This window comes from Lathyrus oleraceus, chromosome 5 (genome assembly GCF_024323335.1).
Source record: "Lathyrus oleraceus cultivar Zhongwan6 chromosome 5, CAAS_Psat_ZW6_1.0, whole genome shotgun sequence".
Taxonomy (NCBI): Eukaryota; Viridiplantae; Streptophyta; class Magnoliopsida; order Fabales; family Fabaceae; genus Lathyrus; species Lathyrus oleraceus.
In genome coordinates, this window is record NC_066583.1 from 189,346,235 (window position 1) to 189,418,323 (window position 72,089).

The 72,089-nt window shown below is 36.4% G+C and overlaps 3 protein-coding genes, 1 long non-coding RNA gene and 1 other non-coding gene across 8 annotated transcripts; 2 read left to right on the forward strand and 3 right to left on the reverse strand.

The window, feature by feature from the left end:
• Positions 1-5,605: 5,605 nt before the first annotated feature.
• Positions 5,606-10,861, reverse strand: LOC127082447 (protein LAZ1 homolog 1). Of its 2 annotated transcripts, none has more exons than XM_051022685.1 (9): positions 10,453-10,861; positions 8,894-9,406; positions 8,708-8,764; positions 8,171-8,279; positions 7,642-7,826; positions 7,445-7,533; positions 7,076-7,331; positions 6,259-6,507; positions 5,606-6,165 (listed from the first exon to the last, which is right to left on the reverse strand). In XM_051022685.1, exons 2-9 carry the CDS (start codon positions 9,104-9,106, stop codon positions 5,869-5,871), a joined length of 1,455 nt encoding a protein of 484 aa, XP_050878642.1. In that variant the 5' UTR covers positions 9,107-9,406; positions 10,453-10,861; the 3' UTR covers positions 5,606-5,868. The 2 variants fall into 2 exon arrangements, with proteins under 2 accessions (XP_050878642.1, XP_050878643.1); XM_051022686.1 differs by having other exon boundaries at positions 8,894-9,451.
• A 13,230-nt stretch (positions 10,862-24,091) lies between these two features.
• LOC127082452 (vacuolar protein sorting-associated protein 45 homolog) lies at positions 24,092-30,306 on the reverse strand. Its single transcript, XM_051022690.1, has 13 exons — positions 29,967-30,306; positions 29,464-29,665; positions 29,239-29,318; positions 28,663-28,890; positions 27,971-28,096; positions 27,781-27,861; positions 27,542-27,683; positions 27,222-27,400; positions 26,807-26,962; positions 26,407-26,514; positions 25,966-26,087; positions 25,653-25,784; positions 24,092-24,760 (listed from the first exon to the last, which is right to left on the reverse strand). The coding sequence occupies exons 1-13, from the start codon at positions 30,054-30,056 to the stop codon at positions 24,700-24,702; spliced, it is 1,707 nt and encodes a 568-aa protein (XP_050878647.1). The 5' UTR covers positions 30,057-30,306; the 3' UTR covers positions 24,092-24,699.
• A 9,032-nt stretch (positions 30,307-39,338) lies between these two features.
• On the forward strand, positions 39,339-41,848 carry LOC127082453 (arogenate dehydratase/prephenate dehydratase 1, chloroplastic). Of its 3 annotated transcripts, none has more exons than XM_051022693.1 (6): positions 39,339-39,968; positions 40,178-40,372; positions 40,513-40,580; positions 40,681-40,773; positions 40,860-41,060; positions 41,335-41,848. In XM_051022693.1, the coding sequence occupies exons 2-6, from the start codon at positions 40,363-40,365 to the stop codon at positions 41,443-41,445; spliced, it is 483 nt and encodes a 160-aa protein (XP_050878650.1). In that variant the 5' UTR covers positions 39,339-39,968; positions 40,178-40,362; the 3' UTR covers positions 41,446-41,848. The 3 variants fall into 3 exon arrangements, with proteins under 3 accessions (XP_050878650.1, XP_050878649.1, XP_050878648.1); XM_051022692.1 differs by having other exon boundaries at positions 40,276-40,372; XM_051022691.1 differs by lacking the exons at positions 40,513-40,580; positions 40,681-40,773; positions 40,860-41,060; positions 41,335-41,848 and having other exon boundaries at positions 40,178-40,367.
• Positions 41,849-42,242: 394 nt separating this feature from the next.
• LOC127087767 (uncharacterized) lies at positions 42,243-43,202 on the forward strand. The gene is made up of 3 exons (XR_007790026.1): positions 42,243-42,465; positions 42,679-42,786; positions 43,093-43,202. It is a non-coding gene; the product is annotated as an uncharacterized LOC127087767 (long non-coding RNA).
• An 11,997-nt stretch (positions 43,203-55,199) lies between these two features.
• LOC127088613 (small nucleolar RNA R71) lies at positions 55,200-55,306 on the reverse strand. Its single transcript, XR_007790443.1, has one exon. It is a non-coding gene; the product is annotated as a small nucleolar RNA R71 (small nucleolar RNA).
• Between the last annotated feature and the right edge of the window lie 16,783 nt (positions 55,307-72,089).

Genomic DNA, 72,089 nt, shown 5'->3' on the forward strand with positions numbered 1-72,089 from the left:
AATATGGTGTCAAAAGACTCTGAAACAGATGAGGACTTCATGCCAGATGAAACTGTTGGAGGTAAACCACTGTGCTATTACGTTATGAATTGTGGCGTGGTGGAGGAGCAAAAAGCCATGTTCGAAAGACCTAGCCCAGGGATGATGTACCATTTAAAGCCTTTATTTATAAGGGCGAAGGTCAACGGGATAGCAGTGAACAAGGTGTTCTTAGACGGTGGTGCAGTCGTCAACTTAATGCCTTATACTTTATTAAAGAAGATGTGGAAATGCGATGATGATCTACGACAACACAATATGGTTCTATCCAACTACGAGGGAAAAAACAGTAATATACTCGGTGTTATCCATGTCGATCTAGCAGTTGGCACGACCACGTGCTCGACGCTCTTTATGGTAATAAACTTCAGAGAAAATTTTAACCTACTCCTAGGACGAGAGTGGATCCATGGAATAGGATCAGTACCATAAACTATACATCAAAGGCTCATAATCTGGAGAAAGGATGGCATCATGGAAAACATCGAAGCTGACCAGAGTTATTACAGGGTTGATGAGGCCAAGGGCTCGAAGAAATCTTTCGACTAGAATTTGGCAAACATCGCACCTTGTGATGACGAATAAGGGTCCTACAGTTTAGTCAACACAGGTCACGTGTTGAACCTCGATCCTGACTACGTATTCATATGGGATTCTGAAGAAGAAATGGAGCAAATAATGGTAATTCTACCCACGGGGTGGCCCGCGGTCGATGAAGATGATTGTTGAGTCAGAATGTTTAACTCGAATTTTCGAACTATTTGGCTGAGAACAAAAGAAAGTAATTTCTAGAAGGTGGGGGACTTCAAAATTTGGATTTCGAAGCCAAAGAGGGAGAAGATGGCCGACAAGACCAAACAACAGCTTCAGAAAGCTGAAGGCTTGATTGCATCTATGACAATGAGCCTTTGGGGTTTGAGAAAAACCCATTGAATGAGTTGAAGAAAATGCAAGCACAAGACCCACTCGAAGAAATTGATCTAGTAGGTGGAGTCCCAAAAAGACCAACGTACATAAGCATTAAAGTTGGGTCAGAGATGAAGGTTAAACTGATCGAAGTATTGAAAGAATACATAGACTGTTTCGCCTGGAACTATGGCGAAATGCCTGGTCTAGATCGAAGTGTGGTGGAGCATCGATTGCCTATTCAACCTGGAAAAAGGCCAGTAAAGAAACATCCTTGACGGTTTTCTCCCGAAGTCACTATAAAGATTAAGTAGGAGATCGAAAGACTTCTCAAAAGTCGGTTTATCAGAACTGCAAGGTATGTCGAATGGTTAGCTAATATAGTATCTGTTATTAAGAAAAATGGAACTCTCAGAATTTGTATAGATTTTAAAGATTTAAGTAATGCTACTCCAAAAGATGAGTATTTGATGCTTGTGGCAGAGATGCTAGTCGATTCAACCGCAGGCTTCGAATACTTGAGTATGCCTGATGGTTATTCTGGCTATAATCAAATTCTCATAGCAGAAGATGATGTTCCCAAGACGGCATTTCGATGTCCTGGAGCTTTGGGGACATACGAATAGGTTGTGATTCCGTTTGGTTTAAAAAACACTTGAGAAACCTATAAAGGGCCAGATATTGGCAGATTTTATTGTGGATCATGCCATAGTCGAACCGTCACTAAACATGGTTGACTGGCGGTTATATTTCGACGAGTCAAGTCACAATAATGGAACATGAATTAGGGTCTTAATATTATCCCCACAAGACATTCTGATGAAGTTTAAATGTAAATTCGACGGAAAGTGTTCCAATAACGAAGCAGAGTACGAAGCCCTAATAACTAGTCTCAAAATCCCAGGAGATTTAGGGGCCAAGAAAGTATAAATAAAAGGAGATTCAGAATTAGTGATTAGACAGATCACACGAGACTACAAGTACATTTAAGAAAATCTGCTGATGTATTTCACAATGGCAACACAACTATTGGAATGCTTTGAGGTTGTCAACATTACGCATGTGCCAAGAATGGAGAATCAAGAAGCCAACGAGTTAGCACAAATCACCTTTGGGTACAAGGTATCAAAATAAAAGCTCAAAGATTTTATTGAGATAAAGGAAAAGATGGTGTTGAACGTCTCGCCATCACCTAATATGGAAATCCCAAAAACTAGGGGGACATAGGTATTCTCCAGCAGCAATAAATGTCTTGAAATTTTTGCAAGGCACGAAGTTTTTGCCATTAACAATTTGTCGCAATCAGATTGGAGAAAAGCAATCATAGAGTACTTGGAAAATCCAGTCGGAAACTCCGACAGGAAAATCAAGTATAGAGCTTTAAGTTATGTATGCGTGGGAAATGAGTTGTTGAAGAAAAATCCAGAAGGAATATTGCTCAAGTGTCTTGGAAATATAGAAGCTTACATGGAACTATCTGAGGTACACATTGGAACCTGTGGGGCACACCAAGTAGGCCATAAGATGAAATGGCTTTTATTACGACAAGGTGTTTATTGGCCAAGTATGTTAAAAAACTGTATTGAGTTCGCTAGGGGATGCCAAGAATGTCAGATGCACGCGAACATCCAATATGTACTAGCAAGTGAGTTGCGTGCGATCATCAATCCTTGGCCCTTCAGGGGGTGGACATTAGATGTCATCGGTGAAATTCGACCAACCTCGTCGAAACAACAAAAGTTTATCCTGGTCGGAATACACTACTTTACAAAATGGATAGAAGTCATCCCTTTGGTAAAACTGGATTAAGAGGTTGTGATTGAATTCATTCAAAAACACATCATATATAGGTTTGGTATTCCCGAAACCATGACCAGAGATCAAGGCTCAGTTTTTGTGGGACAAAAGATGCAAGAATTTGTTGTTGAAACAAGGTTCAGGTTGGTTACATCCACACCTTACTACGCCCAAGCAAATGACCAAGTCGAGGCAGCCAACAAAGTGATAATTAGTTTAATCAAAACACACGTTGCTAAGAAACCTAAGAATTGGCACAAAACATTAGACCAAATTTTATGGGCTTGTCGAACATCCCCAAAAGAGGCAATGAATTCGACGCCTTTCTGTTTGACATTTTGGGCATGATGTTGTGTTGCCAACAGAGATTTGTTTACAACCAGTCAGGGTGCAACACCAGAACGACATCCAGTCGGATCACTATTGGAAATTGATGTTCGACGAACTGACTGATTTAGACGAAGAAATATTAGCCGCAATAGACATATTGATACGACAAAAGGTGCGTGTGGCCAGAGTATACAACAGAAGGGTTAAAACGAAAACCTTTGCAACAAATGATTATGTTCGAAAGGTGATTTTACCTATGGATCAAAGATATCGAAATTTAGGAAAATGGTCACCAAAGTGGGAAGGACCGTTTCAAATAATCCAAACGTTACGAACAATGCCTACGAAATTCAGGAGTTAGGTATGGATTGAAGGATCTTAAGGGTAAATGAGAAATATTTCAAAATATATAAACCTATGCTACAAGAGATTCAAATCCAAACATAGTGAAAATATTCATTAATTCTTTAAAGCCAATATGGCATATGAAGTGGTCCACCAGCCTTACAAGGGCCGCTACAAAAAGAAAAAATCAAGCAAAAAACCTAGACTTAAAGTTCTCGAAAAGGGTATTCTCATGACCGATTCTACTGCCAAGAAGGCTTTTCTTCTCCCGCGGCTGCTTAATTCTGACTTCAATTTTAAGGGCCTTTTCACCATGTGAAATCCCTTTAAGAACTTCTTGGTCGACGGCATCTTGAGTAGGAAGAGGTTCAGCTGTATCCAAAGAGGCTTTTTACGCTTCCACTTCAGCAATCTTCTTATCCAGTTTAGCTATTTGAGCTTGATAGTCCGAGATTTACTGGTCGATGGCTTGTTGTTGGCTGAGACGCTCCTGTTTCTTGTCCTCGAAGTCACTAAGTTTCTTCTCACAGTCCTCACTAAAGTCCCACTCAAGTTAGGTAGGAATCGAAAATCAAAAATTGAAACAGAGCAACTTATCAATGCAATGGAAACGGGCTTCAAACATGTGTAATTCAGTGGAGTAGAGCTTCATTGCAATGGATAGAAGCTATGAGAAGGCTTGAAAATGAGGATAAATTGTTATGTAACCGCTTATGAATATCATTTCATCGTATTCTCTATTTGAGCTCTTTTACAGAAATGGAAATGTGAAGGGAGAGGAAAAGCGCATGTTACTTAAACAACAACGTTCGAATACCAATATCTGAATTAAATTCGAACTTTGAAATTTGAATTAGTTTGAAATTTGTGTGGTCTTGATTCCATCCTGAATCATATATTTTAGGCACATCCTAATTCCAATCTCTAGAGTTTTTTAAAAACACAGTTTAAGGATTCTTTCTGACCTCTAGAATTTGTTTGTGTTTTAATTGCATTTGAATTTGAATCTCTGAGATTAAAGATTATTTTTTAAAAAAATTCATATGGAATATGAATAATACATGAAGTGCGTTGAGTAACTCCTAATAAGGGTTTTAAATTCAAACCGATCAAAATAAAAACTACAAACCAATTCATAAAAACTGAAATACCGCAGAAAAAAAATTATTGAATGCATTTGGATGTCATTTTGTAAAATTCGCTCGGTTTGAATTGAATTTTAAATTGACTTTTCAAAATCTATACTTATTTATTCTTTTATTAATATGATGTTGTATTAATTTATTATTAGATATACTTATTTTTAAAATAGTATCTATTAATTCTATTTAATTTATTTATTTTTATTATTTCATTTATTTTAATAATAATCATTATTATTCTGTAATATTAACTTTTAATATAGTCTATATTATATATTATATATTAGATCAAATTTATCATTTATTATTACTTTTATAATTCTAATAAAAAAATTGTTCTTGTAATTTAGATATTTAAAAAGACCGATCTAAATAAAATCATATAAAATTGGATCGGATCATATCCAATCTTTATAATCAACCATTTAAAATCAAACCGAACAGCGAATAATTTATATTTATATTAGATATCTTTCTTTAAAATCGATTCTAACCAGGAACTACACCGAGAACACCATTAACTTTTAATATTAAATATACATGAAATAGTTATTTAAAATTGCGCCAAAAATAAATTAGAAGAAATCTTCATGGGCATTGCCCCGTGCATGGGTGCGTTGAGTAACCTCTAAAATTTATTTTGATACTCTAGCTATATTGATGTTTTTCTCAAAATTCTACTTTCTAAAAAACAATTTTTTGTTTATATATAAAAACTATTTTAAATTTAGCTTTTGAAAAAATAATTCTATTTATGGAGAGAAAAACAACACTATAATATTTAAACATTTGCAACAATATTAATAAAATTTATTTTAACACACATAATTTTCTACTCGAATTATTGTTCAACCATATTTATATATTTGAAATGTCTTTAAATAAATAATCCTTAATAATATCAAAAATAATTTTAAGACAATGTAAAACATGCGGCCCCTAACATGGCCGGCTTATATTGCTAAAATCATGTAAATATTCTCAACAGAATAACAAGGTTGATATACTTTTTATTGCTAAAATCATGTAAATAAATATTCATTCAATATTGCCAAGGTCGATATATTTTTATTGCTAAAATCATGTAAATCATGTAAATATTCATTCAATATTACCAAGGTTGTGTGTGGACAATAAAATCAGTCTCACCCTTGACATAACCGTGGGAATTTTGATCAGCCCTGTACATGACAATATCTCTTCCATTATATTTACACATCTTTAAAGGCTCAGCACCCTACACCAAAATCTATTAGAACTTTCTCTATGTGCAAAATTATAAGTTGTTGAACTGATAAAATAGTAAGTACTATCTTCTCATCCTGGAGGCTGACCCCTTGGATTGGATATGTCTCTTTCCGTTGGTCAAACCACTATCACTGACACTTCCTTCCACAAGTTTGTCATGAACATCAGAAAATTCTGTTCTCCATGAATGCAGGGGAACGAGGTCACAATCATCCTTGACCTTGGTGTTTCTCTTCCGCTCTTCATCATGTCGTTTTACATTTTCTGATATCTGATGAATGGTTTTGTTTATCTTTGAAATGCCCCTTTCAACAGGTTCTACCACATGAGAAACTGTAAATTTCATGTCATCAACAATCTGAAACAGAAAGACAGCAAAACAGCACAGATGAGTTTTACATAAAGATGGAAGAGAGAATTAAAATGTCTGAAGTGGAGTGCCATATCTCACAATTTCACCACTTCCAAGAACCACATCACAAACGCTATGTGTAAACTTCATAGGTTTCTTATCTTTCTCGTCATGGCGACCAAACCGCACTCTAGTTGAGCGCTCACAGTCACGAACCTCTGCGGGATCAGGAGGTGTCCCTAGTGACGCATAATCAGCCATCACCGCTGCATTGCGGACACACCTCTCTCCTCTTTTGTAAGGTACTGCAGGGAAGACATAAAGATGCACAACAGCAGCAACGCCCATCTGTAAACAATGTTAAGATGGGGAATCATTTAAAAGACCCAGAACTTTATAATTGATTGAAAGCTTCTTTCATGTTGATGACAAACAGAAATTCCAATTCAAACAAGAATCATGAGACACACAGCATTTAACAGAGGAGAAGAAACCAACGTAAGATACTAAACATAAAACAGATTACTCAGAGCTTAATACCAAAATGAGTCCCTGTCCCTGTTCAAAAGCAAACCCGGCATTGATCTTTTTGAAATGTTCAAGAAAACAGAGTAGAGAATGATCATCTCTAAAGTACCCAGTACTGTGGGAGCAATCTTCCACAGTTCCATAGTCCAGTTATGGATAGATCTAGAGATTGTAGCCAAGCGCATTTATCTCTCTCTCAACCTCACTGTCTCTCGACCTCATGTAGATATTATGTGTGTTCCTTAATAATGTAGTATTAATAAATGACAAGCACAATCATCAAAAAGTTTTTATGCATAACTCTAACAATTGTGTAATTTCAACAGTTTAACGAAACTTAGGTTGAACTATAAATAAAATGAGTAATACGCAAACACTAATAACACACCTCTATACAGATGATATAGTCTTGTATACGGGTTTTCAGCTCTTGAGCAAGTGACCCCTTAAATGCTCCCATAGAAAAAAGAAATGCGACAGCCACTCCTTGCCACCACGTTAGAAAGACTATTGACTTAAATGTTAAAAACTTGGCTAATGGTTTGATTGGCTCCAGTTTATCTTTAATGACAGAATAGAGTTGTACAAGGCAATACAGGGCCCAAGTCTGACTAAAATTAAGAATACTTGCCAAGTAGGGATACCTGCAAACACCAAAGAGAATCAGGATTCAGGCAGTATAATCGTCATGACAAATACAGATATGGAAATAGAAAAGTGGAAATAATAATATATGTATTGATTTCAATAGTCTTACCCATATCTCCATTCAAACTTCCCCTCTCCATAAACCCCAAAAGACTGGAGGATCACTGCCAGCATTGCACAGATCATTTTCAGTATCATCTGGAATGAGGTTTTAGTCAACATTAACAATAAGAAAAACATGGATTCCACTATGCCAAAATGAGAGAGCAGTGGAACAAAAGCACAATTCACCAAAATCTAACATACATATTGTACGATGCCAATTTTCACAGATTGATAGAAGTCAGGGCCAAGATACCAGCCTCTTAAGACGAAATTTAAAGGAAATGGATGTTCTACAACTCCATATGCATATGCATCTTTCAGGAGAGGAGTGCTGGAGTCTGTTACGCTCATACTTTCCATAAATTGAATTGTCTTCTCCTCACCACCTAAAAGCAACCATAAACAAAATTGTACAAAACAACCATAAACAAAACTGTACAAAACAACCATATACAAATTTGTACAAAACAACCATAAACAAATCTGTACAAAGAGCATGTCCAATCCAACATGATTTAAAATTTGAGAAGATGTATGAAATCTTTTAGCCATGTGTGTAATAATAACATTCAAGCCTCACATATTAATAGATTTTAAAATGAACTTGACTGAAAGGATAGTCTCTTAAAATATCATAATCCTTACACTTTTTGCATGTGGGAAAAACATATATATGAATAATAACTACCAACTAGGGAACTTAGTAAGATATGCAATCCATTTGACATACCTAGGCAAGCTATCAGGTATCTTTCAAAGCAATATAATGCAAAAGCCTCATAGCAGTCCCGGATGATTGCACAATTAAATGCCGCACTGGAATCCAATAGTGACAAAAACTGCATCATATAAACATCAGAACATAACAATATACTATTAAAACTATTATTATATACACCAAGAAACTGATATAATGTTTGTTGCAAGTCAGTACAGATGGTCCTTTCAGGAATACATAACCCAAGCTTTTTCTTAATATAAGTTAAACAAGACAAAAATCTGTTACAGATAAAAAGGAGGCAGTTTTCCTATTCAGAATCAATTAACAATAAGATATCGTAAAGATCGATATTAGATGCCAGAAAATTCTCAAAAACCAACTATCACAGCATAAACATGCATGTGAAAAGAGGAGCATTTTAGTCCGACTGTGGAAGACAATGAATGATATAAGAACTCTTTAGAATTAATAGACCCAAGTAAATGATGCTATTATGATAAATAATGAGAAAGGAGAGTATCTGGCCATTTACTTGGCATCTCTTACCGATTCCAATGAATAGACAGGAACCATTAAAATGAGACCAATCAAAAACTTCTGTTCCTGATTAAAAAGTATATACAAAGTATTAGCTTTTGTTCATAAAAATTAGAAAATATTATGAAATGGAAGGAAGGGTAATGCAGGAGGAAACATAAATAGGACTCAAAGTATAGGAGTGCATATATAAACCTCGGGCTGATTATAGGCAGCTAAATGCTCAAATATTAGGTACATGGAGAGGACAAGGGCAACAAGCACAAATATACTTGCACTGAAGACTGTCCAGCTAACAGTTCCTGTAGACTCCCCGCCTATACCGGGCCACATACTTCCAGATCTGCTAGTGGACTCAACGACAGTAAAAAGAAATATGCAGGAACATAGAACATTCAACAAACCCATTCGCCGGAAAACTAGAAAATGGTTGTAAAGAATGTTCTTCCCTTGATTTGATCGACTCTATGCTTTGCTATATTCCAGACAGTAAGAAGTGTCTCCACTCCCACAAAACCTTCTACTTCGTTTGATTTTCCCTCTTTCTGCCTTTCTATATTAAGGTGGAAACCGGAACCCTTTAAAATATAGTATATAAAACAAGAAAACTGCCCTTTTGATGCAACATCAAACTTAACACGCAGCACACAGAACTAACAGTCCATCAACAGCCGCCAAAGAAGTTTCCTTTTGATGTATGTAGAAAACCTGAATTGAGATAGGAAATCTATCATGCACTGACAATTGAATTACCTGAGAAATAGTGTTTACCTATTAAAAATATCTTCACTCAATATTTGAAGCAATTACAGGTGGTTCAACTAGTAAGCATGTTCAAGATAGTAATACTAAACATAAGACATAATTCAAAACTCAAAATTTGCACAGTAAAATTCAAAATTTAAAGCATCATTCAACATCTACATGTCAAGATATTAATAACTCGAACTGTACAGAGTTCCATAATATGATAGGGGAGAGGAATATAGAAAAGGCCAATCATCAGAGAACTACAAGCATGTGAGCTAGTGCATATTTTATCATTATAGATTGCAATCACAACACAGTTCAAAAACTTCCATATAACAATTTATAACTACAGTGCCATATATGCTCCTAACTACTTTCTGATTGCCATCGCATCAATTACCTTTACCTACATACAGATGATCACAGAGCACAAGTAGGTACACGAATAGAAGATAAGTTCAAAAATCTCATATTGAAAGTTGATCTAAACAAAATGGACACATAATCATCAGGCAACTATCATTCCATTACTAAACGTGTTAGTAACATTGGTATTTACTATTCACAGCTGCTACGCGTATAATCACAAAATCTAAAACAATAATTTTACTTCTCACTAGCCATAAAGGTTGACGGTACTTTACGAATTCAACCACATCTAGGTTAACCTAACATAATTGCAATTCAATTCATCACACAAACAAGTGCAGCAAAGCAAGGTAAACTCAAAAAGCGATTACAATGAATTCAAAAACCATCACATAGATACATATTCCAGCTTCTTTCAGATTCAATAATGGATAAACGTTCAACGTTCAACAAACAACGACGGATTTTCAACACAAATATTACATAATGACCAAAACCCTAGACCCTGAGTAAACGGAGATGGAGAACGAAAAACGCCATGAACCGAAACGAAAAACGGTGCAATAGGAACAAATAGAATGATGGAAATGAATCGAAGAAAGCATTGGATGAAAATTTAGGGATAGGGTTTGAACCTTCGTTCATCATGTGCTTTTCCCGAGAAAATTGAAATGATATTTTCCAGAAGAGAAAGCAAGAAAAGGAAAGAGGAGCGAAAAAATAATACTAATAATTAGTAATAAAAATATAAATGAAATGGAGAAACAGAATTTTGCTTCGGCAGTTGGAAAACAAAAATATCGAATTAATTTATTATTATTTTGGAGAAATAAGAAAAAGTGGAAGGAACTAATGAGATACGGACACGTCGATGTTGTGGTCACAGATAGAATCTAAGTCGTCCATTATGATGTCGGTTTTCCTATTTGGCATTTTGTGTAAAAAGTGTTTTTTTCTTAAATACTTTTGAGAGTTTTGGAGTCGTTTTTCTAAAATGAGAAAGTTTTTATGAAATTAAACAAAAGGAAGGTTGAAGAAAATCATGATGGTAGATGAAGGTTTGTGGTTTATTATACCAAACAGTCAGAGAGGAAGAACACACTGTTTGGTAGTGCAAATATATTGTTTGGTACTTGTCAGTGTCACCATATAGCATTGCTTTCTGAAATGAATGCACACCGACTTTTCATTACTTTCATTGGTTATTGCTATCTTTTTTTTATTAAAAGTGTTCTAGTATAGATTAATCACAAGGTTAAACAAGATACTGACAAACTTTTTAATTGGGTTTTAAATGAATAATGATAGATGATTTATTGGTAGAATAATATAATTATAGATGCTTTAGTTTTCTATTATTTGTTAAAAGAGTGGTGTTAATATTATGTATTTAAACTCTAATATTATGTATTTAAACTCTACCGTGAATTTAAATGTTAAAAATTAAGGTGTGGTGTCTCTCTCTTGTAGTCCTGAAGTATTAGTATTATTGGTGTTCCCGATTCTCCGGACTCCTCAACAGTGGTATCCGTGTTGGGGAGTTATGGGAAGGTGTGAGCGTCAATGAGACTAATGCTTCAGGATCACAAGAGACGAAAACACCATATCGCTTAATTTTGTGAATGAGTATAGAATCAAAGGATATATATATATATATAATACAAGTTCTTTGAAGCCCCACATGACTTAGTTTTATGAAGGAAAAGGGAGTTCAAAGCTATATACAGAATTTAAGTTCTTCATTCCAAGATGAATACAGAATTTAAGCTTGTATTTGATTTTCTTTGTTCTCTTATACTCTTGTACTAGAGTGTTGTGATATGTGGTTAAATATTTGTTTTGGAGGGTGTAGGTGTACTGAGGGCCTGAGTTAGTTGATAGTATATTATGTGTTGTAATAATTTTCACATAATGTTATTTTCTGGTTGTCTATTGACATCTGACGTGGTTTTTTCTTCGGTTTTGGAGTTTTCATATTATGTTCTTGTGTTGTGATTGTGTTCATCTTTTTTCTCTATGCTTTATTTGTTTTTTTCCCAACAACTGGTATTAGAGCTTTTGGTTCGATTCGATGATAATTGTTCTTAGTATGCTCTGTGGTTTCAGTTTTTTCCAATTTTCCACATCAGAAAAGAAGGGTGGTGTTGTGAAAGAGTTGTTGAGCAGCAATCACAAATTTCATTGTGCAGATTGGGTTAGAGAAAATTGATGTAAGAATTTTTTTTTGTCTTGTAGAAAGTTCAAGTCAAAGATGTGTTGATACAATCAAGATTGCACAATGTGCAAGATTATGTCGGTGGTTGAAGAATTTCATACCAACAAGGAAGTTGCATCATAATGTTTTAACTTGGTTTTTTACATGTGAATAATACTCTTCTTTAGGTGGAGTATGATGGTTTTTTAAAACTATGATTATTGGTGAAGACAATGTGAAATTCTTATAGCGGTTTAGTTTTAGGTAAAATTTATTCTTCATGATAAAATATATGATTGTCGTTGATGACAATGTGAAATTTTTGAAGTGGTTTATTTTCAAGTGAAATATATTTTTCATGAGATAGTATAATAGTTTTTAAAAATATGATCGTATGTGAAGACAATGTAAAAACTCTTTGAGTTGTGTAGCTTCAAGTGACTATACTATTTATGGTAGAGTATGATTGTCGATAAAAACAATGAAAATTTATCTATTATTTTTAATCAAGATAGAGATTATTGGGGTTGGTTGAAAATATACATATTGATACTCTTTATGATAGTGAACGTTATTTAAAACAATATTTATTATTTTCCAACCAAATAAAAGCACAAGAGGTTTTAGTCTGCAATTTTGAAATAATTTGACAACATGTCCATAGGCTATTTCACATGCCCCTTCCATTTCCTGTCCACACCAACCCATCACACTTCAACGTCCTAAAACAAATCTCAACCAAACACACCTATCAGTGTCACCCCCTCCATCCATTAATACCATGCCACCTCATCCCGTGCGTATATTTGATTTTGTTTGTTTGCATAACTTTTAATCAATAAATTAAAGGATAATGTTAATTTATATTTCAATGGCATAGGTTAAGAAACCTACAAACAAAAAACTGGACATAAATTAAGAAATTTATAAATAGAAATTCGTTTTGAAAATAAAAATAAAAATTCTTAATTATAACTTTTTAATAAATTCAATATACAATTCTAAAACTTTATTTTTATATTTATCTCTTAACTCATGCTCTTAGAACACAAGTTAGCATTATCTTAAATTAAATAATTGAGTTCACTTCTTTAAATAAGATCATTTACCTTGAGAAGGGTATTATTCGAAAACTTTCAAACATTTGATGGATAATATGAATGAAAACTAACACATAAATATGATAACAAAATATTTTATGCTATAGTTTATTATCAATACATTATCTATTTTATTTTAATTAATAATTATTTTTATTTAAAAATCAAAAAAACATTTTTAAATATTAAAAATATAATATGGTTGAATTTTTATTTTATTTAAATACTTTATTAAGTTTCACTTCTATAAAGAAAATTCAATCATGTATATCAGTTAGATTCAGTAAAAAAAAAAGTGCATTTTGATGTATAAACTTTTAAATCCTTTTATATTAATGATTATAAATATACATTAATTTAATGTCACATATTTTTTACTTTATTTTCACTGTACTTTATTTAGCTAATTATCGGATATTTAGTTAGTTAAAATAATGTTTGGTCACATGATTTTTGAATTTATAAGTATATTTATTCGGTAACAATTAAATTAACTTTACTTTTATTTACATTTGTAAAGATTAAAAGTGTGGATAAAGATGAGTTAATCGTAAAAATGAAAATGCAAGAAAATGATGGTAAACATGTCGGTCATATTTTCTTTAAAAAAATTAGTGTGCTCTGCACCAAGTCTTTTAAAAACAAAAGAAAACATCTCATTTCTCATGCATTGTTGCTTTTATTTTATTTTATTTTTGTAAATATGGGTTTATGATTAAAAGATAAGAAACTTCTTATCAAATTGATCCAATTGCTCTTTAGTTGTTGCATTTATCATTTAAAATAAAATAACTTTATTTTTATCGTTTCTCTTTTTATAACAATAAAATAAAATAAAAATATTATTTTTTTATTTATAGTGTTAAGAATATTTATAAATAAAATATTAGTGTATAGAAAATTTCAAATCGACTATAACATATAATTAGCCGTAATTTTTTTTATATATTATACATTTATCACCACCAGTGGATGTGCTTTTATTGTTTCTCAAAGTCTTGCACAACAATGTTTGGGTCACCCTATCCTTAGTAAATTGTGTTTTTTAGTTCCTAATTTTTCTAAACTTGCGTCATTTGAGTGTTAGTTGTGTTAATTAAGCAAACATACTCGTCACACCTATTGTCAACGAGTAAATGAAAATGTCGCTTCACCTTTTGCTTTAGTTCATTATGATATTTAGGGTTATAGTCGGGTCAAGTCAACTTTAGGATATTATTACTTTGTAACATTCATAGATGATTTTTCACATTGTACTTGGTTATTTTGATGAAAAACCATTCAAATGTCTTCCATATATTCCAAAACATTTATTCCAAAATTAAAAACCAGTTTGAGCTTCCATTAAAATTTTATGCACTAATAATGCTCGTGAATATGTGTCATCACAATTTCAATCCTTTTTAACATCATAAGGAATTATTCATAAATCATCATGTGCCTACACACCACAACAAAATGGTGTCGTTGAACGAAAGAATCATCATTTAGTTGAAACTGCATGAACTTTTTTACTTCACCATAATGTTCTTTCTCGTTCTTTGGGTGATTATCTTCTCAAAGTATGTCACATTATCAACTGAATGCCTTCATCGGTCCTTCAAGATCATATTCCATACTTTATGCTAAATCCGTAATATGACCTCTACCCCCTTCCTATCTTCGTCTTTACTTGCACATATTTTGTTCATGACCTTAGTCTAGGTAAAGACAAAATTTCTGCCAAATCACTCAAATATATTTTTCTAGGCTACTCACGTCTACGAAAAGGATATCATTTTCTTGTTTCCAACTTCAATGATACATTATTTCCTTCGATGTCACATTCTTTTAAACTTCTCAATTCTTTTATGTCACTATGTTACCCGATGAGAATTGTACTTCAAATATTTGAGATATCCCTTATATTATCCTCACACACATCTCAACCCTTACACCTCCATTGTAGGTCTACCAGTGACAGACACATCATTCATCGAAGGTAAGAGATGATATTGATCCACCAACACCATATCTTGCTCCAACTGCTCCTCTAGTTACGTCACCTGAACTTGACCTTTCAATAGAATTACGAAAAAGGTATTCAGTATCATCATCCTATTCCTAAATATGCATGTGTTTTAAATTATGATAGCTTCTCTACTTCATATGTTTCTTTTGTCACTGCTTTGGAATCTGTGTTTATTCCTAAGTTTATAGGTGAAGTTATGATTGATCCCAATTAGTGTAAGGAGATGGTGGAAGAAATGGTTGCATTACATTCAAATAACACTTGGGACATTGTTACTTTACCTCAAGATAAAACTAAAGCAGGATGACGATTGGTTTATATAGTAAAAGTTTGACCAAATGGCCAGATTGATCGTTTCAAAACCTATTTGGTAGACAAGGGATACACACCGATATTTGTTCTTTATTATGGCGACACTTTTTCTCTGGTGGCTAAAATAAGTTTAGTCTGCCTCTTCCTTGCTATGGTTACTATTCATCATTGACTGCTTCATCAGTTGGACATTAAAAATATTTTTTTACATGGAGAATTAGAGGAAGAAGTCTATATGGATCAACCTCTAGGTTCTACTGTTCCTGGAAATTATAGGCTGAAACAATCCCCACGTGCTTAGTTTAGTTGCTTTTTCTATGTCTTGATACAATTTGGTATGACTAGATGTGAAACAGGTCACTCTTTTTTCTTCCTTCATTCCTCTACCGTTCGGTGCATTTTTCTTATGGTCTATGTTGATGACATTGTTATCACTAGAGTCAATACATTTCAAAAATGCATCTTTTTAAAATTTCCCAATACAAAAGACTTGGTACCACTCAGATACTTCTTAGGCATTGAAGTTACCCAATCCTCATTCGGCATTACAAACAACCAACACAAGTATATCTTAGACACTTTCAGTGAAACGGGTATGCTTGATTTTTGTCCTATTGATACTCCTATTGATCCTAACATCAAGCTTCTTCCGGTCAAGGGGAGTCATTGAAATACCCAAAAAGATATATATAGCCTTTGGGTAGATTCAACTATCTTACAATCACTAGACCAAATATTACATTTGCAGTGAGCATTGTGAGCCTGTTTCTGAATGATCATTGTGATAGTCATTGGGATGCAGTCATTTGAATTATTAGATATATAAAGAATGCACCAAGAGGACTATTATATGAAGATAAGGGAGATGATAAAATCATTTTTTATTTAGATATACATTGGGTCGGATCACCGTCGGATAGGAGATTCACGTCCGGATATCGTGTTCTGTTTGGAGGTAATATGATCTCATGGAGAAGCAAGAAATAAAATACAGTTGCATTATCTAGTGCTAAATTTGAATATCATGCTACTGAAGCAACCTTAAAGGAGCTTGCGTGGCTTAAAAATTTACTCTCAGAACTTAGGTTGGGAGATCTTCAGAACACAAAACTCACATGTGATAATCAAGTGGCACTCCACATTGCATCTAATCTGATTTTCCAAGAATGAACCAAACACATAGAAATAGACTGTAATTATGTAAGGGACAAGGTACTTTCAGAAGAAATCACCACAGATTTCATCAAATCTAAAGACCAATTGGCTTATATGTTTACAAAGTCTCTTAGAGGTTCTCGAGTGGGTTACATTTGTAATAAGCTCGCCTCATATGACATATACGATCCATCTTGAGGGGGAGTGTTAAGAATATTTTTATATAAAGAATATTTGTATATAAAAAGTCTCACATAGATTATAGCATGTAATTAGCTATAAATCTCTCTCTCTCTCTCTCTCTCTCTCTCTATATATATATATATATATATATATATATATATATATATATATATATATATATATATATATATATATATATATATATATATATATATATATATATATATATATATATATATATATATATATAATATAGTCATCGTAATGATTTTAAACATAGTTTATTCAAATGTTTCTCACTCTTTTATGCTTCAATACCTAGCACCTTAATAGAACACACAATCTGTTATTCGATCATGAAGAAAAAATAATTCTTAAGTCAACTAGAGAATGGACAAGAATAGACCGCAAACCTACTAAAATACTTCTTCCAGAGAATATGTTTTTGTGTTTCAAGTCCTTCACATTTATAGGCTTTCTTGGAAAAAACATTGTTCTAAAATTTTTTAATTGAGCACACAATCAAGTGTCAGACCATAATAAGCACACATCTAGCCTTATATGACCCTTATAACTTAGTGACACATTAAAAAGCGTATGAAGTTCCCTCGGAAGAACCAAATACCACTCTCAACCACTCAAAGATCATATACAACAACAATATGATCATTTCTCAATTAACAAACAAATGTGACGCCAAATCAACAGGTTCACCACAGATACCATAATAACTAACTACCGAATCAAGAAGAACCCCTGCTTAACCAAGTTCTCTCAAGGGAAACGTATCTAGTAGAAGTTGGCAAAAAATTTACTTTCAATGGTTCCCAACTATCCCAAATCAAGGGCTAAGGAGACGAGGGAAACCTTAAAACCAAACTCAGCTCAAGAAGAGTCTTATAAGTAGAGGCACTACAGTTTAACATAAACGGGGGTGAATTAGGTTTTAAGAATTTTTCTCGTTATTTTGCAGATGTTCTTTTATTTTTATCTTTCTGGAATAACAATGATGAACTTAGAATAAAAATATAGAAAAATAAAGTACTGAAAAGTAAAAGACACGAGAGATTTATCTTATTTACCCCTTTCCAACGTAAGGGTACAATCAGTCCTTTCACACCTTGAAGGATTTTCCACTATGCTAGATCTTTGTACAAGCCTCACACCAAGACCTGTCTTACAATCTTCTAACATAAACATCAAACCTATGATGGAATTTGAATCTCCTCAAATCAAAAAATATTTTACAATACAAATAGAAATCTACCACTTTCTTTTTGCAAACAATTTTAGAAAGTACACACACTTTCTTTACAAATTAAGTCACGGCACACTTGGTGATCAATTATAATACTTGAACAAATTTGAATGTATGAATTTATTCTAGAATCAATTTCAATAGACAACTGATGTTCTCTTTCAATATACAATTCAATAACGTATGAACCTTAAGTGCTCAAAAATTTAAATGAAATATTTTCAATGATGCGAAAGTTTATGCATAAAGTTTCATTGTTTTAAGATGTATGAACACTTTGAAAATTGTTTAGGTTATATGTGAATTTTGTATGAAAGAGGTAATTTGAAAACTAATGTATTTTTCCTTAAAAAGAAACCTTTATGAATTGACGCAAAAGTTTGAGACAATTCCATGAAGGTTTGCAATAGTTTAGAATGATAATGGATCATTAAAAGACACAATTATGTAAAGGTTTCTTAAATCAATTAAACGGATATCTAATTTAAAAAATGCATAAGGATTTTCAAATTTCAAACTGTAGCAATCATGTAACATGTACCTTAAATCGGTTAACTAGTTACCTGACTTAAAAAGTGCATATTCAATGTTTTAAAAAACTAAGCAAAAAATGGGAGAAATTGAATGCACAAATGAAGCAATCGATTGTTACCTTCCAAAAAAAATCAAATTTTCAAGGCTGAGAGTACCCTACAGGCGATTGAACTAACTTAAGTAAATTACGTCGGTTTGAAAGTTTGATTGTGGCGGTTTCAGATGCCATAATGTCCCAAAAAATATATTTTTCTTTTTAAAAGACTTGGCATGAAATTTATTGATGCATTAATGTTTTATAAACCTTAAATATGAATGTATGAGAGTTTTTATAAGCATATAAAGTTTATAAATAATAAATTGCAATTGAGTACGTTAGCATCAAGATCAATTTTCTTTAGTTCCAAAATATTCATAAGTTTATGCATTCTTGATTCTTGATTCCAAACTTTTTCTTCTGATATTTATTCTTTGATAAGATTTTGGTCTCATCAAAACTAAACTAAGATAGATGATGAACATCTTCTTCATAATTTTCCATTTTATTACAATGACAAAATATAGTGATGGGAAATTTTTGTTTGAAACTTGATATTCACCCTATCTTGTATATCTCCCCATTTATTTTGACATTTATGTTTTGTCTTTGATATCCTAAAAATTAACACAAAAAAACATCTCTTCTCCCCTTTCTTGACATTATCAAAAAGAAGAAAAAAAAGTAAAATTCAAAGTAAAGTAGCATCGGGAAAAGATACATCATATCCTAAAATACTTATCTTTTTCACAATGATTTGATGTCAATGTTGATATCAATTTTGATTCTCTTCTAAAATAATTATGTTGATACCAATGTGACGCTCTTTTAAAATATCAATCTTTTCAAATCATATTCAACCAAATGAGACTTTAATCTTACCATATCATATGGTCTTATTGTATCTTGAACAACCAATCTTATTTGATAATATTAATGATATTCAAGTACCTTCAAAATTAATTAATATATAATACTTCTTAGGCACTCAATATTTTTTGGGTCCTCTTGGTTTAGTTCATTTCCTTACTCATACATACTTTCCACTAGGAACACTAAAGTTTCTTATATAATAAACATTAGGAGTATGACTTTTTGTATTGCAATAAAAACACGTAGGCTTAAAGAAATTCTTATCTTTAGAAACATAAGAATTATTTTTAACATAGACATTCTTATGATCATTTACAACATGCACTTTCTTTGGTTCTACACTGTTAAATTTACTGCTAGCCTTAACAAAGATGGTCTTATTTGTACTTGGTTTATAAAATTTATAGAAATCAAGCCCACATTTATCATTTTGAGTATCTTTGTCTACTTAGCATATTTTCCAAATCAAGTTGACATTTCTCATATTTCTTTATGACATATTTTAATTCAACAATTTTATATTCAAGAGTTTCACATTTATTACATGCCGAACTTTTGACTTGGTCTAATTCAAATTTTATGTCATTAGCCTTACTTTATAGAGATATTATTATTTTCTTTTGTTTTGAACATGTTCTAGAAAGTGTCAATCATTTTGCATGCAATTCAAGGAAAGCATTATGTAATTCATCATAAGATGGTTCAAGATCACTAACCTCGTCTTCTTCATCTTCAGAATATTATGAAGCCATTAATGTCATGTTTGTCATTTCTTCATCTGAAGATGAACTTACTTCATTGTCTTGCCATGCCATATATGATCTTTTTTATTTCCTATCATTCTTATTGATGACTTTGGTATTCTTTTGAAGAGTATGACACTCACTTTTGACATGATCTCTTCTTCCACAATCAAAACAAGTAACTTTCTTCCTTGAAGTTAACGTTTCTCTTTGACTCATTTCCGTTGTCTTTTCTATTCTTAATCATTTTTCAAATTTTTTGATTAGTGCATCATCTTCGGATTGAGATTCTTTTTTTTTTATCACTATCATGTTTAGACATCAAAGCAAGGGATTTTACTTTAACTTCACACCTTTCATACTTCTCCAATTTATCATGATATAATTCATATATTTGCAATAGATCAAGTTCCATTTCATGTTCTTGAAGTTTGCCAAAATAATGCAGCCAATGGCATTTTAGAAAGACTATTCTTTTCAGATATTATCGTCACTTTTGATTACCATGCTCTGGACTAGGGGTGTTCGCGGTGCGGTTTGGGCGGTTTTGACGATAAAAATCATCTGAACCGCAAGAGAAAAAAGCATGCGGTTCGTTTTGGTTCGGTTGACTTTTAGAAATAAAACCAAACCAAACCAAATCAATGCGGTTTGGATTGGTTCGGTTGGTTCGTTTTTTAACAATATTTTTATTGAGTCATACATACACCTATAGAGAACAACGTAACTTTGTATTTAGTCATTCATACATTACTAAATAACATAAAAACTTATCATATTTAGACAAAAACTTCGCATTCAATATACACAAAATTAGATTAGACAAAAATGAAATAAAAAACATATATATAATAGTAGAATAAAATAATATCAAAGACATTATAATAAAACATAAAAAATATATTAGATGAGAGATTAGAGAAGATAAAAAAAAGAACATAAGAGATGCGGGATTGAGATGCGATAAAAACGTAATTGGAAGAGAAAATAGTAACATAAAAGATAAAAAAGAAAGAACATAAGAGATGAAATGTTAGAGTAGAAAAAGCGAAACGTATATGGTAAAGAAGATGAGAAGAATGTGCGATACTACTGGGAGAGATTTAAGAAGGTTGAAATTGAAATCCTGAGTGTGGATAAGAGAAAATCATTTTTAATTGTAAGGTTAAGGCATACTAAGTTTGAGTTTTGGATTGGATGTGGGATAATTGAAGTTTGAGTTGTAACATAATGCGGTTTGGTTTGGTTTAGTTCGGTTTGAAAAATACAAACAGCAAACCAAACCAAATCGTGCGGTTTTGTTAGAGAATGACCCAAACGGATCCGAACCAAATGCGGTTTTTTGCGGTTGTGGTTTGGTTTGGTTTGATTTGCGGTTTTCTATTGGGTTAGTTTGGTTTTGAACACCCCTACTCTGGACAATGATCTTAGAAACTGTGATATTTAAATCATCATTTAGAATAAAAAATGAATTTCTTAATGTATTATATATGTTTCTTAGCCACTACGCGAAAATTCTAAAATACTCTTAAATTTTAAAGATGCATATTCGGTTGCACCAAATTCTAATTGAACGTTAAAATATTTCGAAGATGCATCTACGAAATAATGTCAGAGATACATCTTTGTAACGTATCAGAGCATAATTAATAATAAGTTATGTTTTGTTTACGTGTATTCAGATGAAGATTTATTAGCGTTATGCACCATGTTATGTGACGAGATTTAAACCATACAATCAATATACAAATAATGACGTGCATAAATCTAGATGGTCCAAAAATATCATATAAATGAAAGACCAATTGTCGCATCTCGAAAAATATGATCCTTCGCGAAGTCGCGGAAAATAGTTTGAACAGAGTCGTCACCGAACTTTATTTATTCCAAGAAAGGAAAGAGAAAATATCGATAAAACCCTTTAAAAAAATGGTCGTCGCAACCAAATTCGGATTCATGAGTCGATTACGCAAGGGAAAGGTATTAACACCCCTTCCGTCTGTTGTACTCAATGGGAACCTTTTAGTTAAACGTACGATTGAATGTTAGCTTATGTCATTTGTTTTCTTCGAGTGAATAAAAATGCAAAAGAGAAAAAAAAAGTTTGCAAAATATTTTTTTTATTAATGTGTCTGTCAAGATTGCGGGTCTTGCTCCTACGTATCTCCATATGCGATGGAGAACTCAAGGCTACGTAGTTCTGGATAGCAAATGAGTGTTGGTTTATTTATTTTAGAAAACAAATGTTTAGGTCACGTTCTTATATTTATAGTATACTCAAATGTTTGTCAACCATATGACATGAACACACTTTCAAGCCTTCTTACTAAAAGAATGAGATTCGTATTGAAGGGCATGTCCCTCGATGACCTTCGAATAAGCCCTTAGAATTCTCGGCATATGTTGTATATTATTCCAAATTTGTAAAAAAAAAACTCACAATCCATGAAAGGATGTTGAAATTTCTCTTTTTTCGCATATTATCTTTAATCGAAATCTTATTGTTGATCAGTTTCCACGCAAAAATATAGTGACATAATTTTGTTCCATACAACCTCCAAGGTCATACCAAGATGATGATTTTCGTGTATCTGAATATTATAATTGTCTTTCAACGAGTAGTCATTATTGTGATTTGAGGTCCACTCTCAATTGTCATAAACATTATCCTATAAAACAATGTTATCTAACAAAGACCAACACTCTGCCCTCAGACCCCTTGCTTAATCTTCTCATCTCTGTAGTAGAAATGTTTTTATTTGCCAACTCATAAACATGACAGAATTGTCCCCCTCAATCCAAGAATCATTCAAGAATGACAACCATTTCTCCAATACACATCAATCGTCTAACCACCGACTTTGACTCACCTCCATCATTCTGTAACCAAATACGCCACCACAAAGATGCCCTACTAACCCCACCCTTGATTTTCCCAAATTAGAGATGCCCTACTAACCCCACCCTTGATTTTCCCAAATTCCACCTCCATCTCCATATTTCAAAGTTAGCATACGCCCGACTACCCCCATCCTTTACGCTTCCAAATTCCACCATCTACCTGTAACACCCTAAACCCCAAAACTTATATAAAAAAGTTTAATCGACAATTTAAGGTATCACTAACGACAACCCTTCAACAAAACATAGACATTTTGAAAACACGCAGCGAAAAAGTAAACAACATACAATATATGTCATCGCATGCTCACCTTCACTTAGGGTATCATCGCAGCGGAATCACATAAATCGCAATAATAAAACAGGTTAACTTCAATTTGGGTCTTATAAAGACTTAACTTTCACAAAATGATTCAAAAAGGAGTTTCAATACCCACTTTCAACAACTTCAAACAAATCAACATAATAATTATCAAACTTCAACAAAACAAATACGTCGACATCAACCATAATAAAGAAAATATTATTCACCTCCTAGTGTTACAGAATCAGAGTATAGCAACTAAAGATGGAAAAAAGCGATAACCAATGAGAATAACTCCAAAAACTATTTCCCACACATACATTTCCCTTTCGAGTCAACTTAGTCAAAGACATTGTCAACTTCAAAAACATTCTATAGTAACCAATCAAACCTAAAAAACTTCTGATCTCATCTCACAACTAGTGCCAAAATCTACGTGTCATCTTGATCAAGATGCAACCTCCACCCGCATTTGTCTATCAAAACTAAATTGAACTTCATTACCCTCCGAATCCACCTACCCTATCCAAACACACATTTTCTCAATTAATCCAATAAATTTTACACATGGCCTCATTTTCCCCCAAAGGAAATACTTCAATAAGGATTTAATAGAAAAACTAATACCAATGAGAGTCAATGAGAAAGAAAGAAAATAAACCACCAAGAGGCATCAAAAATTAGTTCTCATCTTTACAAGACATTCTCCATCAATCACAAAATGCCATAATCGTGTACATTACATAAAATGACTTCAATCAAATTTCATACTGTGATCTGAACTTGGAAATTATGAAGCAGTGAATCTACAAATGGAATGTCTTTTAGTATACAAAAGAATGGGACATTTTATACAAAATTGTTCTTTCGCCCGTAAGTGTCAATAAAACCTAATGCTAGATCAGCCGAACGATGATGGAAAATTAAGCAAATCAAAAGGTTTCTTTCATTGTACTGATATGCTTTAAGCTTTTTTCCCGCAAACAAAAGAGAGGGATAGTCATAGGCAGTTTGCTCTTGAAATTCTCGTACTTTAATCTCAAATCGCACTCAACAGCAAGGGGACGATAGCACCTAAGTGGATCAATGGTTGGTGATTGTCTTCTAGACCAAGAATGGATTGACTACTGAGTCTATATCCCAACATTATGCTCCTTTAGCAACTTTTTCTTTATACATATACATAGGCCAAAAACCAAAATTCGCAGCCTGAAGCTGTAAAAACTATATCTATGTGGTCCTCAAGATGCAAAATATGCCAGGATATAGTTCAAAGTTCAAACAATAGAGGTGCTAGAACGAGCTACCCTTTGGGCTTCTTCCATGTCCTTGAAAAACCTGCAAATTCAAATAGTAAACTTCTGTTATAAGAATCCAGAATGCTACTTGTGCAAAGCATGTTGGAAGTTTTTTGCAGCTAACGAGTCTACCCAGGACCAATTAATAAACAACCATGTATAACAAAATATATCAATCTGCAAGGCACATTGAAGACCTACCCAATAAACATTATCAAACCGTGACATCAACTAACTTCAAACAACAATGAAAACAACAAAGAACTGATTTGGTTTGAATAAATGCTGTGCTTTTTATTGTATAACTGTGCTAATAGTTTTAAAACTGTCGCATAGTTTTCACTTGTTTAGTTTTTTGAAGTTTGTAAAACAACAAATGCCATTTAATAACTTATTGCATAACCATTTGGAAACATGAAACAAAGTGCAAATGATGTAACATTTTTGTAATTAGTAGTAAAATAGGAAATAAAGCCAGAAAAATATTGACAAGCCACAAGTAAGCCCAAACTATTACTACCTCAAAATTTTCCATCAATACCCTGGAACTATCAATTTTCAAAAATAAATATCATTGTTTGGGTAAATTTATCATGGAAAATGGTTCCAATTAAAAGTGAGTTAAGGTAAAGTAATTTACGTTCGTATGCATTCACGTGAAAGAGAGTTGAACAATAAATTTAAGTATAAAGATCAATTCTAGAATCAAAAGCTCCAATTCCTAACTTTAAGGTAGAATCAATTCTGAAGACGAAATCAATTCAACTCGAAAATAACCGAATCTGTCAAAATCACTCTAGAACTGATTTTGGCTCTTCCAAGAGTGGATCCAAACATTCAAGTAGTTAGCATGTCAACTTGAAAGTACAATTGGAAAAGAAAATTAACTTTTCTCAATATACAATCCAAATTTCTTTAGGTGTTGAACATACCTTTTAGAATTAAGAACAGAAGAGCCACCAAGTATAAACCGAACGCCTGTATTGCTGGCATTTTGTAGAGCAACAGACCGTGACTCCTCATATGTTGTCCCACCAACAATGAAGATGACTACGTCCTGAGGCCTGGTTTTCATACAGTCATCAACATCACAACTCAGATTATTCCACAGTTCTATGATAAATTGTAGATATCGGGAAACAGGCAACAATGTAGTGTCATTGCGAATTTGGTTATAAACCATGAGACCTCTAGAAGTCTACAAATAAAATTACTATGAAGAATTTATATTTAATAGAAACAAACCTTCCTTGTTGGAAGTGATTCCCAAAAAATGGGTAGTCTACATCTCTCAACCGCCCTTTGACAATGCTTTCCATGATTTGGAACAGAAGTGGCTGATGCTGGGTGTAAACATTCTCCACACCCTGTAGCAAAAAAACAGTATTTTTGAGATTCAAGACTTGCATCATCAAGCATATGATACTGTAGTAGTCATGATAATTCAGTGTTTGGATATGGTTTTGGTCCCTGTAAAATTGGACACATTCCAGTCCCTATACAGTTTTTATTTAGTCCCTTAAAATACACAAATTGTGCACTTTTAGTCCCAAGGAAAGGGCAGGTGAGGGACTAAAAACATACTATTTTTCTTGAATATAATAAAAAACTTATACGGATCAAATCAAGTTTTACCAATATTATAATGATAAAAAAAACATATTAAAATCGTAATTCAATGCAGACCTTAAGTCCACGTGCCATGTTACGGGCAATATTCATTAGATCTCGATTTCCGTAAAGATCAGCAGTTCTCTTGTCAACACCTGCCTGCTTCAAAAGAAACTGGACAAGCTGTTGTGCCACAATGAAGATATCAATATCAGAAACTTTGCCATGCAGCCATGCCAAAAGCAGCAAAATAATCATTTAAATTCTATTCTTATGTTAATCAATTTTGTTGAACCCAAATTTCTATTTTATAATCCAAAGATATGACAACAATACAACCCAAAAAAAATTCACCACCCCTACTATTTATCTAAGGTTTAAAATTGGATAACATCTGTTAAAGATTAAGGGATATTTAGACATTCATGCATCAAAATATATGGATTTAAGAAGACAGTAGTTTAAATTTGTTTACCCCAGGTTTGTATTTGGCAGATCTGGAAGCCAGTTTGTTGAAAAGCTGCATTAATTGAACTGGGCTGTCCTTCTCATATCGCAAAGCATATAGCATGACCAACCGTAGTCGATCCAAATCTGATATACTTTCATTATTTAGTAGATTTGTCACTGCCTGCAAAAGAGTACATAGAGACAGAAGTTATAGATTATCACCAAACCTTATGTTAATAATCAGATATAATCATATAATTTGCTACTATTTCAGAAGTTAGACTATGCACTAAACACACTCCAAGTGATATTACAAACATTGATACAAGTAATTAGCATGTTTGTTAGTTTATATTTGACGGTCATAAAAAAAACTTTTGAATTTTGAGAACAAGCAGAGGAGAATTTTAAATAATTAAGACTATACGATTAATGTATACCTCAAAAGCAGCTCCTTGCCCTCCATTGCAAGCCAACTCCTGTTCTGTTTGTGAAACTAACATAAGTTTTCGCTCTTCTACTATCTTGCTCATTTCTGTTACCAAAGTCACATGTTTTGTCACATTCCCATGCATTTTTCTGTACTCAGGGTAGTTGTCAACAAACTTGGCCATGTCCTCTGTCAAGAGTTAAATCATGAAATCGGCGAGTATTAATAACATGTATTATACTAACATGTATAATTAAGTTTTTACATTAAAGCTGAACAGTTGAAAGGGATTTTAGTACTCTGAAATGTGAGAAAATAAAAAGTACAAACCTACTGTTTGGATGTTCTGATTGCTCTTTGCCACTTGTTGAAACTCATCAACTAGTCGCTTGATATTCATACCAATGTCTCCAAAATTATCATACATGTTTGCTTTGAAAAATGAATCCTGTTCTGATGACAGCACAACCTCCTGCATCAAGAATTAGCAAAATACTACTTTTCAATGAGCACAAAATCAAGACTGCAGTATGCTTGACATATTACCCAGTGCAAGAAATGTATCAAACCTCCTGATCCTTTGGAAATTTACCAATGGATTTAACGTCCACTTTGTTGTCCTGGATTCCTATCAATTCATGAACCATAGCCTGTACATATAACACCACAAATGAGCATCACCTATGTAAAGAAAATTATCAGATCACTCAGCTGTAAGCTTGTTCGTAAGCACTAAACTTGTGTTTATATCACATGTACCTGATAGGTCCATTGATTTAGCAACGGGGTTACAGGGTCATCCCTCCTGTCAATCACCAACAACAATGGAGAAACTTCCATTCGCCTAAAATCGAAAAGACCACTTTCCTCTTGGTACATCAGTTTCTGTTTCAAGCCCAATAAAATTAATTATTTTCACTACGTATGTCAGCACAATCACTAATAATATAACATATCATGTTAGGGTGCACAAATTGCCAGCCAAATATCAAGTAGATTGAATATTTAGAATTTGAGTTGGGCATAACTCAACTCCTACAAAACCAGCCTTTAAGATGAAGGATGCCTTCATATATAAAATATTCATACATATCATATCTCATCTAGTGTGGGACTCTTAACACACTTCAATTCATTAGATACCACCACAAAGTTTGAGTTGGACATAACTCAACCGATACGAAACTGGTTTGTAAAGTGAGGATTAATCCCATTTATAAACTTATACACAGACCATATCTCATCCAATGTTTGAACTTTTAACAACATACACGTGTAAATAAGTACACATATACTCATAGACAAGCCCTATGCATTATGCAATTCAAAACCATACAAATAGAAGGAGGTTTAAAAAATTAAACTTGTAGAAACCATCAACCAAGTTGCTAAAATGCAATTATTAAGAATAAACTACAAAACACAGGTTAGACAATGTGGCTTGAACTCACAGCTGCTTCCTGTGCTATTCTTTTTGCAATATCGGATGTTCTTTGATATCTAATTACGGGTCTCCGTTTTAATGCCAAAAATACAGCAGCCAGACCTTCAACAACCCGATCACTGAAACGCTGTAATGCTGAAGGGTCTATGACAGCTGGGAGCATATAAATGTAATTTGAAGGTACGTGGAAAGTGAAATGATAAGGATCAATAGCAACAAAGTCTGCATAGAACTCCTGAATGATCAAAACAACAACTGCATAAGAATAAAACTTTGCAACACAAAACTCAGCATTTGAGATTGCAACACAAACAGTGGGAGTTCAAAGAGTCAAGCTCGAGAGTGTGTAAAGACATTTATCAGATAAATAACAGGTTAGTAATTATGAAAGTCACAATTATAGGAGGACAAAGAATAATGCGGACACCCTTCTATTCAAACTTATTTCATGAGAATTTATAATAGCATTATTTTGATACTATAAACTGATTTGTAATTTTCTTATAAATTTTTAAATAAACTAGCAAGTCCATATAGACTACAAACTTAAAACATAGAGAATGTGCATCCCATAAGCAGTTACCTGAACTTGCTGGACGACTTCCTGTTCATCTGAATCAGCAAGCAAGTGAATATGATGGTCCTTCATTATGTTGGAGAAAACTGTAATTTCAGAATGGATTCAAAAAGTGTCTTCAAATCAACTAAAGAAAATCACTATTAACTTTGAGAATTACAAGTTGAATTCATAATCAACAATTATACTATAGCTTATCTAAGTGTCAAGCAACAAAATTGAAGAACCTACATAGATGATACTCTCCAAATCTAGGACTAGCCAGCTGACGGCGCATATACTGAATATTCTCTGATGTAGGTCGAAGGAAGTAAATGGCTTTGAGATGCGACATTGGTTCGTTTGACTTGGAAATTGAATCCACCAATTCTACCAAAAATACTTCTTTCTGTAGAAGTTCTGACTGTGAGTACACAACACTCACAATACTTACCTGCATAAATTTGAGAGAGAAAAAAATTCATTTCCTTATAATCAACCAAATATCAAATAATCCCTCTACAGCTAAGTTACTATGGCAGGTTGATTCATGGTTTTCATGAAGTAAAACAAAATAGAATAATCAAAACGTCATTCTTTACAAGAACATATCAACATTATAAACTGAATAATCGATCAAACTATTATAAGTTTATAACTATCAAAAGAACAGAAAAAATAAAACGATTTGGTGATATATTGATCGGAATCGTTAGGAATGTGGAAGATCGTCATCGATGAAGAGAGTGGCGTACCGTTTGAGAATCAAGGATGAGAACCTTCATGCCAGAGATGTCCTGCAAGATGCGGTTGAAGTAATCGCGCGCAGACGATGTGAGCACCATGTTGTGTGTAGGAATTGAATCTCTAGAAGAAGGTGAATTGATGAGGTTGTGAATCGACGAGTAGAGAGAGGTACAGAGACGAAGAAAGGTTCAGAGTTGAGAATTCAGAATTCAGAATTCAGATCCACCATCAGTGAGGACGACGACGAACGCTTGACGCACCGTTTTAGACTTGTTTGCTTCTTTTGGTTTCTTTTTTTCAATATTTTCGATTTGTGCAAATTTTTATTGCAGCCTATTTTCTTTTACGAGATTAATGAAGTGGCTTTTTCTTAAAGCAAAGTTATTAATCTTAGTAAAGACTTTTCTATGTCCCAATTAGGATGAGAATAGAGATTTTTTTTTAAATTAACCATTTTTTTCAAATTAAATATTAAAATAATTTATTTTTAAAATTGATTATCGAAATAATATTTCATTATTGATGCACCAATTTAATTGGCGTATTTAATTCACATTCAAAGGAGGCGCCCAATCCATTGGCGCATGCATGCGTTGCAAATGAGCATAGACGTCAATGGCCTGGGCGCATGCTTTTCTTAAAGCCACATGTATTGGCGCATGCATACACACATCAATGTATGCGTCAATGCATATGGCGCATGCATTTTTCATTTTTGTTTTAATTTTAAATTTTGTATTTATAATTAATTAAATTAAATACTTAAATTAAAAATTATATTATATTAGAAAATAAAAACACATAAAATTGACAAGAAAATCAATGACTCGTCGATTGAAACGCCTCAATGTTCCACATTCAGGTGCGTTAACATGTCTTCGAGGTCTCCCACGATTTCCCTGAGGTGTTTGGGATCTTTGAGTGCTGACATGATGCAATAGGGGCTGGTTTGAAGGTCCGGTGGAAGGTCCAGCGGTATTTGATAGATTTTTCATCATTTGTCCCCAATAGCTTGTGGGATTGTCGCCAACGACGCTTCCGTAATTGAGTTTGGTGCCCATGTTGTCATAGTTGGGTCGTTGTGGACGAAACTTGTTGCCCGAATTGGGACATTGGATCATTTTGGAAACGAAACAATGATTCCTGTGGTGTACTAAAGTCAAACAATGGTTGGGTGTTGTGACGATGAGATATTTGGGTGTTCATTGGTGGGGGGTTACGATGGCATGATGTTGAATCCTATGAATCATCTGGGCTATAGGCTGTTATGGTGGTTGCGTATGGTTGTTGGTGGTTAGGGTTTGATTTCTGGTTTTGAGTTTGGGTGTGTGACATGAATTAGTTGTGAGGTTGGGTGTTTGGTGGTTGGGTGTATATGGTAGAGTGATGGTGTGAGGTTGGTCGTTGGGTTTGGATGGGTTGACATTGTTCTTAGACGGGGATTTGTTGTTGGGTGTTTGATGACAAAGCTCGTTAGCGTGGATCAATCAAATACATTGGCTCAGACACAAACTGTGGCGTTGTAACCGACCTAAACCATGTCATATAATGTTGAGTTGGTCTAGCACCATGTATGACTGGTTCGTTTAATATATGTTGTCGTCGATTCCTCCAATGACGACACATCTCTTTTACGAAGTCTCTCCAGTCGGAATAATCCTATTGGTCATCGCCTCTTTGTTGATGCCAATCTCCCAAACACGTCGGAGGTTCTAGAATTTGTTGTTGCATGCCAAACTGCAATTTTACACGGTCACTCTGGTGCAGCTCCACAGTAGTGAATCGGATAGTTGGTATTTTTGTTGTCCAAACTGCAGCACCATCATGGTTAACCTGATGATCAAGACCGAGATAAAATGTACAAGAATATGACATGATTAAATGATATGTAATTGGATAATATTTTTTAAATCAGATGTAGAGTTGTGTAGTAGTATTACATCGTCTGGTCAAATGTGGTCTAAAAGATTGTGATAGACTACTACATCGTGTTTTGAACACCTATTGTAGTTCATCCCTTTAACTGACCACCTAAATAAAAAAGATTGGAAAAATATTATTTACAGTTAGTTGTAGTATAAAGTCTAATAAATTAGATGGTAAAATTTTAAACTTACTTTGTTGCAAAGGGGAATGTGAATGACTTCTCGTTGACTGGGGCGAGTGACGTCAGTCTTGACCAACCCCATGCTTATAGCAAATTGACGCAAGAATAAAATGTACAAGTGTTGTTTTGGCATTTTTACACAACGAACTATATAGATGGGATAAAACAGATGAACCCCAACTATATGGGCTTACCTTATTTATGTTTTGTAACAACGACAAATACATAATATTTACCGTATTACCAGTACTTTCAAGGAAATAAAAAATTACCAAATAGAATCATAATATAACACCGAGCTTGAATTATCTGTTCATACTCGGTAGATTCTTCGTTTAATGTTATACTTGCATAATATTGTTTAAGACATTTTAAATTAATACCTTGACCCCTAGCTTGACCAGAAGTTTCTCCCGTAGTTGTGTCTTCACACAAAGGGGCACCCAATAATTCATCACATATAGAGTTACCTTGGTTAACTCTACCATTTATGGCCTTACCATCGATACGTAGACCTAACAACATGTAGACGTCCTCAAGTGTGACAGTACACTCACCGAAAGAAAGGTGAAATGTGTGGGTCTCGGGTCTCCATCTCTCTAACAAAGCAAGAATAAATTTGTAGTCAATCGAATATGAGACTATGTTGAGTAGATTACCAAAACCGCATTCTCGAATAGATGGTTCTATCAAAGAATCGTGTGGTACATATTCATGTACACGACATTGAAATCTCTTTGGGTCCTAATAAAACATAAGTAAGAAATAAGTAAGAAGAAGTAATAAACAATAAAGACATTTTGTTACAAAGTAAGAAGAAGTAAATAACATACAAATGTCGCAATATTATCGATTGTTCCTCGATGTTCATCATCCATAGTCAATAGAAACATAATGTTGTAGAGAGATTGACCGTTGTAGAGAGATTGAGTGTTGCAGTGAGGTTGAGTGTTGCAGTGAGGTTGAGTGTTGCAGAGGTTGAGCGTTACAGGTATTGAGTGTTGTAGATATTGAGTGTTGCAGATGTTGAGTGTTATGAGTTGTTGCAATATTTATAGATGAGATGGGTTGGTAAGTTGCAGCATGTGATGTATAAATGTAGGCGCCATTAGGAAGGGATCATGTCTTTTACTTTTGCATGCATGGTAGTAGGCGCCAAAGGTAAGGGCGCATGCCTTGTGTTTAAGCATGCATTGGAGTAGGTGCTAATGAAGAGGGCGCATGGGTTGTTTTATGCGCCATTGATAAGGGCGTTTGCCTTGTCTTATTAGGGCATAAGCATCTTTGTAGAGAATCATGCAGGCGCATGCCTTGGCTTATTAGGGCAGAAGAATCTTGCAGGCGTCATTGGTAAGGGCGTTTGCCTTGTCTTGTCTCTGCATGGAATCCATCAGATTCTTTACGTGATCAGTACACTTGCCTTGTCTTCTACATGTGTTGCCTTCACCATCTACCCTGTTTAACCACATGCTAATATGTGATCAATGCAATCACCATCAAACACTAAACTTACATTTAAAAAAAATGTCTTCATCACCACATTACATTATCAGTGTCCATACCGATGGTGAAATATTTGAGTGTCACTTATTCGATTTTTGTTTTTGCAACACAGAAGTAACTCGGTTTACAATAAATCGATGATCAAAATTTTCACATTTGAAACCAAGAATAGAAAAGAAATTGCAGTGTAGTCAGGTGGAACAAATCATCTATAAAAATCTGGTGTTCTTTATAGACAACCAAGTAAAGTTTTATCAGTTGAAGATTCGAGATGATGACGATGTTCAACATATGCTTCTTAGTCATGAACAATCTGGGTACAATGATATAAAGTTATATATATTAATACAACAACATCAAGTGTCTCAGTTTGTCGATCTGTCACAAGTGTTTTGTGAAACTGATGACAACAAACAAGTTGAAGTCAATGTTGTTGACGAGGAAGAAGAAGTCGAGTTATTGGTTGATTCAATGGTGAATGATGATGAAGAAGAAGAGCTATTACCATCTAGTAATGTATAGTGTCCACCTCATCACATGACAAGCTTGAATTTGGGTGCAGATGAACCTTCTTCAGATATATTTTACAATCCTTATGTGCAAATTCAAGGATCATTGAAAGAAGGAGACATATTTTGCACAAAAGAAGACTGTGTCAGAACCATTAAAAAGTATCATATGGAATTATCAGTTGATTATAGAGTTGATCTAACTAATGCAATGAGGTATAAGATTTATTGTCAAAATGAGCTATGTCTATTCTGGTTGTCAGCATCTTACTGAAAGAGGAGTGATTCTTGGGAGATTGGTTCTATAGGTCCAGTTCATACATGCTTAATCACGAACCCAATGCAAGACCATCGCAAACTCAGCTCTCAGTTAATATGTGATGAAAGTTTGTCTGTCATTAGCGATAATTTGTCGTTAAAGGTGAGTACAATAATCTCGCATATTGTAACACAATACAACTATACTCCATCATATCGGAAGGCTTGGATAGCTAGGACTAAGGCGGTTGAAAAAGTGTTTGGCAATTGGGAGGAGTCTTACAAACAACTTCCTACATACTTGGTGACTCTTAAACATTATGCTCCATGGACTATTGTCAATTTGGAAACGTTAGCGGCGTATACCCTAGACGGTACTTGTGTTATTGGTAATGGAATATTCCACCGACTCTTTTGGGCGTATCAACCATGCATCAAAGGTTTTGCTTTCTATAAACCTATTATACAAATTGATGGCACATGGTTGTACGAGAAATATAAAGGAACATTACTGATGGAAGTGGCACAAGATGGCAACAACAACATTTTTCCAATCGCCTTTGCCTTAGTTGAAGGGGAGACTGCTGAGGGATGGAGTTTTTTCCTAAAAAATCTTCGATTGCATGTTTCTCCTCAGCCTAACGTATGTTTAATCTCAGACCGACACAATAGTGAGTGCCTACAAAAACATTGACAATGGCTGGCAGGATCCTTCGTCGATGCATGTCTACTGCATTAGACATATCGCTCAAAATATCATGTGGGAGATCAAAGACAAAACGTTGCGGAAGAAGGTTGTCAATGCAAGGTATGCATTAACAGAACCTTCTTTCAAACACTACCGCGAAGACATCAGATTGTCAAATACAGATGCATTAAGGTGGATCGACAATATTCCATTGAATAAGTGGACTATGGCATACGACAACGGTCAATATTGGGCCCACATGACAACAAATCTTGTGGAATCAGTGAACTATGTCTTCAAAGGCATCGGAAACCTACTTATAACCGATTTAGTACAAGCAACCTATTTCAGGCTAGGGGTGTTGTTTGAGACCAGACGTCCCAAATGGAGTTCAGTGTTAAAATCTGGGTAGTTGTTCAGTGATGCTTCAATTGAATTCATTAGAGAGGAAGTTGTCAAAGCTATCATACATGTGGTCACGGTGTTTGACTGTACTAAAGGTTGATACAGTATTGCTGAGTACATGGATCACAATGAAGGCATGTCGAGAGGAGACTATAGAGTGGAACTAGATAGAGGTTGGTGCGACTGCGGAAAGTTCCAAGCCTTTCGTATGCTTTGCTCCCATGTCATAGCAGCATGCTTAAAGGTTCGACGAGATCCATCCTACTTACTATCCGATTTTTACAAAGTCATAAGACTTTGCAATGTTTACAAAATTAGTTTTTCAATGGTAGAAAAAGAGGATTGTTAGCCTGCATATCAAGGGGATATTCTCTGGCATAATAAAATAATACAAAGAAATAAAAAGGGAAGCCCAAACAGCACCCGTATTCAAACTAAAATGGATACGACGAACAAAATGGTTAGATTATGTAGTTCATGTAACCAACCCGATCATAATCGTACTAACTGTCCTAGTGTTCGAAGAAGCACAACAAGATAATTTTAACTGTAACTCTTTTGCTTTATATTAAAAACAACATTCATTTCATATGATAACTTTGTGAGGAAATACCATCACAAACAAATACAACACATACAACACATAAGCAACACATAAACAACAACACAACAAACTACAACAAATAAAATAACATCACTAACAAATACAACACATAAATAACATAACAATGTGATTACAAGAACATAACTATGTGATTACAACCATCAAAACAATTTTGAACATAGTATACATTATCCTGTGAACGTTTTTGTCAGTCTTAATATCCACTCATACACGAACTTCTCCATTTTGGTTGAACGTGGACCCAAGTCATTGAATTCTTCTGATCCTTTCACCCTCTACAATTTCGTCATCCAACCAACGATTCAAGGTTCTACTAAGACGTTCAAATGTTTATATATTCCAAAGTCGGATCTTTATCGGAGGTTGCACTGCTGAAAAGATTAAATCAACATTTCTCTTGTGAATATATGAATATTCAGACATTTTAAAGAAAAGAAAATTGAAGGAGATTGAAGGAAAATGGAAGGAAAATGGAAGGAGGGTAAGAAGTTGTGTGAAAAATTATGGGAGATACGCATTGTATTTATAGATCAACACACACATGCATGCGACATTGCCCTAGACACCACACGCATATGGCACAAACATGCGCCAATGCATGTGGCGCATACTCACATGCCTACATACATGCACCAATGCATGTGGCACATTCACATGCTTGGTTGCATGCATGCGCCAATGGCTTGAGCGTCTCCTTTGAATGCTAATTAGATCCGCCAGTTCAACTGACGCATCAACAATGAAAGATGGTTATTTCGGTAATTAATTTGAAAAATAGGTTATTTTAGTATTTAAATTAAAAAAATGGTTATTTAAAAAAAACATTTTGAGAATAGACCACCAACCAACTAACATGGACCTAGTATCTATTCTACACAAACATATGTTAGACTAAATTTTTTTAAAATAGAAAATGCATAAATATTTTTATAAATCTATTTAAAAAAATCTAAGTTTATTAGATTAATATATTTAAATAAATATGAATAATTTTATTATTATTATATTATATTTTATACTTTGAATTAAAATATGAAAACAAAATAGAATTATCTTAAAGAACTTATAAAAATAAGTTGAAAAAATCTTATGAATAATGTAATAAGTTGTTATCATAAGTTATGTTTATAAGTTCTCTCAAATAAATAGTATCACAACATTTATGTTAATAGATAAACTCAAATGAGTCAATGAAAACATACATTAAATCTCATTAAATTTCTTATTTACAAATATTCAAATAAAGTATGTTTTTAAGTACGATAGTAGGTCAATCAGACATTCGAAAAGGCTAGACTTAGCCTAAAAATAAGTCTATAATAGGTTACAGGTCAGATTTAAGCTTTGAATTATTTAGCAGGCCAAACTCGGACTTAGTAAAGCCTAATTCAGCTAAGCCTATTCTCACCCTTAGTCCCAATAAATTTCATACTTCACATTTTTATTCAAATAAAAAAAATATAAATAAAGAATAGTGATGTATTAAATTATTTTTATTAATTATTTATATATTTTTGTTCTGTATCAGAACCATAATTGTGATTGATCGATGATGATGGACTCTTGATGCGATGAGTCTGATCTCCAAGACGGTGTCTGATCCGCTATCGCACATGAGTCAAAAATAAGTTTTAAAATGCAGTAAACGAAAGCGGCACTCGAGTCGTAGCGCAAGGACTCTTGATTATTTTAGCCAACCGATTAAAATAAGGGGGTTTAAGGTTTTCGATTATGCTACTGATTAAAATAAACTGATTACGAATAAAATAAACAAGTTAATATACTATCTCGATTTCCTAACTTATCATCGATTATTATAAATCCAAAACCCTAAGCGTATTTTATTCCCTTTTAGTAAGGGTGGACAGTAGTCAGTTTGGATTCGGGTCCAAAAAGTTAAACCATTTGAAACCATGGATGCAACTACAAGACCCAACTTTGACTGAAATTTTAATTGGTTTAATCGGGTTCGGTTGAATCGATTTATCAATTAAAATGAATCGGCTTGTACGGTTAATTGATATAAAAAATTGTTACTTTTATTTTTATTTTTAAATTAAAGCAATATTAAATAATAACTTTAAAGCAATAATAAATATAACAAATTGCACAGTTTAATATTATAACAAAGTTACAAATGGAACAATTTAACACTATAATAAAGTTTTGTCATACAGTCTAATTTATAATCATCCAAATCAACTTTGATCGAACGGTAAATCATAACACAACCTATCAAACATTCAAGCATTCATGGTACTATCAAATAGTATCTACTGCAGCAAGCATATATTACAATCGTCCTAATTTAAAACTCCAAATGTTTTACAAATAAATTCTAACATGATCCAAACTCCTTGATTGTTCATGGTTCTCTCTAAGATAAGTTGTTCTGCTTCTGTATTCTAATCCATGACCTCCTGAACAAGAAAACATGTTTGAATGAAGCAAATTGAAATTTACAAAGTTCAATATGAAACAACATGTGTGAATATATTAGCAATAAAATTTTAATTGCTTAGGTATTAAACTAAACATTAGTGGGATAACATCAAATCATAAGACTAATTATAAAGGTTAAATTAAATAACAAAGAAATGAGGAACAAGATTATAGTGTGAGACTCAATTTCTACCAGTTATGTAAGGTTTCTCGCTGAAACTAATACTTGCCAAGAGCCTTCCCAAAATCTACACAGAGTGACCGAATATATGTCCCTTTAGAACAAGCCACTCTAAAAATCAAATTTTGCCTGAAAAAGTATAACAAAGTATATCAGGGCCAAAAACGAACAAATTAACTACAAAATCTAAACAAATTACTTTGAAAATATTTTTATGAGGAGAAAGCTTCTGTTGTGAGAACAGTGATGGATAATATGATTACTAAAACACATAATCGATAGTAGGTGCAAAGTTGTTAGCCTCACTACGCCAAAAAGGTTTTTTAACAGTGCATCTTAGACAACGCTTTTAAAAGAAAGCGTTGTCTAAGGTTAAAATAAAAATAAAACACGGAAAATGTTCTAAAAAAATAATGAAAGCGCTGTCTAAGGGGGGGGGGGGGGTCTTAGACAGCGCTTTTAGAAAGCGCTGTCTAAGACCCCCCCTTAGAGAGCGCTTTTAGAAAGCGCTTTTAAATATAGACCTTAGTCAGCGCTTTTGAGAAAGCGCTGTTTAAAGTCTTTCAATTAAAAAAAAAAGTTAGGAGTAATTTACAACTAATAACTCGTGTCATCCATAGTTGCATATTCAAGCAACAAACACTTGAAACAAATATTCAGTACGACACCGTTTCGCATCTCGCCGGCAACAATGGACGACGAAGAAGAACAACAAAAGCTTCCAGATCTAGTAAAAGCTCTCGTCCACCATCTACTTTCTCAAAACCTTCCCCCAAATTCCCCACCCTTAAACCCTACCTCCTCTCACTTCCAAAACTCCCTCCGTTACGCCCACCGCATTCTCTCCAGCCACCTCACTCCCTCCGTAACCCCCGATGCCGCCGCCATCGCCGAATCCATCAAACGCCGTCTCGCCACCGAAGGTAGATCCTCTGAAGCCTTATCATTCGCTGACCTATATACCAAATTCGTTTCCAAAGCCGCCGATGTTGATAACAAGTGGGCCCTACTTCATCTCTTCAATATCATTTCTCAAGATCGTAAAACCGCCGTTAAATCTCAACTCGATGCTTCCGTTTTTCTTCCGAATTTAACTATCTCCGATAACAACGTTGGTCCACGCCGTATTGAAAATAAGGGATGGAGCGACGGTGTTGTTGTTCTTGCTAAGGATCCTAATAATCGCCGCGACATTGCGTTTCATGAGTATGTGAAATTGGTTAAGGAAGAAAACGATGTGACGGAAGAGGCTATGGTGACTGATGTGCTTTATGCTTGTCAAGGAGTTGATGGTAAGTATGTGAAATTTGATAATGAGAATAACTGTTACGTTTTGTTGGATTCAATTAGGGTTTCTAGGGGAACTACGGGTATGGTTTATAGGCTTTGTGAGTTAGGGGTTTTGTTTAAGAAGGTTATTGGGTACATAGAGTAGAGTTTGGGTCGTTTTCAGACTGAAGATGTGGGAACTGTTGGCCAAGCTTTTTGTTCTGCTTTGCAGAATGAGTTGAGTGATTATTACAAGTTGTTGGCTGTGCTTGAGGCTCATTCTTCGAATCCGATTCCTTTGTTTTCTGAATCTGCAAGTTCTGTCATCAGAGAGCTATCATTCCTGTTGAAGATCAAAAGCCATTCCTTCATTCTGCTTATCAGAATCACTCCAAGGGCTTTCACATAGACATCAACATGCTTCCCAGTGAGTTGTTATTCATTTGCTATCTCTTTGATCTATAATATCATCATTGATTATCAACTGTGAACTTATATATCTCTAGTTGAAATTTATGATTTTTGGTTTTCCGTAGCATGATGATGTAAATCGTATAATTGTTGCAGAGCCATTAACGTCAATTGATGATTCGTCTTCTGCAAGTGATGGATCAAAGGTGCGCGTGGCTTATCAGGTATCGTGCGTAAGCAAGCGTTTGTATTTACTATTCAGCTGAACTATCCTTGACATGACAGTGTTTGTTGTGCTACTGACGAATCATTTGTTCGATATAGGGAGTGCCGGGAGCATACAGTGAGGATGCAGCTTTGAAAGCGTATCCAAATTGTGAGACTGTGCCATGTGACGATTACGAAGCTGCATTTAAGGTTCCATTATTCAATTTATGACTTGCTTGACGCTTTAGTTTCTGAATTATAACTGCTGTATTGATATATTCATATTTTTTCTCTAGGCAGTTGAACTGTGGTTGGTTGATAAAGCGGTTTTACCAATTGAAAATTCTGCGCATGGAAGCATCCATCGCAATTATGACTTACTTCTTCAACATAAGTTGAATATTGTCGGAGAGGTGCAGCTGCGTGCTAACCACTGTCTCTTAGGATTGCCCGGTGTGACAATGGAGGAACTCGTCAGTGTTGTGAGTCATCCTCAGGTTGGTTGGTTATCATGTACAATCTTGTAATGAATGAAATGATACATTATGTTTCCTATTCAAACACGCTGAATAATAGATATGCTTTAAAATCTGCAATGACTTTTGTTTAATACAATTTATCAGATTGCATCAAACGTATTTTCAATGGAATCTATTGGCTTATCTAAATAATGCCGTCATTTATGATTTGTGCAGACTCCTGATACTGCAAACTGTATCTCTAGAATATGCTTACATATTGACTATGAATAACCGAACTTTTCATATGCAGGCTCTTGCTCAATGTAGGACGGTGCTGAACGATTTAGGTGTTGATAAAGTTCGTGACCAGGATTTTCGGGTCACGGGTTTAAGATGGCTCCGGTTATTGGGAAGATATTGACTGAGCTTGCGGTGGATGGGCAAACTAATGAAGTTGATTTGAAGCATTTTAGGATTGGAAGATTCAATGCGAGTTCCAAGCTTTAGGTAACTTTCTTGTCGTTGAATTTTGTTATTGAAATTTAAGATTATGTTTTTGGTAGCGGATTGCAATTGGAGTCTGCATATGTATTATTGTATTAATGAAAATTTGAATGCTCTCTTGAAATCATGCTGGTAGTAACTCGCAATTGAATTAAAAGTTTTAGGGATTATGAAGAATACAATAAGTTCTCACAGGTAGCATAGTTTTTAAGGAATATGTAACTGAATTATCTGTTGAATTCCTTGCTATTTGAGGTGTTTCTTGTTCCAAGCTGATGAGGGCTTGTATGAGTATGGAAGTTTGAAAGTTTTTTCACGAATTGCATTAGATTTAAGAGTTTTTTTGACGTAGTAATCGTTATGGATTGAACCAAGATCGTAACGCATCTCCCATAAAACCTACAACTTACTGAAATTTATAAATGCCGCCCCTTATGCCATGCTATAGTTATACTTTTAAGGGAGGTAGGAGAAGATAATATTCTTTTCTAAGCCTGGCAACAGGTTGTAACGGTGCTTGAAATACTTATATCAGTTTTAATGCAGCCTAGACGCCCTTAGGCTGACAATGACGCCATGGATGTTTCCCTTAGACTTGAGTCTCCCCTAACCAAAATCCTAATGAGTTCTTAAATTGTTATTTTTTCATGAAAGTTGTAGTGTGCACTGCATTAAGCTTAAGCACTGCATTAATCTGCGTGCGTGAAGAATGAATGAAGGGAGCTTTCTGATGTAGAATGGAGGATTGGTGCAGAACTGTGGAAAACTGATGTAGAAGTAGAGGTTGAAGAAGACTTGTTGCAGATTAATCAAGAAACTGAGAGGGTGAAGATCGAATGATTGGAGATGGAGATTGAAGAGTGAAAAATGCAGAATTTTCTTCCTCCTATGAATGCTTCAATTATGGAATTCATCTAAAGTTCACATTAAATTCAGAGTTAGTTAGAAAGTTGGTTTGAGTTAGTTGAGATTTCTGTTAGATTTCAATTAAATCAATTTCAGTTAGAAACCTTTTATGTTAGTTAGATTAGGTGTGAGTTAATGTTAGTTATTCTAACTGTTATGACTGGCTATCCTAGATGACTAATCAATTGAAGTTATATGGCTATTGGAAGTAGCAGACTGCTGAACAGGTTTCATTCAAATGCAGGTCATGGTTGGATTGAAGTTATATGGAATGGCTATTTGTGGATTGAAGACGACCTGTTAGTGCAAGTTCTACTGCAAGTCGTATGTTATAATCAAGTACTTGGCAAGTGTAAGCTTTACTATCCTTATGCTTTACTATTAGTTGATTTCTATTATATTGGTTGTTAATGTTAGTTCATGTTCTAATCAATTTGAAAGAAAAAAAGATTCCCGCTTGTGTAAACTCGGCTAATGTTATTTGGTTTAGGTTAATAGAAATCAAATCAGTTAATTGGTTAGTTTCAAATCTGTTAGCGAAATTGTTATTTAATAAAATAAATCATGCTGCACAGTTTAATTGGTTTCCTTGAATTTTAATTTTTCGTGTTGGTTAGTTCATTTCTTCAATCTGAATTGGATCCCCCTCCTCTTTCAGGTTTTGTTGCAGGATTATAGAGTGAAGTTAGAAGGGGTTCTCAAGCTCAGTTAGGAAGATGTTTTTTTTTGCAGGATTGGTTATGGGTTCTGTTTCAAGTTGGTTAGAGGTTAGTGCAATGTTAGATGCAATTGTTGTATGACATGATGATGCAATGTCATGTGATGCAAAAATTTTCGTATACCTTAGACAGCGCTTTTGTAAAAAGCGCTGTCTAAGGGGGGGATTAGAAAGCGCTTTAGGCAAAAGCGCTGTCTAAGGGGGGGGCTTAGACAGCGCTTTTCAAAAACGCTGTCTAAGGTATACCTAAAAAAATTAAAATAGGAGGGTCTTAGAAAGCGCTTTTGGCCAAAGCGCTGTCTAAGGGGGTGGGGCTTAGACAGCGCTTTTCAAAAGCGCTGTCTAAGGTATACCTAAAAAATTTAAAATAAGAGGGTCTTATAAAGCGTTTTTGGCCAAAGCGCTGTCTAAGGGGGGGGGGGGGGCTTAGACAGCGCTTTTAAGATTTAAAAAAGCGCTGTCTAAACCTTTAGCAGCGGAGGTTTAGACAGCGCTTTAAAGCGCTGTCTAAGGCTAAAAAAAGCGCTGTCTAAGGTCTTGTTTGTTGTAGTGCCTGGTATCTCTGAGAAATCAAATTTAGTTTCTTCTTCATTGCAAGAACGAAATTCTAAGCTAGATTCAATGTAAGTATAGACTAGAAAATACAATTGAATAGATATCTATGGGGAAATTAGACAGAAAATACCATTCTTTTTTGACCAATTATATTAATTAGGAGATGAAATGGGAAAAGGGCTAAAGATTTGGATTTAACTCAAGTTAGCTTTCAGTGAAATACATGCAACAACAACAATTACTTAACTCAAACAATCACAAAATTTGCAAAGAATTATAAATGTCAGCCTATTACATATACCAAAATCTATCAAAAAAATCAACCAAGAACAGAAAATTACCTTCAATATTTCAGAATTTCTCTATGGTCCTTTATCAGATCTAAGGTAACCTCCCTCATCTGCACATGAGCAGGTACCTCCTACAAATTCTGGCAACTCACCGCATAAATTAAAATGCAACCATTATATAAGCAGTACTAAATACAAGCCAAACATCAAGCAATGTTTCTAACTTTAAATTAAGGCAGTACTTTAATTTGAACCTAAGTAATTTCCAATAACTTCCTAGCATCAAGCAAGGTTTCCAACATACAAGCCAAGTCACTGTATAAGCAATACTATACTTTATAATGTTTCCAAGAACCTATGTAATTTCCAGCCAAACAGAAAAAGAGGAGGATGATGAAAAATGAGATACAAACAAACATAAATTAATCCAAAATCAAACAGAAATCATACCATCAGCATTAAAGAAAACATGTGTTGTTTAATGAAATCATAGTTCAGCAGTTCATACATGTCCCACGCGTCAAAAAATGAGTTTCAAAAAGTCTCTCCAAAAAACAAAGGCTTGTGTTGTTGAGTCACAAAGTGACTCCAAAATATTCAAAAAAAATTTACACCTGCAAATAAATTTATAAAATAAAAAACCATGTAAAATAACCAAAAAACATGTAAAGTAACTGAATTCGTATTGAAGTGTGAATTAAACAGGCCCAGTCTGCCTATGAGCAATTGTTCCACCAGTAGCTGCTTGAAACTCTAAAATTTATTAAAAATAAATAATTAGGCTTAATTTTAACAAACAATATTTAAAATAAGGTTAAAATAGACAATCTTTTGACTCATAAAGTACCTAAAACAATTGAATCAGTTATCTCATATTCTTCAATCATATTAAGGACTCTTAGGTCCTCATTAGAAGGCCTCAACCAGTTTTGAGAAAAAATAAGGCCCTCTACCATTTCAGAACTTAAAGAGCTCCTATACATGTCTAAAATCATCCCTCGTGCTAAACACACTTTCTGAAGCTACGCTCGAAACAGGTGTTGCCAACACATCACGAACCAATGTTGCTAAAATAGGATAACGCATGCAATTCATCTTCCACCAGTTAAGAATGTTAAAGTTTTCTTCCCCATTCCCGCAACAAGGGTCACCTAAGTACTTTTCTAGTTCATTTTGATTTTCAATTGTTTATTTCTCCTTCAAGTGTCTTTTAAAAGCATCAACCCGTGTAAAAACGGGCGAACTCTTAGTTTGAGAAGATATTTCTCCAAGGGAAGTGCTCCCTAATGGTTCATTTATTAGACCACCCCCAACATTCTTATCATGCTTAGATTTATATAAATTATATAATTTAATGAGACTAGTTTTTACACACTCAACATTTTTCTTGGCAAGTTCACTACAAATCCCATACATGTCATTAAAAGACCACTCAATATAGCCAAACTTAAACCTAGGGTCAAAGATCACACTGAAGTAAAGGAAATGATTCATTTTTACCACATATACCCCAATACTTATCATATTTAGTCTTCATATTTGAAACCATGGGAGCCACAAATGTATTCATATTCAAAGACGCTTCTTGAAGCTCACACAAAATTGAAAACAAGTTATGAAAAGCTGAATGCAAGCACACTACTTGTGAAGCTGAAAAGACTTTGGTTGCTTCATAGAAAGTGTTTTAAAAAATCAAAAAAAGCCCTAGCTTTTTCCCAATCAACGGAACAAGGTGGACCATAAAGGTGAAAAAATTCCATGTACCCAGGGTCTTCATCCTCTAACTTTTCAAATGTTACCTCAAACATTTTAGCAGCATTCAACATCAAGTAAGTGGAATTCCACCTTTTAGAAACATCAAGACAAATATTTTTTTTACATGTTATCCCGACAATTTCAATACACTCCTTAAATTTTAAATCTCTTTGTGGAGAAGACCTCACAAACCTAATATCATCGCGAATACTTTCAATAGCCAATTCGTGGTCTTTTTCTCCATCTCTCACTACCAAGTTTAAGACATGGGCACCACACGTCATATGCAAAAAATCCCCTTCACCCATTAGAGCATTCTTGTTCTTAAGTCTTTTTTCCAAATAATACACAACCACATCATTACTTGTTGCATTGTCAAGTGTAATTGTTGACACTTTTCTAAGCCTTCATTCCTTCAAAACCTCATTGACTTTCTTATCAATGGTTTCACCTTTGTGATTTGGAACTAAACTAAAACTAATAATTTTGTTTTGGTAGTTCCATGTGTTGTCAATGAAGTGTGAAGTGGTGGCCACAGAACTAAGGTTTTGAAGGGAAGTCCAACAGTTTGTGGTTAGTTCTACCCTTGTACAATTAAATTTAAAAAGAGCTTTAAGTCGTGACTTTTCATCTAGGTAAAGCTGAAAACAATCCCTAGAAACAGTCCTCCTTGAAGGGATAACCATTTATGGTTGCAATTGTTTACATAGTCTTTTAAAACCCTCACCTTCAACCACTTTAAAGGGTTGCTCATAAAGGATGACAAAGGTGTTAATGGCCTTCCTACATGCTGCAACATTGAACCTTTAGCTCGTAGAACCTAAAAAACCGCCCTCACCACTTACAAGATTTCTTTGTGTAGGGTATTTCAGTAAAAGGTTAGGGTTTTTATGACACACTTTCGAGTGACATGACATTTAGATGTTCCGTGTGTTTTAGGGTCACATCAGTATCTTTTGTGATAATTTTTACGTGCGGCTATTGGTTCAGGCTCATCAGGTAAAATGTTAAAGTCTGACCAAACAGGGGAAATTTTCCTAGTTCCACTAGCATTTTGTTTCCTCTTTTTCCTATCAGCGGGAAGGGGAGGGAGTGCAACACCAGCGTTTGCGGTTTGTGTTGGTTGAATAAGGGAAGTTGGTTGTTCAATGACTGAATAAATATTGGTAAATTAAAAACAGCCATGCACATACACTTTTAAACATACACACACTCTTAAACACACAATCATTTAACACTTCTAAAAAACACACACTTTTAAACACACACACACACACTTTTAAACATACAGACTCTTAAACACACAATCATTTAACACTTCTAAATAATATGAATTTATGCGTATAGAATAAAGTACACAGTACTTGATTTGGTATTGTTAGACACATACCATACAAATTTCCATAAAACTTTAAGTTCATGTCATAGACACATGATATTGTTAGATTTTCCATAAAGTATATAATACGAATTTCCATAAAAACATTAAATTTATGCCATAGACAGATGGTATTATTAGATTTTCATAAAACAAATCAGGTATAAAATATTTTTATTTCAACTCAAAATTTACAATCATATATTGTACTTGATTTATATTCAAACACTTATCCATTTAAAACAATTAAAAATACATCGTTGTCATAGATAACTTATTAAGAAAAAATTATTAAGTAACCCATTCATTTAGTAAAATATTAACAAGATATGTTGTTGTCATTGGAACTTATTAATAAAATTATTTAAATACATTTTTTCATCCGAACTTATTAAGAAAACATTAACAAGATATGTTGTTATCACCACCAACGATACTGTGTCATAAATAACTTATTCATTCAGTAAAATAACTTATTAAGTAACTCATTCATTAGATAACTAAATAAGAAAACACTAACGAGAGTATATTAAGAAAACACAACAACTTTCATATATCGCAACAACATCCATATATCACTTTTAAAACACCCATCCATTTAACACTTTTCAAAAACACTTGAATACCTTGAGTAACTCCTTATATGTTATCAACTCCAACTTCATGCAAGTCTCCATCTCCATCTCCATGCAAACTTCCAACTCCAAGCTCCATCTATCAATATAAAAAATATTAGAATTAGATAATAAGTTCTAAATATATCAAGAAATGCATACTACAATAGATAGACATCAGTTCCAAATAAAACAAGAAATACGTACCCAACACCAATCAAAATAACATAGATTTTGAGATTTAACATTGATATACCTCAGAAATAACATTGATTTCAAAATTTAGCAGCACTCAACACCAATCACAGATATATCTCAGAAATTTAATATTGAATAAAGTATATAGATTTAGTTTTGATGTAATACAAAAGAAGAAGAAGAAGAAGAAGTTTGAAGCTTTCATCAATGGATGATACATAAATGAAATTACACACACACACACACACACACATATATATATATATATATATATATATATATATATATATATATATATATATATATATATATATATAGAGAGAGAGAGAGAGAGAGAGAGAGAGAGAGAGAGAGAGAGAAGAAAGACACTGAGAATGATGGAGCAAAACTTACCTGAACGGTTATGGTGGTGGCGTGGTGGTGGTGCAGCAGATGCTAATGGATGAACCAGAACTCAATGGAGTAAAACTTTCTACAATGAATACACATCAGTTCCAAATAAAACAAGAAATACATACTCAACACCAATTAAAATAAAATAGATTTCAAAATTTATCTGAAACTTAGGGGTTGGTTGGTGAAAGTTGAGAAGAACGAGAGAGGGTAAGAAACAACGAAGATGAAAATGAATTAGGGTTTCATGCGTTTTGCAAAAAACTGATTGGGTTGGGTTAAAACGGATCGGTTTAATCAGTTAATTGATCCATATTTTTTATAAATCATTCACAACAAATTTCAGAGTTGTTCACTTTTTATAAATTGTTCACAAGATTTCTGAATTAAGTGAACGTATAAAGATTTGCACGAATTAACAAAAAAGCTACGCTAACATGCGTTTATGATAAGGAATGTAAATCAATCGAAATAAATCAACATATTTTATAAAACTTGAATTAAGTATACAATATATACAACAAAATATTGAAATGGAAAAGAAATTGGATTGTAAATTATTAAACGTCAAAGTATCGATGGAACACGAATCAGTAGATCAACCTAGGTGATTAGCTCTCCATAGTAATTGTAGTCGTTTAATGTAATTTCATAAATAGTGAATACCCTAGAAGTAGCATTGCATTTTAGTTTAAATATTACAAGAGAAATTTGGCCATAATAGCAATCGACCCGAAAAACATAAAATTCGGCCTAAAACTAATTAATTTATAAATTCTGGTACAAAAAAATAGTATTCGACTCTTCTTCACTATGATTTAGCTTCTGACTTCAACACGAAACATGTAGTTTATCCTCTTAGTTTTCTAACACATATTAGAACGCATCAAACATCATCTTGTAGCTCAAGTTATGACCTTCACATTGAAAATGTGTTAAATTACTATTTATTCAAAAAATAAGTAACAAAATTAAAATTAAAGCAGAAATAAACTAAACTTAGGAAACACACTAAAACAGTGAAATAAATGCAACAGGTCATAAAAATCCATTAGCACAAAGTAAAATGAGGTGTATTAAAATACACTGATCAAACTCCCTCACACTTGAACTTTTACACTCCGAGTAAAACTCTAATGTCAAAATTTCAAATAGAGTAAAAACAAGAAGAAAAACAAAACAAAATAGAGCATGCAATTTCAAAGACTTCAGGATCACAAATGGGGTAAGTATAATGCTCATTTTAAGCTTCAAGTAATATGGTGTTAGTGAGTAACTTTTTGTGACAGTCAAAGCAAGTAAGAAGACAGTTTGCCAAAGAGTACATCATAAGCAACAAGATCCTCGCAAGATAAAATTCTCTCAACTCTCAAGTGTTTAGGTTAATTGTTTACGCTCAAAGCACATCATGAAAATTAGCATTACCATAAGCTTGAAAATACTCTAACATCCACATTTGAAATACATGCACACAAAGATCAAAAATACTTTATTCGAGTTGTAACATGGCCAAGGTAGTGGTGACATAAATCTTAAGGGGTACCAAGCTAAAATTTAAAGGGGCAAAATAGAATTGAAGGAGATTGTGGGAGTTGAACTAACCAATAATTCATTCACTTTTCAACAACTTCTTTGCAGTCGTTTTCTCTTCTCTTTGCTTTTTATTTTTCTCTTTTTGTTTCTAGAAGGAATACAATTAAAACACGAGTTTTCTTCCTTCTTTCTTTATTTTTCTATTATTTTTTTATTATTTTTTCTGTCAACTTTTAAAATATCACAACTATATTAATTCAACCCCACACAACTCCAAACAAGACTCTTTCAACCATTTAAATAGGGTAATAATATTATTTTTCACTTTTAGGCTTGTAATGAGTTTCAAACAGAGAATGGGATAAATATACTCAAGGGGTTTCGAACAAGGGATGATATTTTAAAGGTTGTCTTTTTGGCTGGCTAAAAATAAAACAGAAACAACTTGTCTTTATCATGTCACTGTGCACAAGTAAACAAACAATTTTAGAAAGAATAAGATCAAGTTCTAGAGATTAACATACATTAATGAAATCGCAAAAGAAATAAAGAGATAAAATTTTTAATGTTATCTATTATTAGGCTCAAAATCTCACAAAGGGCATTGATCAACTATAAATGATGCACAATTCAGAAATTAGTCCTACTTATCAAACTAAGAATACACAACAAATCACTCACATCACACCACAAGTCTTTGGTCAAGAGTACAAAGAAAATACTCACAGTTGCAACCCCAAAACCAAAGAAAAACATGCATTTTTGTAATTTTAAAGAAGAAACAAGAAAATGACAAATAAGAAAGCACATAAGTAAATTACTCCTTCCCCACACACTTAAGACACTCATTGTCCTTAATGAAAGAATACAAATATAAAATAAGAGAGGGAGATATATATATATATATATATATATATATATATATATATATATATATATATATATATATATATATATATATATATATATAGAGAGAGAGAGAGAGAGAGAGAGAGAGAGAGAGAGAGAGAGAGAGAGAGGAAATGTTGGTTCTATGTGTTGGCAGCAATTTTGGTAAAACCTAGAGTGTTCACAAGTTGTCACATGTGTTGTCTTGACATAAGATAACATGTACCTGCAGGATGTTTAAAATGTGATTATGCAGGATTTTAGTGAGATGTCAGACCCGATGTTATGACATATGTATACAAAACATTCAGTCTGAATGTTATATATTATGTGATTGCGTTTTTAATGCTAATCTATGTATGATTGATGAGATGATTGAACGCGCTATCAATCAGTAATTACAACTAGATTGACTTATTTTCCAAAGAGATATAATCAACTGTCATGAGAAAAGATATGAATGGAAAATAGTTTTAGGGTTTTCTGATGTCCAAGCCCAGCCAAATGCTTCTATATAAAGGACATGGAAAATCTGGTTTTATACACAAGAAATAACGAACGAAATATTGAGAGAGAATAAGGGTTTTAGTCTTGTGTGGTCGCGTGAATTGTAAGCCATTCAATTCATCCATAGATGATTGAATTGGTCTGATTTTTGAGTTGTAATTTGTCCACTCTAAGCTTTGAAGCATGAGCGTGTGTTTACTTGATTGAAGCTTTTAAGTAAGATCAAGTATGTGTCTTTGAAGAGTGTCTTCTTTTCATTGTAATTCTTGTTTTATATCACTGTTGTGATTGAGGGGGAGTGAGTAGGATCTCATATATAAGAGTTCTTAGGTAGAAGTCACACGGGTAGAGATTAGGTGAAAAGACTGTAACTTGAAGTTGTTTACTGAGAGTCTTTGAACTGATTCTGTTTAGTGGATTTCCTTCCTGGCTTGGTAGCCCCCAGACGTAGGTGAGTTTGCACCGAACTGGGTTAACAATTGCTTGTGTCTCTTGCATTATTGTTCTTTATTGTTTATCCTGTTTGTATTATTCAGATATTAGTGTCGTGACATTACCTTCGACATCTCATATCTGATACCATAATTTCAATTGGTATCAGAGCAGGCATCCTGCTCTGGTTCTGGGTGAGATCTAGGGATGTTACTTTCTAGTACTATGGATAGAGACGGAGGATCTGTTCACAGACCACCTATTCTGCATGGATCCAACTATGACTACTGGAAACCTCGAATGATAGCCTTTCTAAAATCTTTGGATAATAAGGCTTGGAAGGTTGTTTTAACAGGCTGGGAACATCCAATTATTACTAAGGATGGAGAGGCTACAACTGATAAGAAGGCTGAGGAATAATGGACCAAGGAGGAGGATGACTAGCCCTTGGGAACTCTAAAGCATTGAATTCTATTTTCAATGGAGTAGATAAGAACATCTTCAGATTGGTAAACAACTGTGAGGTGGCTAAAGATGCTTGGAACATTCTCAAAACCACTCATAAAGGCACCTCTAGAGTGAAGATGTCTAGACTGCAGTTGCTCACTATTAGCTGGGGATTTCGACAGATAGTTGAAGGCCTTTGGAAATATTAAGTTTTGAGAATAAGCAAGAAATGACTGTGGCGAAGCTGTTTAATTCTCTTTGTGGGTAAGCGATTATTTGCTGTCGAAGCCTGGAACTTAGAAGATTTTGGGTTTTCATAAAGCTCTCTTCGACATAGGTGTTCACAGAGTTGAAACTTCAAGCGGAAGTATTTGAAATTTAAACAAAGTCGTTTTCGTCAGAACAATACGTGGAAACATATAAGATATGCAACGCTTGGGAACGGCGAACGTGGTAGTCATATATGTAAAGGCCGTTAGGGTCGAATTACTATAAATAGGGGTCTTAGTTTTAGATTCAAGAGGGGTTCAAACAGATATACAAAAATTCACAAAATACACTCGAAGTACCGGAGCGAGAGAAAAGAGTTTTTACGCTGAAAATGTATGTATGAAGAACACCATAAGTTTCGTTCATGTTATATTTTTCATACCAATTGTTTAAATTAAAGTATTTTACTGCCTTTTGCCCTTACTTTTCAGTAGTTTATCATCACTTTTATTTCTGCATTTATATTTCGCCAGAATCTTCATTTCCAATACTTTCTTAAAACATAAAACATTTACTTCGAGTCATTTATCTTTACCTTTCCTAAGTCTTTTCGTTATCTTCCAGAAACCTCTTAATACCAAGTTATCGTCATTTACTTTGTTCATAAAGTCATAAGTTTCACTTAGAATTGTTGTCTAAACACTTTTCGTCATTCACAAATTAGAGACAAACCTAACCATGAGTCAAATCACCGTAATAATAATTCTTAAGACACATGTCCTAGGATCAATCTAGTCGATCCTGTGAGTTACCAAAAATATATAAATTTGGAAGACTAGCGGTTGTTTATCAGAAATCACTGGTAAACAAATTGGCACGCCCGATGGGACAATGTCAAAAGAATTGTTGATTACAATAGTTGTTTTACAATTTGCAAAATTGCCGTTATTCTTTTGGTTCAAAAATTAGTGTTGTATGATCCTTAGAACTGGTAGGATAGCCAACAATTCACAACCTATAACCAACAGAAAAAACGCAGAAAAGATGGTTAATACAACCAGTCAAGGGGAACAATTCTCCCCCCAGGGAACGGGAACAATCAGAGCGAATTCGATTAATGTACCCACTGAAATCCCTAATGTACAGGCCATACCAACGTCTGGATCCATGGCCTTGCATAATTCGACAGTAATACCTATCATATCAGGCGCGGCAGATACTCCTGCAGTTTCAACCCCTAGGCCACCAGGATTCAAAAACTTTAGGCTTGTGAGAGATTACCCTTATGGAATTCCATCTACCGCCATGGCAGGGCTACAAAACAATTCTTCCATATATACTCAACCACATAATACGGTTATTTCGCCAATCCAAAATTCTGGATCTAGCATGAACCATGTAGGTCGAAATAGCCAATCACAAGGAATCCCCACCCTACTACCTATCCTTACAACGAATAATCAGGCAACCTTTAGACAACAAATGGATGCCAGTAACCATGATATGGTAGGAATTCTGGCCAGAGAAATGAATACCATTTTCTCTCCTTTAATACAGAATGTGAATAGGACTAATACTGACAATGCCCAAACATACCAACAATTGTCAGCACAGATGGGATGCATAGCAGATTTTCAGGGCGAAGAACCAACGATAGACCAGGTTCGACCATAAAGGCAAGCCCCTAACGAAATAGTCACGGGGGAAAGATTGGAACAACAGCCAATTCGACGGGAAGTCCCTGAAGAACAACCTAGGAGAGTGATAATGGTTAATAGAGACCAGGACGCATACGAAGTAATTCATAGGGTCAGGCGGGAAAACATGATGGAAAATGACCTAACTAGTATGATAGAGAGAATCATGGCCCAGAATGGTCTAAACACAGGACTTCGACGACCAAATTATTCTTCTCCTCTACCAGAATATGTCCTGCAAACAGAATTACCAAGGGGTTGTAAAATCCCTAAGTTCACCAAATTCTCAGGAGATACTAGTGAATCCACTATAGAGCATATAGCCAGATACATGACTGAGGCAGGGGATTTGGCGAACGGTGAGAACTTGAGGATGAAATATTTCCCTAGTTCTTTAACAAAGAACGCCTTCACGTGGTTTACGACTTTGCCACCAAATTCCATAGATGCTTGGCCCCGGTTAGAAAGATTGTTTCATGAACAATTCTACATGGGCCAAACTAAGATAAGCCTTAAGGAATTAGCCAGCATCAAGAGAAAATTCACCGAACATATAGATGATTATCTGAATAGGTTCCGTTTGTTAAAGGCTAGATGCTTTACAATAGTGCCTGAACACGAGTTGGTCGAAATGGCCGCGGAAGGTCTGGACTATTCCATCAGGAAAAAGTTAGATACCCAACATCTAAGAGACATGGCCCAATTAGCAGATAGGGTTTGACAGGTCGAACGCTTAAAATCTGAAAAGGCCAGAGCAAATAAGAATTATAAGAAAGAGAGGGTTGCTTATGTTGAATTCGAAGACGAAGAGTCTGAAATTGCTGAAGACCTCTATGGTCTTGAGGAATTCGAAGTAGATTTGGCAAAATTAAAAGAAGCACCACCCTACGCCTGCAAATTACTTACACCGTCGAACGACAGAAATCCTACCGAGGATCCTAACCTTCATTTATCCGTATTTGTCCAATACGCTGATACTGTTAAAGCTAATGGTGTCACTCCAGAGGCAATTCGACTTCGTCTTTTTCCTTTCTCATTAAGAGATAGCGCTAGAAGATGGCTTCAATCTCTTCCTTCCAACTCAGTCACCACATGGAACGAGTTGAAGAAAGTTTTTCTTGCTCGATATTTTCCGCCAAGCAAAACAGATATGTTAAGAGCCCAGATAAATGGATTTAAACAGAAAGATAACGAGTCTCTTTTCGAAGCATGGGAAAGATACAAAGACATGATGAGACTTTGTCCACACCATGGTTTAGAGGACTGGTTAGTAATTCATACCTTCTATAATGGTCTCCTGTACAACACGAGGTTAACAATAGACGCCGCCGCAGGTGGTGCACTAATGAACAAACCTTATGCTGACGCTTACCAACTTATCGAAAGCATGGCTCAAAACCACTATCAGTGGGGCACCGAACGAACAATGGTGGAAAAACCTCAAACGAAAACTGGCATGTACGAGATAAGTAACCTTGATCATGTTAATGCAAAAGTGGATGCTCTGGTCCAGAAAATTGAAAGTTTAAATGTATCACCTCCAGCCACCGTAGTTGCCATAACTCAGAATTGCGAAGTCTGTGGAATCCAAGGTGTCGCATCCGCGAAAAAACAACCGGCGAGGCTCAAATAAAAACACAACACAGAGCCGCCACTGCGCGTTATTTATCCCAAGATAGGGAAAGGAAACGCTCAGAGAAACCTGGAAAGGAAATGGTCTTGCGACCAAAGAGAAAGGGTAAGGGAGTCGGTTACGCGAGGGGAAGGTATTAGCACCCCTCACGTCCGTCGTACTCGACGGGATCCACGTTCTAAAATAAAGAATAGGTTGCTAAACATCACACACACACAGGGAACGCAGGTGGGGTTAAGAGAAGGGAGCTCGATAGGGCGTCGCATCCTATGCCTACATATCTCGTCTGGAACGAGAATCAGAGCCACTGTAGTTCGGCTTACGCACGCCAAACAACACAAAACGCACAAACAGATGGCAAACATGGAGCCTGACAACCACTCGATGGAATTACGTCAGCATCCGAACCAAAACACACTCAAAACGGCAAACGTGGAGCCCGACTGCCAATCACTGGACTTACGTCAGCATCCGAACCAAACACACAATCAGATAACAAGTAAACACACGCAAAAAAGAAAAAAAGTGCCCGGAGTGGTCTCGCACGACCACCTGCCTACATACCTCGTCTGGAACAAGGATCAGGGCGATGTAGTTCCCCCTCAAGGGAAAGAAAAACTAGCCAGAAACCGAGGGAAGACACACTACCAGGGAGCTGGACTCGAGCCTAGTGTTGTCATGCATCGTTACCCTACGTTCAGGTTTCTACCTACTTGCACAATTGCAAACTAATCCTATCCAGGAAAGAAGCAAGCATACAAGCATACAAGCAATTCAAGCATCTCAAACAAACATGCCAAACAAATATTCACAAAGCACACACTATAACCAAACCAATGGGCTCAATCAATAGGTGTAACTGCCGAAGCAATTCATCTGTACATGGGTGTTAGTCGCTCTTAACCTTGCCATTACGAGGCTAAGGTGAAGCAGATGAAAAGGTGAAGTGAGGATGAGACCTCACAGCTCTTATCCCTGACCAGGGAGAGCTTCTGACAAAGGAGCGTGGGTCCAGAATGGAGAGACCCTTCTACGCTCAAAGACTCTGACTCGATTGTGCAACAGCACGAGATCTTGGGTTTGTGTCCCAATGCATCAACACACAGCCGTGCGAGCAGAGGGACGACTCACAGAATAGTGGGGGATAGATTGCATATCCCTACCTTCCACCAATTGCCTTGATTAAGGACTTTACCTGCTTAGGCACAATATTAAACAATCACAAACATCGCCTCTTAAGGAGGACTTCAGACATTTTGCCCGGCCAAATAACAAACCGGGTCTCCAGACTACATGAAGAATAGAAGTCCTACCTCAAGTGGTTTAAAAACCAAGCAGCAGCAAGCAAGTTCTTAAAGAACTGTAAGCAACTAAAGGTACCTGAAAACAATCAAGTATTATCAGTGCTCAGACAGACAATCATAAACAGCAAATGTTAACCAGTCAGACTATACAGATAACACACAATCAAGCTATAAGCTCAAGCTCAAGCTTCACAACCTACAAAACAAATTCATGTTAGTTCTCAACATCAAACAATGTCAATTAATCCACTTGGTTCAATCTCCCTAAGCATGGTGCTTTTCATCCTGAAAAATCAAGCAAATGTGAGAGACAAGACCACTAGGCCAAGCCTAGGGTCCAAAAAGTGAGAAAAAAATCTAAACAGCAAGCAATCTTTAACCAAAATCAAATTAATGCCAAACAAAAGCAAATGCAATTGGTCCCATGCTTATATCATTTACCATATTCATTTCATGACCAAAACAAGCCAAACTAGGTCAAACATAACACCAAACATCCAACCAGAATAACTTCAATCAAAAGCATATCAAAACAATTCCAAAAATCCTCAAATAATTTACACCTAAACAGGACATATTCAGGGTATAGCATGTCAATTTTCAGCTCAATTGGACAAAAGGAACTATGTCAATGAAAATCAAGAAAAACAGACACAAATATTCAAGCCAAACCATATCATCAACACATGCATTCACTTCAAAAATTCATAAATCAATGAAAACAGTTAATAAATGAATGGGACCAAAACAGGGATGTCCTACAATGTGTCTACAACCAGCATACCAAATTTCATCATCATCCAATACCATATGAGCATTTCACAAAGATATTCCAAACATGTACCACATGAACTTGCACATTTGACCAACAGAGATGAAAAATACCAATCAAATTGAAAATGCCACATAAAAATCCAGAAATATTCACATAGCATCTTAACATGTTAATGATCACACATATAAAATTTCAAGTCATTTAAACAAGCCTAGGTCATGAAAATAAATCCAGAAAGTTGACCTAGCTAGGTGTGACACAAATTGTCACACCTAGATTCAAAAATTCACAACTCAATCATCAGGTATCCAAAATTCATAAAATTTACATGTAAATCACCATTGATATGTCTACAATCACCACAAAAATTTTCAAGAATTTCTTTTAGAGCATGAGGATTTCACAATAGGAATGGCAAAATGTGCACAAAAATGACCTAAGTCAAACATCTCTAAGTCAAACCTATTTTTTACCAAGCACAACTTGCAAATTCATGTCCATAAAATTCTTCAGGGAAATTGGAATCCATAGAAAAAATCCTCACATTTTTGTGACCTTCCAATTATTTTTTATGAATTTTTTAAGGTGTTTGTGATTTTTACATAATTATTTGAATATATTATAAATTAATTGAATTCATTAATGGCAATTGTGTAAATACATCAAACAGTGGCGCGGTAAACAGCATATTCAAAAATTCAAAACGAAAAACGGATCAAACACATGTATTTTCCAGAAATTGCATCATCTTCATCCAGAAACGTCAAGAACGCATGAACTTCGAACCAGCATCAAAATGCACAATCAGATAGGCGTTGGAACGGTCTCCTAACGTAGAATCCAAATATGTCCATGGCTTAACCTAATTGTCTCTAAATCTTGCAAATCGAACGACTTAGGGTTTGGTGTTCTAACTTCGAATCAAGATTACATGAGCTACACTAATCCGTTTCCTAAACTAATCACATCACGATGCTCTATGTTCTTCACTCTATAAAACGCACATAATCATTCACCAATCCATGAGTTTCGAATCCTGACCTTAATTTGTAGGCAGTGGTGGAATCGATGTTCTTTGCGCGTTTTTCTCCCAAACAGTTGTAGTAGAAGCTCCAGGAATTTGAATGCAAGGCTTAGGTTCGATTGAAGTAGCCTCTAGTGCACAAAATCTCGATTCACCATTAATGGAGCAAGCTTGGACAGTCACGATTGGCAAGGCTTTTGGTGTGGATTCTCAAAAACAGCAGAAGACGATGTTGATTGGAGATCAACACAAAAGGAATCGTGCAAAAGGATGAAGAATTGGAAGAGATTGAAGGATTTTTGTGTTGTGTGTTCTTGAGAGAATGTGATGAATTTGGAGAATTTTGATGTGATTTTGGGAATTGTGATTTTCTGTTAGAAGTTAGTTAGGATTAGGAATTTATACCTCAGCTTAATCAAGCTCTAATCACTTTAATTAGCAAAATAGAATGTGTTTAGCAAAATGTCACTTTCAAAGGCAAGGGCAAAATGGTACTTTCATAAGGGCCTTGTGACAGCTCATTGCCAGCTCATACACACTCTAAATATCTGTCATGAGCTATTGCAACTTGTTTCATGTTCATTGGATGAGTATTTTGCATTTTCCACATGTGATGGCTATGTGTTCATTTGTTCAAGTTCATTTTAAAAGCCAATTCTCAAACCACAAGGCCTTGGCATGTTATGATGATTCCAACAATTTTCAAATGTCAATTGTGAAGTGTTGCAAAAATCCCCATCCAAAAATTCCCATTATTTCTCAAGTTGGACAATTTTGCCCCTGGTTCTTTTAACTGTACAGTTGAAATTTGACTTTTTGCATTGACCATTTTTGAGAAAATCCAATTATGCACCATGAAAGTACATGTCAAATGGAGTTTGTGCATATAAAGAACACCCAATTTGGACACTCCATGTGGAAGTTATGCTCCTCTGATTATGGGTCATTTTTGAAATTCATTGGACCATATCTTGCCAACCATACATGGGATTTTCAAGTTGTTGGACTTTTTGGAAATGTGAGAACAAGATCTACAACTTTCATGTTGAACAATTTTTCATTTGAAGCTTCCTTGGACATGTAATTTTGAGGTCAAAAACTTTCCATTTTTGGAAACTTCTATTACAAGTCACTTTCTATTTTTGGCAATTTTTGTTCTGACTTGATTTTCTCCATTCTTAAGCTTTGCAATGTCAAATAACACTTGTTCCAACATGAATGAAGTGTATCCAACTCATTTCCACCTCCAAATCCATAAAATCAAGCACAGTTGACCACAGTTGTCTTTTTCAACTGATAGATGAATTTGGCAATGCATAGATCAAACCGAGCTCCAATCTTCAGATGAAATGGCTCAAGGGTGAAACCCTAGCCTCAATTAACTCAATACAATCACATAATGATCCTTATATCCATCATAGACCCCATCTCCTGATCATGCCCTGATTGGCCCAATGCAACTGATTAGGGTTGACCAATGGTCAAAACCCTAATCTCCAAGGAATGCTCCCACACTTGATGAAACCAAATCATGATGATGATGATGTATCATTTCAAACAAGATGAAGACCAATATCCTTTGAGAATCATGAAACCCTAATTTGAACTTGCACATCCTCAGATGATCAATAACCAGTCCAATGAAACCCTAGCTTGCCCTTTGACTTCCTCATCTTCTGATCAAGACTTGGGAGGATGACTTGCACAATGTAACCACATGATATGCAATATGCAATGCCTAATGACCTAACAATGATATGCAATATGATATGCTAGTCCCAAGAAAGGAGGGCAAATTTTGAGGTGTTACAGCTGCCCCTATTCAATCCACTGTGAACCTGTCGATATGAATAGCCTCGGCTTTCAGATGATCAGGATGAAGAGTGATTGAATACCAAGAACAGACGAACAATTTGCACTCTGATGGGAGAATGATTAACAACGCCTGTCAGAATCGGCGAAGAAACAAAATCTTTGAACAAAAACCCGTCCGGTACGGAGAAAGTCGGCCTAATCACCGAAACAGCAACGTCGACCTGGATACCAAAATAAATGGTAACACAGGGATAACCATGGCCTGAACACCACTCATCCGCTCGGGATTATTATCTCTTTCTTTTTATGCTTTTCTTGAACCCCGAAATTTTCTCTATTTTTTTCATTTTCTTGAGCCCCGAAATTTTCTCTATTTTTTTCATTTTCTTGAGCCCCGAAATTTTCTCTATTTTTTTTCATTTTCTTGAGCCCCGAAATTTTCTCTATTTTTTTTCATTTTCTTGAGCCCCAAAATTTTCTCTTGCGCAAATGATCCTCGGATCCCTGCATTTGAACCCCGTTCTCCTGTTTGCCAAATAATGAACCCCATTCTCCAGTTTGAACCCCAGTCGCCTGACGATTACTTGCGATCGCCAATATGAACCCCGTTCTCCAGAAAATGCCGCAACATCTCCCTTTCTCCATTTGAACCCCGTCTCCAGAAAATGCCTCAAGATCTTCTTTTCTCCATTTGAACCCCGATCTCCAATCTCTCGTGATAATTCCGCTGGCAACGTCGGAAATAACACCAAACCACTCTGAGGGCGACATGTCAGAGGGTATACCTTCACAAAAGAAGGTAGCATGTGTATCTCTTCCTCAGAAGACACCTGTAACGACCTCCATTGGCCTCAGCCCGAGTCTAAGGTGACACATGAACAGAAGATAATCCTGAGGACCTCATCCCGGATAAAATCTTCAACTCCTATCTCTATTTGAAATAAAGAAAAAATGCCTCAGCATTTCCTTTTCTCCGATTGAACCCCGCTCTCCAGAAAATGTCGCAACATCTCCTTTTCTCCATTTGAACCCCGGAAAATACCTCAGTATCTCCTTTTCTCCATTTGAACCCCAGAACATGCCTCTATTCTTTTCTCCATTTGAACCCCAGAACATGCCTCAGCATTTCTTTTCTCCATTTGAACCCCGAAATCGCGCTGATCGCGTAACGTCTTCTGATATTATTTCCATCTCTGTCCGACGGAAACATTTCCTCCAATATCGCACTACAGGGGAACATTGCTGATCTGACGTCGTGATACTGAACTCCTCGGAGTACCATCTTCACCATATGATGAAACCAAACCTTCAAGCGGTAACCACGGCTTGAATCGCGCTGATCGCGTAACCTTTCCATCTCTGCCCGACGGAAAAACTCCTCCCGTATCGCACTACTGGGGAAATACCTTTGATCAAATCATGAGGCCAAACTCCTCGGAGTAACACCTCTACTTCTGGTAAAACCACCTCTCAAACGGTAACCACGGCTTGAGACTAGCTTGTGCTTGCAATATGATGCATGATTGATTTTTTCTGCGTAATGCTCCATAATTATGGAAATGCTACACGCTTTATTATTTTTCTATGCAACATGCTATGCTATTCTACATGATGAATGCATAAAAAGTATCCCCCTCAAGGGACTCTTCTGAGGAGCACGAGACACTCTGCTGAGGAACTCGTCAATACTCTGATTCCACCCTGCTGGGAGAATAGTACTGCTGCTGCTGGGAAAAGGCAACCCTTGCTGAGGAAGAACCTCCTTTGCACCCAATCCGCTCGAGGAAATGCTGGGGATAAGAATCACCAACACTCTGTGGGGATACAACAGTCTTTGACTTGCTGGGGATATCAATCCCGACTCTGCTTTGGGAAACCCTCACAGATACCTGACGACTTTACTGGGGAATTGCTTCACAAACACTTTGCTGGGAAACAACCACCTCCAGACCTGGCAACTGGGGAAGCATTGATCTGACACCTGCTGGGGGATAACCATCCTGGCCCTGCTAGGGAAGCGAATGCTACTCCGCTGGGGACAACCCATGCAATCCATAGGTAGAATCAACTCAGCTGGCGATGCATATATCAGTCTGCTACGGAAACTCATCTAATCCACTAGTAGGATGAACACTGCTGGAGATATATTTCATTGAAACCCGCTCCACTCGGGGAATAGCAACCTTCGGACCTGGCTGCTGAGGAAACACCGTCTTAAACCTGCCGGGGATAACCATCATGACTCGGCTGGGGAAGTCACAGACCTTGGATCTGCAGGGAGTTGGTCCTCATAACTCTGCTTGGGGACCTAGCTGGGGAAATGAGAAAAGTTGGTACAGAACACCCGTCGACTCATCGAACCATGGTATCAACCTCCCAATCTCGTATCAGCTTTCCACTTTCGAGAATTCCCAGACTCGTCTGGACCTTTTCTGCTCCATCATCTTGTATTCCCAATCGCCCCGCGCTCGACGAGAAACGTACTCCTGGGATTTATACATACTTTTCAATTTTCCGACTTTGAAGAGTCTTCTTGATTAATTTCAAGGGTCGTCGGACGTCTTGTCGTCACTCCGTCGTTTTTCATATTCATTTGTTCCTGAGCGAACTCTCTGGGGATCTGCTACAAAGCTTCCACACCACAACCTGCAAGTGAATGGAAATACCTAACAGTTCCTGCAAAACAGATCGTTAGATAAAACCGTGCCCCAGGCGTGTCAAGATTTCAACACTTGGGTCACTCAACCTTCCAAACAAGATTTCAAGCTTTCCATCTTATAAACATGCATTGGAAGGGACCTGTATGTATTAAAAATGCAAAATTCTTTATAAAAAATAATCAGATGTTTTTGCAATCAAAGCGGTAATAAAAAACAAAAACAAAATTATTTGACTGAATGTGCATTTTATTGATTGGAAAAGTGTGGCTCAAATTGAGCAATACAAAAGGAAGCAATTCCTGAAAAGAGGTAATTGCGCTCAAAAGGAAAAATCTATCCTAATGGCAATGTGAAACCCGTGATCTCATCGAGTTCCAACTCGGTTACACCCCATATGTCCTCAGACTCTCCGTGCTTTCTGCCTTCTGAACAAGACGATTCTGAATGATCCCCACCGGGTATTATCCATGATGCCTTAACCAAAGCGCAAACGATCATGCTAGACGCAGTTGTTCGTTTCAATCCCTCTTTTGCCTGGACCGCCCTTTCGGGTTTTCAGTCCACCGGGATACCCATTTTTGCCCAAGTCGCCTTTTCAGGTTTTCGACTTGCCGGGTGTACAATTTTTCATCTTTATCCCTAATTTTTGCCCGAACCTTTCTTTCTGTTTTTGGTTCGCCGGGATGCCCATTTTTGCCTGGACTATTTTATTCTTTTCGTCCAGCGGGTCTCTTATACGAAGTATTTTTTAACTGCGTCCGCATTCACAGGGGATGGAAAATCTTCGCCATCCATGGTCGTTAACAACAAGGCTCCGCCAGAGAAAACCTTCTTGACCACGAATGGACCTTCATAATTCGGCGTCCATTTGCCCCTTCGATCGTTTTGAGGAGGAAGGATCCTTTTCAGCACCATATCACCTACATGATATACCCGAGGTCGCACCTTCTTGTCAAAAGCACGCTTCATCCTTTGCTGGTATAACTGCCCATGACAGATGGCTGCTAGCCTCTTTTCTTCTATCAGGCTCAACTCCTCATACCGGGTTCTTACCCATTCAGCCTCTTGCAACTTCACGTCCATCAGGACTCTCAAAGAGGGAATCTGAACCTCAACAGGTAATACCGCTTCCATCCCATATACCAATGAGAAAGGAGTTGCCCCAGTAGATGTACGCACCGACGTTCGATACCCATGCAACGCAAACGGCAACATCTCATGCCAGTCTTTATAGGTTACCACCATTTTCTGCACAATCTTCTTTATATTCTTATTGGCTGCCTCAACCGCCCCATTCATCTTTGGACGATAAGGAGAAGAATTGTGATGTTCAATCTTGAATTCCCGGCACAATTCTACCATCATCTTATTGTTCAAATTAGAACCATTATCAGTAATGATTCTCTCGGGAACCCCATATCTGCAAATGATGTCTCTCTTGAGAAATCTGGCTACGACCTGCTTCGTCACATTCGTATAAGAGGCTGCTTCAACCCACTTGGTGAAGTAATCAATAGCCACTAATATGAATCTGTGCCCATTCGAAGCTGTAGGCTCAATCTTTCCGATCATATCAATGCCCCACATAGCAAACGGCCATGGAGACGACATTAAGCTCAACGGATTTGGAGGCACGTGCACCTTGTCAGCATAAATCTGGCATTTATGACACTTCCGCACGAAATTAAAACATTGGGCCTCCATTGTCATCTAGTAATAACCTGCTCTCAGCAGCTTCTTTACCATTGCATTCCCACTGGCATGGGTACCGAACGACCCCTCATGAACCTCTTTCATCAACTGACTTGCTTCTCTATCATCAACACATCTGAGCAAGACCCAATCAAAATTCCTCTTATACAAAACCCCATCCTTATTCAGGTAAAACACCATGGCTAACCTCCGCAGAGTCTTTCGGTCCTTTTTCGATGCTCCCTCAGGATACTCTTGCGTCTCAAGATAGCGCTTGATATCATAATACCACGGCTTTTCATCATCAGACGCTGTATCAACAGCAAACACATAAGCCGGTCTATCCATACGACCTACTTCAACACTGGGGAACTGATTCCACCACTGCACCTTAATCAAGGCAGCCAGAGTAGCCAAAGCATCTGCCAAAGGATTCTCCTCTCTAGGCACATGATGCATCTTCACCTTGGTGAAAAACGTCAACAATCTCCTCGTATAATCCCGATATGGAACTAAATGAGACTGATGCGTATACCATTTTCCGTTAACTTGATTTACAACCAGAGCTGAATCTCCATATATGACAAGGTTCTTGATCCTCAAATCAATCGCCTCCTCAATCCCTAATATGCAAGCTTCATATTCAGCTACGTTGTTGGTGCACTCAAATGTTAGCCGGGCAGCAAAAGGAATATGGGATCCTTTCGGCGTAACCAAAACAGCACCAACACCGCTTCCATTCACGTTAACGGCCCCATCAAACATCAGAATCCATTCGGATTCAGGGTCAGGCCCCTCCTCCGGGATCGGTTCCTCGCAATCTTTCGATTTGAGAAACATGATGTCCTCATCAGGGAATTCAAACTTCATCGGTTGATAATCATCAATAGGTTGCTGGGCGAGGTAATCAGACAATACACTCCCCTTGATCGCTTTCTGAGAGGTATACTGTATATCATATTCTGTCAAAATCATTTGCCACCTCGCAACCCGTCCGGTCAATGCTGGCTTTTCGAAAATGTACTTGATTGGATCCATCTTGGAAATCAACAAAGTGGTATGAACCAGCATGTACTGCCTTAGTCGGCGAGCAGCCCAGACCAAAGCACAGCAAGTTTTCTCGAGCAGTGAATATCTGGTTTCACAGTCGGTAAACTTTTTGCTAAGGTAGTATATGGCATGCTCTTTTCGACCAGACTCATCATGCTGCCCCAATACACACCCCATAGACCCCTCGAGGACTGTCAGGTACAAAATTAACGGTCTTCCCTCCACAGGAGGCATCAGAATCGGAGGCTCCTGCAAATATTCTTTTATTCTTTCGAATGCCGCTTGGCAATCATCATTCCACCTGACCGTTTGATCTTTTCTCAACAATTTGAAAATCGGTTCGCACGTGGCTGTTAGATGAGATATGAACCGTGAAATGTAGTTCAATCTACCTAAGAAACCACGAACCTCTTTCTCTGTTCTCGGTTCAGGCATTTCTCTTATTGCTTTTACCTTTGCAGGATCAACCTCGATTCCTTTCTCACTTACAATGAACCCCAACAATTTACCGGACCGCACTCCGAACGTGCACTTATTCGGATTCAACCTCAGTCTGAACTGTCTCAACCGGTCGAACAACTTGGCCAAATCTACCAAATGCCCCTCTTCTGTTTGGGACTTTGCTATCATGTCATCAACATAGCATTCAATTTCATGATGAATCATATCATGAAACAAAGTCACCATGGCCCTCTGATAAGTAGCACCGGCGTTCTTGAGACCGAATGGCATCACCTTATAACAAAAGGTACCCCATGGTGTAATGAACGTTGTTTTCTCCATATCATCTGGCGACATTTTGATTTGATTATAGCCAGAAAAGCCATCCATGAAGGAAAACACCGAGAATTGAGCTGTATTGTCTACCAACACATCAATGTGAGGTAGTGGAAAATCATCTTTCGGACTAGCTCTATTCAGATCCCGGTAGTCCACACACATTCTCACCTTCCCATCCTTCTTCGGGACTGGCACAATGTTCGCAACCCATGGCGGATAATTAGTGACAGCAAGGAAACCAGCATCCCACTGCTTCTGCACTTCTTCTTTAATCTTCATTGCCATGTCAGGTCGAGTTCTACGCAACTTCTGCTTCACTGGAGGACAATCTGCTCTCAACGGTAGCTTGTGCACAACGATATCGGTATCCAACCCTGGCATATCTTGATAAGACCAGGCAAAGATGTCGACATACTCTTTCAACAATGCCACCATTCTGCTCTTGACACTTTCCTCCAAAGCAGCCCCGATTTTCACTTCTTTCTTAACCTCGTCGGTACCCAAGTTCACAACCTCAATCGGCTCTTCGTGCGGCTGAATCACCTTCTCCTCTTGTTTTAACAACCTGGCTAATTCCCCTGGCACTTCACAATCTTCTTCGTCTTCTTCTTCAGCAAGATAGATCGGATTGTCAAAGTCATACAAGGGTGTAACAGGATTGTTATCAATGAGATCCGGAGCGGAATCGCATCTGCATGAATGTTGATTCATGCATTGCTTTAGAACCGGTGTGACAAATCAAAAAGAAAAATGAAAAACATTGCCATTTTTATTTTGTTTTTATTTTTAAACTGCAAAAATAAATGAAAAACAGGGAACACCGCTTTTGACTGAAAAACATCCATTTATTAATGATGCAAATTTGCAAATTTAAACATGAGGTGGCCCTTACAATGGACCATTACGTGTCGGGCAACACGCATGGCTTTCATGCATATAAAATGAAAACAAGAAAAATATTACTCTTCAAGGAGAGTGACCCGGATGATCTCTTCGGCCTTCCAGTTCTGGATTTCCATCCCTGGTGTGCACGGCTTTATCCATTGGTCCATGTCGCAGTCGCTATCAGTATCTTCACCCATCATGCAGACGTGATCCGGATCCAGCATTCCGGCGCTTGTGAAAGTTACTGACGTACGACGTCCTCTTCCTTGTCCAGACGAGCCTCTGCCAGGCTGATACCCAACTCCGAACCGATCTTTCTTTGCAGGGACCTCCATCATTCTCCCCCAACCAGGAGCCTCGCCACTCTTGACCACCTCAGCAGCCTGCTTGTATGAAGCGATGGACGATTTCTGCTCTTCTTGCTTAGCAAACAGAGCATTCTCCACCTTAACGGTTTCGAAAGCCTGACTGGGTGTCTCCCATATTTCTCCATCCATCTCCACATATTTAAACGAGGACAGGTGGCTGACAAAAATGTCCTCTTCTCCGCACACAGTAACGACTTGACCTTCCCAGATGTATTTCAGTTTCTGGTGCAAAGTCGAAGTTACTGCCCCAGCAGCATGAATCCATGGCCTACCCAACAGGCAACTGTATGCCGGCTGAATATCCATGACATAGAATGTCGACTTGAACACCTCAGGTCCAATCTTCACTGGCAGCTCTACCTCTCCGAATACGGCCCGCTTCGACCCATCAAAAGCCCGTACAATCAAATCCGTCGGAGTGAGAATCAGCCCTTCACAATTCAACTTCGCCAAGGCCTTCTTTGGCAACACATTCAAGGAGGAGCCGGTATCAACCAGCACATGCGAAAGCACGGCTCCTTTACATTCCATAGCTATGTGTAACGCCCTGTTATGATTCCTTCCATCCACTGTCAGGTCCATGTCCGTAAAGCCCAACCCATGACTGGCATGCACATTAGACACGACCGTCTCCAGTTGATTGATAGTAATCTCCTGAGGAACATAAGCCTTCTTCAGAATTTTCAACAAGGCCTCCCTATGCCCCTCTGAGCTCAGCAACAATGAAAGAATTGAGATCTTGGAAGGAGTTTGCTGCAAGTGATCAACCAGTTTGTACTCTGACTTTTTGATGATCCTTAAGAACTCTTCGGCATCATCATCAAGTTTATTTTCCGACCCCGCAGGCGCCGGTGTCACCACAGGAGTACTTCCATTATCCACCACAGCTTTCCCTTTCGCCCTGGCTAAAGCCTCGGCCTTTTCTTTTTTATCTTTTTCTTCCTCTCCTCTCCTCAACGCATCGGGAGCAAACAACCTTCCGCTGCGAGTGAAACTGCTGGGACCGGCATTATCCACCTTTAACACGGTGGTTCCACTAGCAGTCTGTTCCTCCATCTTCTCACCATTACAATAGACCTCCCCACCATAATGCCAAGGCACGGCATCATCTTTGTCATAGGGAATCGGCCCAGGTACCGTGATGGTAACTAGAGCCGCTTCAGCTAGATCAGACAAATCCACCGGATCAAAGTAAATCGTTATGGTGGAGACCTCCTCTTTTGCTGTATCAGCCTTCTCAACCATGATAATCCCCTCGTCCATCAGACCTTGGACACACTTCCTCAGAAGCTCACACCCATTCATAGAGATAGTGCACTCAGCACACTCGTGGCCACAGCCCGGATAGACCCCGTTCATCAGCAATTGACTTTTCAACTCAGCCAAAGGCGTCTTCAACTGATCCACATCAGACAACCCAACTCGATTCTCCGCAGAAATGGCATTCACCCCCTCTGACCATGCGCGGGCATGGGATTAGCATTGACGTTGGGAGATGGTGCGAAGTTGATTGCTTTTGAATCCACCAGGTCTTGAACTGTGTGCTTAAAAGCTTTACAGTTCTCAATGTTATGCCAGGCGCACCTGAGTGGAATTCACACTTTGCATTCTCGTCATAACTGGCTGGCCTTTGATCAGGTCTCAAAGGTGCCAGAGTCCGTGTCTGCACAAGCCCCAAATCTGTCAATTTCTTGAACAGGAAAGCATAGGTCACCGGCGGCCTATCAAATTGACGGTCCATTGCTCTGCCCCTGACTTGATAACCAGCCCTTTGCTGCCTCTGCTGAAAAGGTTGTCTCTGTTGCTGTTGCTGCTGTTGTTGCGGTGGTATAGGATGAGACTCAGCAGGAATAGTTACTGCAGCAGTGTGCTGGAAGTAACGGTCCCTACTGGGTCCTCGTTGTGAATACACTGCACTGGTGTCTCCTTCCTTCTTTCTCTGCCCACCATTATTACCAAATGGCTTCTTTGAACCGGAAGAAGAGGAAGAAGCAGTACCCTGGATCTTGCCAAGCTTCAACCAACTCTCTATTCGCTCTCCAGCTACCACAATATCAGAGAAATTGGTGACAGGACATCCCACCATCCTTTCAGCAAACGGCCCCTGCAGGGTCCCCATAAACAGATCTGACATTTCACGATCAACAAGAGGAGGTTGCACTCTTGCAGCCAGTTCTCTCCACCGCTGAGCATACTCCTTAAATCCTTCATTGCTTTTCTGAGACATACCCTGCAGCTGGGTACGACTCGGAGCCATGTCAGCATTGAACTGATATTGCTTGAAGAAAGCATCCCCAAGATCCTGCCAATTTTTAACATCAGAGGACTTCAACTTGGTATACCACTCCAGGGAACCTCCAGACAGGCTGTCCTGGAAAAAGTACACCCACAGCTTCTGGTCCATGGTATATGCAGATATCTTGCGGACGAAGGCTTGTAAATGGGTCTCAGGGCAAGAACTCCCATTATATCTGTCAAAAGTGGGCGCCTTGAACTTCTGCGGGATCACAATCCCCTCGACCAGCCCCATGTTAGACATATTCACCACCCCAGGCGTAGCATAACTCTCCAAGACCTTGATCTTCTCAGCCAGCAGCTGAATTTCCTTGTTCTGAGGTGGAGCACTATAAGGCACGAAAGGTTCATTCTGCATTGAGAACTGGTCAGCCTCCCTGTCTTCCTCCTGGTCTTCATCAAACCCATAAAACGGAGGCACAAAATTATCTTTCTGATTCTGCCCCGGTTGGCCACCAGCACCACCGAACCCACCAGCATTATTCACAATACCAACAGTGGTCCTCTTTCCACCATCTCGAGACCCCTGCCCCTGGTGGGAGACTCCATCCAGGTTAACTCCACTGTTTGCTGCAGAAGCCCGCTCGAGCTTTTCAACTTTGTCTGCCAGAGCCTTCTGACCAACTGCAAAGCCTTGCATGATGTTGATCAGCTCGTTCATTTTATCCTTCAGCTCGAGGAGATCTGTACTGGGAAGATCCATGAGTCTGGGAGTATTGCGCCTGGTATAATATCTGTGAGGGCGTGTTGAGTGCAAAGGTACAGTTCTTCGAGCACGAGCAATGATTCCTGTAACAATCAAGCACGTTAGCAACAGATACATGCAAAACAAAACACAAGTTATTATGATCAATGCATGAATGCAGTGCTTATCCACATGAAGAACACTTTGTCTCTTAGTCCTGGCATCATCGAGACAAGTAATAATCCGGCATCAATATTCGGGTATTCAGCATTTAATTCCATCGTGCAGATCGGAGATATGTGATTCAGCAAAATACCCCCAACCATGTGTGTGCTTTGTGTGAGTGCATATGGTAAAGCAAATAAAGCTTGAAGATCAATCACTGAATGAAAAATACCGTCACATAGCCAAAAGTGCACAATAAGTGCCATAGTCATACATCAAGTCAAATACAAATCTCCAGAATCAGGAAAGAAATTACAATCAAATGGATTCCGTCAACAAGCCTGACGGTAATCCCATACAAATGAAAGCTAGCCTGATGAGGGTCCCACAGATGGCCCTATCTCAGCTTCCATCCTCGCGAACTCTGCGGCGAACCTGAGCTCCGTGTTCTCCTGCTGTAATCTCCCCACCTCTTTCTGGTGAATCTTCATCTGCCTGAAGTAGTGATCTCTCTCTGCTCTATAATGATCCCTCTCAGCTACACAGTGATCTCTTTCGGCGATGATCTTCATGCTCTCTGTTTCCTTAACCTTCAGCTTGGCTTCCCACTCAGCAATGAGAACTCTGACTCTGTCGTCTCTCTGATCCTTCACGAGAATCTGCCTCCTCTTCTCATCCTCAATGATCTGTGAAGCTCTAGCCAATCTCTCTTTGGTGATGTCGTGCTCTCTGGTAGATGATGCTAATGCCTGATTAACCTTCCCATAGTAGGCTGTATCCATCTCGAAGCGCTTTGCTTCCAGGGCATGTCGCTTGGCTTGATCTTCCATCTTCACTTTGATCTCTTGATTAGCTGTCTGAAACCGAGCAACACTCCTCTCCAATTCAGCTTTCTCTGCAAGTAACTGA

Coding starts and splice junctions, on each gene's coding strand:
- LOC127082447 (XM_051022685.1), bottom strand. CDS start 9,106: ATGGGTTTGTTGAATGTTCTATGTTCCTGCATATTTCTTTTTACTGTC. Junction 7,534..7,641: donor AAATTGGCATCGTACAATAT/GTATGTTAGATT, acceptor ACCTCATTCCAG/ATGATACTGAAAATGATCTG. Junction 6,508..7,075: donor ACTATATCATCTGTATAGAG/GTGTGTTATTAG, acceptor CATTGTTTACAG/ATGGGCGTTGCTGCTGTTGT.
- LOC127082452 (XM_051022690.1), bottom strand. CDS start 30,056: ATGGTGCTCACATCGTCTGCGCGCGATTACTTCAACCGCATCTTGCAG. Junction 27,862..27,970: donor TAAATCAATGGACCTATCAG/GTACATGTGATA, acceptor TTATATGTACAG/GCTATGGTTCATGAATTGAT. Junction 26,515..26,806: donor CTGCCAAATACAAACCTGGG/GTAAACAAATTT, acceptor GTGGCACAACAG/CTTGTCCAGTTTCTTTTGAA.
- LOC127082453 (XM_051022691.1), top strand. CDS start 39,368: ATGGACGACGAAGAAGAACAACAAAAGCTTCCAGATCTAGTAAAAGCT.